Here is a 72,089-nt window from a genome sequence, read left to right as displayed (position 1 = left end):
AGTTGGGTAGATACTGATATTATTATTGACATTAAAAAACGTTTCTATTTTGCATTTCTATTTACAGTATACCTGCCCTTCATTTCCCAAATTCAATAAATCAAAACCAACACATCTCTATATATTTGTATTGATCTACATTGGGTGTACATATAGTGCTCAAAAATGAAATAGCTCTTTAAATGCAAATGGCTTAATAGTATTGATTGTGTGTGCACAAAGCGCCATAATCTGTGTCTGTGGGGCTAACTGAGGAACAGCGACACGAGTCAGCGTCTCCTCTGTGGGCTGCAGAGCAGATGCAACTCAAATGCTGCCACCAAAGACGGCATGGTCCTCGGGCTAAGCTCGAATACCCAAATGCCAACCGCCCCCCCCACAACCGCCCCCCCCCCCCCAACCACCCACCCAAACCCCCTCACCCCCTTCAGCACAACTTCCACATTTTAATCCAATAGTGTGCATAGAGCTCAGGGAAATGATATTTAGGAGACAATGAGTGCCCTGCAGAGAAAAAGAACGGAGGGGGATTAGACTGTGTCTCTGAAGTGGCTTTGACTTCCCTACTGATGGAGAGTAATTAAAGCATCCTACTGTGCTGTCGATGTAGCTAAAGGGGGATGATAATGAAACATCACAGCTCATACAGTTCGGGCCTGCAGCCCCTTATTCTGGCCTCAAGCCCTGATTAGGAGAACATTCAGTATGTAGGTTTGTTCCTAGACTCAATACCTAAAAACACATTCTAACACACAGCTGATTTTTACGTGTGAGATCATCACAGGCTCCTTTGATATGTGTCATATTTTTGATCAGATATCAGTCAAAGTACAGACTGTCTGGCCCCCCTCTAATTACAGCGGATGTAAGGAGGATTAGTAAATACGTTTACTATCTCGGTTATCTAAGGTCACTATTTCCTCACTGGCCAATTACTCACAAATCTGTGTAAGATGTGCGACTCATCCTCATTGCCTGACTCTTCTTATCTTCCTTTAAGATAATCTGGCAAGCCCAACATGCCGCTGCTTGCATCCTCAAACATGTCAGTGGGTTCAACAAAGTGTGTCTTTGATACTGCGTGGAATAAAATGGATGACTGACTCACACACATTGTCCAGACTCTGAGCTGAGGTGTGAGCTTAACCGAACACCTGTGCTCTCCTGTCTCCTCTCTGAAGGTTACTGCGGGTCACATCACCTGTGGGTCCTCCTTTGAAATGTTACTGTAATGTTAAAAATGTAACAGTCATCAGACACTTGACGCCCTGAGGTGAACCATGCATGAATGTGTAATTGGGATTGTTATGTTTTTCTTTTTATCAGGACCTTGAAGATGTGCTCATCATGTCGGAGTACTAAGGTTTTATTTAAATTAGAATCAAGTTTGTTGCCAGGTACATTCACACATACAATGAATTGGCTTTGGTGTATGATGGAGCAAACATAAGCAACATAAGAAAATAAGTTGTTTATGTTTGCACCATCATATACCAAAGCAACTAAATTAATTAATCAAATGAGTTTGGATGAACAGACTTAAACTGATTATTTTGTTCCTGAAATAATAAGAACACTTTAAAAAAAAATGGGATTAAACACAGTACATGTTGTAGATAGGAGTCCTACCTGTTGTCTATAGTATATCATCATTTGATTGATTTAATTGAACTAAAAGCATCATTTAATTTTAGTTGACTTGAACACATATTACAATCCCAAGTTTTGAATCCACTCACAATGTATTCAATACATTTATTCAAATATATTCATCCTCAGTGGAAATGTTTGGCTGCTTCCTGAGAGAAGAAATCCTTACTTTCCATATTCATCAGGATCAAACGCTGATCTGTACTTTCGATTCCTTTTCTTTATTCTCCAATGGATAAACCACAAAACAATACATTGTCACTTGTCGTAATGAATTTTTCATATAGAGCATAGAAGGAAATGTAGAAGAAATATGCATTTGGTTCAAGGTGAAAGCTAATATTAATAAGCACTGTGTTTTCCCTTATTATCACGTCTAAATGTGGACGTTGTTTTCCATTTGTTCCCGGACAATATTTTCTGTATCATTTATTCACATGGGTAAAGAGAAGGAAAGGAGATTGCAGGTGAGAGACTTTGGCATGTTTCCACCTTGTCTAATTCTGTCAAAATCAACAGTTATTTCTCAGGTTTGGTCTGGAGGCAGTTCAGCTCGTATTAAAGCAGGGATTGCAGATACAGAAAGAAGCAGCTGGGTAGAGCTCGCTCTGCCCAGACACATGTGGATAATGGATCATTTTCATTCCAATTCCCATGTGCAAGTTAGGGGTAGAGAGCAAGGGTGGGGGAATCAACAGATGTTAAATTAAGCATGGAGTGAATACATAATAAGCTATTAAGGTAGAAAAACATGTACTAAAAACAAGGGGGATTTTGCACACAGATTCTTAAAGGTCTCAAAGCCTCACCCCCTGCGGTGTTCCTGGCAGGGGGAGAGGATATGGGGAGGATGGGTTTTGAGGAGGACGATTGTGATGCCTTTTGAATTTTGAATTTTAGCATTTAGGTCAAACTTAACCTCGGGTCTTGAAACCATCTGCTCCTGGGATGCAGGCCAAGGCCACAGGGCAGCTTTGAGAAGTAAGGAGGCACCATCTCAGGCTATAGAAAGAGGCCCTATAGAGCTCAGCATATCCCTGTGATGTGCCCTCTCCCTACCCTGTGTTTCAGGTGTTTTCCCTTTTCAGCTGCATCCTCTTAGGAGCCAGCTTTAAAATGGATGATTGCCTGCGACCGTCGCATTAAAAGCATTAATCCCGCTCTTATCAAGCAGGGAATGATGAATTAGGAGCGTCAGCTCTGGGCTCACCTTTGTTGTCATTTGAACAGAATCAAAGCTTTAAATCACAGGGCTGCACCTGGTAATAGGAGGGGGGAAGGCGTTCTAATACTGCGTGTGACAGAGCCGCACTGCTTCCAGCTGATTTAATAAGTCCAGAAGGAGGGGGTGGAGCTGGGCTAAATTAAAATATGAGCAAGGTTTTAAAATATACGATTGCAGAATATAATGGCAGCTCCCCTCATTTCTCTTTCCTTTACCTTGCTGTGTAATACAAGTCGGCTGAGTTTGAGCCGTCATTCAGTCATTGTCATGCCAGTTTTAATAAGGCTTTTAACAATGCAGCATTGTATGCGCCCAGAGTACGCTACTTCCTTTTTCTTTTCCAGGTGCGCCCAATGGGAATTAAAGTCCTCTTTTTAAGATCAGAATGACATGCTGACGTTTTTGACAAGTTCTCGCCTTGTTTAATCAAGGTTGATTTGTTTAAAAGTAGAGCATGTGGCAGTAAAGGAGAAGAGAACATGTATTCATTTCCAATGCCAGTGCGGCTGAGCTGAGCAACACTTTTTACAACTCACATCAATAGCAGGTCTTACTTCTCTTCTAACAATAATGATCTGATATAAAATGTCTCTGTGGTGTGAGTTTAATATTAAATGTTGAGGCTAGGGAGTGCAGCAATTGAGCATGACAAAACATCTGAACTCTAGCTTTTTGCATATTTTAATTAAATTAATGGCTTTTGAGGCAACATTGAAGCAGCTAACTTCTCCTGTTTATGGAGCGCTGCTGTGTATTTATGATAAAAACGTGTGGAATTAAGCAACTGCTTTAATCTGAAGAGACAATGTTACGTTATTAACACAATTATTTTACCGCTTTCATTTCTGTAAATTCCCACATCAAAGCAGCTCATCACATTTGGTTAATTAAACCTAGAATAATTAAACCTCACTTCAAAATGCAGGAACAAGAGAGTAGGTTTCTGCTGTTCATTGAAATATGGATTGGATTTCAGGAGCCTAGTTTTCGGCTACATCAGAGGCAGCTAAAGGTGATTTTCCACCAACTAAATGATATTACTATTCCCCTGTCCCCATCTTCTATACTGTTCCTATTTTCCTTCTTTTCTCTGGCTCTGTCATTTATTTTCTGAACACCCACAAGGTCTGTAAAGCACTCAGCCAGCTCAATCCATACCCTTCAAGTAGCATGGAGACCACTATCCTTTGAGTCCATAAATGCTGCAGAGAAATATGTGAAAAGACAGTTATGTTGCAGTGAATATTAATGGCTCTTTGAGTGCTTGCACCCTGGTAAACAGAAGGATTGAGTTGACATGTAGCCAAAGACATAATTTGAATCTGGGGAGGTCACAGGAAACATTAGCAAATTATCTAGCCAATGCCTTCCAAGATCTCCCTGCAGATAATGGAAAAGCCAATCTATTTGGCTGATCGGTATCTTATCGGAATAGGCTGAGAAAAGCTTGCAGTAATTTCACTTGATATGATGGAAGATTTCCCTTCACTTTGAGATTAGGTTTGCCTCAGGGGTCTGTGCTATAATTGTAAATTCCTAACAAGGTGAAACATTGGTGGAATTCACAACTATATTTTCATGAAAAATCCATAGAGATGGCGGCACTGTGTGACATGGGAGTTAACATGCATGTTCTGTGGTTAACGCTGAAGCCCACTTAACAGGATATTTAATTTAACCCTCCTATTGTCTTTGTTTTCCCCCCCCTTATATGGTGTTCGCAGTCAAATTTGACCAATCCTGTTTTAACTGCTATTACATTAACACAAAAAACATTAATCATCACCAAATTTCATTTAACACCCTTTCCAACTGTAAATATTGTATCAGACTACTGGCATACAGGAATAACTGCAGTAAATATACAAAGAACAGACACTGAACATGTATTGTGTGTGCCAGGTGTGATCCATGTGGGGATTGGGCACATAAGGGGGGGAACACATCTAGAGAGTGTGTGTGTGTGTGTGTGTGTGTGTGTGTGTGTGTGTGTGTGTGTGTGTGTGTGTGTGTGTGTGTGTGTGTGTGTGTGTGTGTGTGTGTGTGTGTGTGTGTGTGTGTGTGTGTGTGTGTGTGTGTGTGTGTGTGTGTGTGTGTGTGTGTGTGTGTGTGTGTGTGTGTGTGTGTGTGTGTGTGTGTGTGTGTGTGTGTGTGTGTTTTATCTGATCCGGATGTTTACTAATTCGTTTTCTTTATGGTGGTCATTTTTGACCGGGAACACCATGGGTGTTACAAAGTTGACTAAATCATCCAAAATTCAATGAAAGTGGTGATCAGTAATTTAATATTTTCAAATGTCTACTGTGAAGGATATCATAAAGCCTTAATGCAATCGAATGTAAAACAAAAAAGTTATGATTGATGAAAGTAGCAAATCGGTCAGATTTGACCCGAAGACAACATTTATTGTGTATACTTCCTAGTTATTATTGTTATTTCTCATAAAATTAGATCTTATATTAAGCTAATGTCGTAAAGTAAATATATATCATATACCTAACATATAGTTTACAAATGTGTATTTTTAACATGTATACATATATATGTTTTAACTTTTTGTTGATAATAAGTTTGGCTTTTATCTAAACAAAGCTGAGCTGAGTTTTTAACATCAGCATGCTGTCATACTCACAATGAAAATGCTAACTTTCTGAATGTTTTAGAATCTATAATGATATATCACAGTCTAAGTTTATTGTGTAAGCATACTAAAAGTTGCTCAAGAAAAAAAGTAGAGCTTAGGCTGGGGGTGTGTCATTAGTTATTTTTGTCACATAGCCAAGTTCTTCGGCCAGTTTGATCTAGTAGTTGCCCAAAAAAAAAAGATCTGCACAACATTACATCCATCCAATATTTGTTGAGACAGTTCATTTAAACTCTAACTATCTATACAAATTCAAAGGATCCCCAAAGTTTTCATCACCCGGAGAACAAGCAATGTCTTTATAAACTGTCATGCTTACTATCCAATCGTTTTTTTGTTTTTATATATTATTTCTATTTGAGTCAAGCTGTGGACCAACTGTCATCACCATAGAGCCGCACCGCTAGCATGGCTAACATTTTAAATCTAAAACAGATGGGAAGATGGATGAGAAGAGAGATGAACCATTCGTTTAATTATATTGTTATCCTTAGTCCAGCCAAAATATCATAGCAATCAATATAAATTATGTTTTACTACCATTGTGGAATCATTCATGTTGATAGATGTTTGTACTTGCTGTTGGAAAAGCCGTTGTCTTTGACCTTAAAGATGTGGAAATGAGCCATCGTTGAACTTGAAGCCATCTGTTGCACATCTGCAGGTCTACTTCCAGAGGAAGAGTGGAGAGGGAGACAGAGGGGAATCTCACCTTAATCTTATGTCTATCCAGTCAGATTCCATCAGACTAGTTTCTGCCCCATATTGCTTTGCCCTCTGAGGTTTTGTTTTAGTTAAGCCCAGCTGAGCTACCTTAAGAAACGGTGGTCCATCTTGACGGGAATGTGCTCTGACAGCTGTGGCTATAAAGTGGAAACAGATCTGAAGCCTTCTCTATGGCCTCTGGATTCCTCAGCTCTCTGGAGCCAAATCAGCTGTCCTTTACACCTATCGATCCAAGGCTATTGATTCCTCCGCTGATTTAATTTGCTTTCTGGTGTCTGATTAGTAATGATTTACAGAGCCCTTTGTTCTCCTCGCAAAACAATCCTTTTGATGAATTATCTATTTTTTTTCGGTGCCCTTTCATGTATGAACCTTAAAAATGCATAGGTTATGACCCCACCCACCAGAGAGGAGTGTGCTCTGCCCTCTGGTGATCAGTGGGAATTGGAGGAGCTTGTTTTCAACTCACCACAGTAAATCTAGCAGCAGAGGTCATCAACTCAAGAGGCACTCTCACGGAAACGGGCTGACAGGTTTCTGCTGCTGGCCCGCTAAACTATTGACAACTGCACTCTCTTAAAACGTTGTTTTGAGACTGATAACAGACCATTTCTGGATATGTAAGCATTTCTTAATAAGAAGCAATTATTACTAATATTAACTCTGGACCACTTGTGGTAGATTTCTACTTGTTGTTTCTGTATGATTAAATATAAAACTACATTTTAATGAAAGCTGATTCAGCAAAGCTTCAGCTCCAGTTTTTTGAAAACAAAACAGATGAAGAGAACCACTTGATTCAACAATAATGAGTTGTTTAAAACAAAACAATAAGCTAAAAGTAGCTGAAAGCTGCAGAGTTGGGTGCTGATCCTCAGTGGGATCAGCAGTTCTGCAACCCCTTTGATTAATCATGTTACCCACTTATAGGGCAGTCACAATGGATACAAAAACACAGATTATATTGTGTGTTATCACAGACGGGAGAGAAGAAGAAAATATACACAAATTCATGCACCACCGTATCATGTACAGTATATACACACATACATACACATGGGTAAACATTTAAAAAAGGAAGAGGGAAAGTTAGCAGGCATTGGAAACACACCTGCATATATGATACATAGCAGTATGTTGGTAACAACTACCGGTAAATATATATTTTTAAGGAACTGTGTTTAGAATCCTAACAAAATAATTCAAATAGCCCAAGTCCCACGATTTCAACTTAATAATGTTTCAGTAACATTCGAAAAACATATCAGTGACATTTGTGAACAAATGCTGGATCTAAGAGCATCAAGAGTGAACAGAAATAGCCTGCATTACAGAAACCAACTCGGCATGCCACGCTCTCCACTCGGTGTAACCTCCACCCACCATGCGGAGCAGAGAGAGCTCCGAGGTCACAGCTGCAGCATGCGGGGGATGTCAGGGCAGGCCTGGTGGAGATCTGGGCCTGAGAGGAGAGGCTTTGTTGAAGGGAAGATTTAGAGATTCTCTCCTGCTGTCAGGATGGAGGGCAGTAAGTGAAACTTGTACCAAAGCATCACAGCTGAAGGCCCCCCCCCCCCCCCCTGCCGTGACCCACAGTCCTGCTGCAGTGTTTACTGCTCAGTAATAACACACAGGAAAGACTTGCATGAGCAGAAAGTATTGACATAAAAAACAGTCTAGGAACATCCTGCAAAGGTAAACAACTAAAGTTAGATGAGAAGGTATTAATCAAATGTCTGAAAGGAATTATGCACCTGGAGTCATAAGGTGTTAGGCTATGAAAACTGAAGCCTAACTATACGGCACCTCAGAGAACAACTTGTGCCTTTTTAAGTTTCTGATATATTCTTCATCGTTGTTACAATATGATACACAAATGAGAAATTAGATAGTGAGTTTAAGAGGTGTTGTTTTTGTGTTTTTTTAGCCTTTGGACGGCGGTTTCCCACTGTTTCCAGTCTTTAGAAATACAGAAATATTGTGGAAAGATAGAAAAGCTAATAACGCTATACATTTGTTAACCAATATACAGAATTTAATAAGAATCGACTTTCACCTTTACTGTTACAGTAACTCAATATAGAAAAACAATCTTGAGTTGAGTATTAATAATTAATCAAAATGAAAGTATTAAAACTGATTTGAAAACCTAGCTGGTTAAATTTGATAACCATTCCATAGTAAAAAAAAAACGTTTGAATTATTCATGTTCATTGTAATGATATCACCAACACAGATTGTAAATCAGGACTGACGTTGCTTTAAGTACCAGTATGTAAGAGTCACATTTCCATACGGGGCGCCCCTGATGTGAAGTAAAGGAAAGTCACGTAACCTCTGGTGTGTAAATGTGAATGTTTGCCTCGAGTCATTTGCCTGCCAACAGACATGAAGACTCGGGGGAAATGAGGTGTGACACGCGGGCCCACACACGCCAGGTTGTGGCAGTCGCTGCTTTGATGATCCTGCGAGCTTATGGGTCTCCAGGTGAAACGCAACTCCTTGTCCCAGACGTTGACTGTAAATATCCAACTGTTGTCTACACCACACAGGTAGGGGTTTGACTTTCTCTTCACGCCCTTTAATGTTATTTCCTCTTATGTGCTATTCACAGTCTTCCCGAGAACTTTGCAGCTCAGTAGATTATTATCCTTTGTTTTGTGTGTTCTGGACTGTCTGCGTAGAACAATGGGAGGAGATTGTCTCTGATTGTTTTGGAGGCAGCTGATAATTGATTATGATATTTGAGCTTCGTCTGCAGCAGCCCAGTAGATTACAAGGTCTGTTTGGCGACCGGCTTCACGATAATCCCACACCTGGCCTGATGGTGAGATAGAAACAAAGGGCACCTCAAGATACCCCAGCTTTAAATCATCTGAGGAATAGTTGGGGAAAACAAACTTCTTAGATATGAAAACAGTCTGTGTTATTGCATACCCAAAAAAATCAAAGACCACCTATGCCTCTTGGTATGTAAGATCATGTACTGTGACATTGCTGAAAACCCCAATTTGTTTTCAATCAGAGAGAACATCTTGTTCTGAGATTCCTCTGTGTTTTTGAAAAACAGGGCTTGATTATTGCTCTGCCCTTGCCTTCAAAGTAAGCTTCAATAACACTGTCTCACTCGCAGGTGTCAAAAGTACAAGGCCTCCGAATTCACACTGTCACTTTCTCTCTTTCTGTCAAATTATTTCTCTCTATCTTCGCACTTTGTTTGCCATCAAAAAACATCAAGCAGGGGGCCCCGCATGTTGTTTTCAGACTTCTGTTTTTGTTTGTATATGTGATTGTGTGAGGGGCGCATTTTATGTGCACAGTGGGTGTGCGCTCAAACACAGGCTGATGATGGCTTGTGACGGTACGATTGATTTCTGTCAAAAATAAAGCAAGCCGAGGCCGCACGGAGACAGCAGGTGGAGTTTTCTGTTAATGGCAGAGTAGCTCAGCCAGACTCCACTGAGGCACCTGGAGTGAGTGGAGTGCTCTTAAGGTCAGAGAAAGGTAGGTGTGTGTGTGTGTGTGTGTGTGTGTGTGTGTGTGTGTGTGTGTGTGTGTGTGTGTGTGTGTGTGTGTGTGTGTGTGTGTGTGTGTGTGTGTGTGTGTGTGTGTGTGTGTGTGTGTGTGTGTGTGTGTGTGTGTGTGTGTGTGTGTGTGTGTGTGTGTGTGTGTGTGTGTGTGTGTGTGTGTGTGTGTAGAGTTACATGAGCTCACCTCGATGTTTCGATTGTTACAGGAATCGTTTCTTTATATCACATTTTTGTAATAAAAGACATTGCATTTACTGATCAGGAAATAACAAAACAAAAACATAAATAGTCAAGGCAGGTCTGTTCCTTTTTAGTTTTTTAAGTCCACAAGGTAAAACAGCAAGCATGGGGCTGTAGAAAAAGAAAGATCAATTTAATAAGACTATATATAAAAGAGTTTGGATGGTGGTTTCTTTTTTTCAACTTTTCTAAAGTTTAAGGAATTGATTATGGACGATTGTGTTTGTTTGCAAAGGTTAGCATGTACTGCTAACTTGCTGACTAGTACAGTGGGGATAGAGGATATTATTACAAGACCTCTTCATTAGGTGATTACATTTATTGGCTAACATCACTTAAAAAAAAGCCCCCTCCACAATACCCTGTAATATTTCCGCATTATGTGGCAGCAGGTCCCGAGTGGGGTGGCCTAATGATGCCGACTGTCTTGACTTGGGGATATTTACACTTAAGCAACCACAGCCAAACAGGTTATCCAAGTTAAATGACCATGCGGGGGGCAATCTTTTAAAACCTGCGTCAAGAGAATAAAAACATGTCACAATTAATGGCTTTGATAGCAGGTTGGTGCAGGATGTCCTATGATACACTAGTGATGTTTGTGCCTGTCAATCAATGGTTTGCAGTGTTTTACCACCACCTTCCAGCATTGTAAGTAAAAAAAAGCCAAACTTTCCAATAGCAAACAAAAAAACAAACATTTTCCGAGAAGTTGTGTTGGCTCATGCTGTGCCGCCACAATGCAGTAAAAATGAAGCCTAAGAAGAACACGTTATGCCCTGTCTGGGTGTGAAGCTGCTTCCTGCATCTACCCACACTTTCCCCCTCTTTTATTTTTCCTTTTCCTCTCCTTTGCTGTGGTGTCTGTGGCCGGGTGTCCTCTCACCTCTCCTCCCCAGAGGGTCCTCTCCCTTACTCGGTTCCCCCTTATCTGCCACATCAAAGGATCTCATTACAAGCTGTGACACCAGCCCCACCCTTAGCCAACCTGTTCCTACCATCACATTTAAATAGCTTCATATTGTATTTGTAATAGGTAATGTCATGCACTGCGGTCTCTGATGTCTCGCAGATCCTTTCCTTTCTACTTCTCTCTCCCTGTTTCAACCCCACATGCCCGACAGACGCCCCTCTATAAAATTCTCTTTTATTTATAGCTTGTTTGCTTTTTATAAGGCAGCTGTGTAGACCAAAGTCGCTCGTCTTGTTTGATGTGCACATCTCTCATCTGTGATTACGAAGTGAATCTAAAAAAAAAAGGACAGGCTGTTAAATGAAACGACTGGAGAGGAGCCTCCTTAGTAAAGATTATTCTGCAGGCATTTTATTTGCCTTCTCTCCAACGACGGCACACACTGTAAAATGTCTGAGATCATTCTTCCCCAGCACTCTTTCCATCAGACGTTTGGCAATCCCACCTGAAAACGTCACTTTCCCAGACCCTACCTGTTAGTTAAGAATTCCCAGATCTACCGCCAAGATGGTAATTAACAAAAGTGGGGTCCCACACTTGTCGCGCTCATTTACCCACTTAATTTATTTACTAAGCAGAGCAGTGCCTTTGGCTCAGCATCGCACATGTTCCCGGTAACGCTGTCCACACTGGCGCGGCTGTTAAAGAACCAAGCAGAGTTTTCCTTGTGTGTCGTAAATAACCTCCATGGCAGAATTTACTGGGGCCACTGAGCACAGCCCCGAGATGAATCTGATTATAATAGCGGATGGGGAGCTGTCGTGAGCTGCATTCATCATGACCAATGTGAAGACAATGGAATCCAGCGAGACTGATGGATCTTTAACTTTGTCTCCTCTGCTCACTAGTTTGACAGATATCACTCATTCCACACCTACAGGCAGCCAATTAAATACAATCCACCCAAATGCTTTCACTCGACTGACCCGCTACCGTATGCATGTCCGCTGTGTGTGTGCAGTATTGGTAGGGGAGCGGGCACATGCAGAGTGTAGGCAGAGAGAAAGCACAACTGCAAGGACAACTTCTCCATCTCTTTCAGACATTTATCTGACACTTGAGAGTAATAGATGAAGGTTGTAGCGTTTTTAGAAGGGGATGCCAGAGTTTTATTTCACAGGATGTTTTGTTTTTCCCGCAGAGGATTTATTTTGGCAGGGCTGTTACTCAAAAGCACTGCTCTTTCCTCCCTCCTCTCTTCCTCTCTATCTATCTCTGTCCTCTCTTCATCTTCATCCTTTATTCCTCTCTGAGGCGCTGTCTCTTCCTTACAGCCTCCCTCCCGTTTGATAAACTTTTGAGATTTTGTATAACAAAGCACACAAGAAACGGAAGCCACAAGGAAAAAAAAGGACAATCACACTGTCAAGGTGCTTTGAAGAGCAGAGCACTGCAGCAGCAGATTAATGTCCTCATAAAGTGAGGGAACTGATTTTGATGGAGGACTTTATAGATTTTGTAGGTGGACCACCTCCTTTGGGTGATATTTCTTTTCTCTTTTGTTCTACATACTTAAGTTAAAAAAGAGAAAGGGCGGAGCAAGCTCAGGGGTTGATGGTGACAGTGGCAATAAGCAGATCAGCTGCACAGTCAGTCATGGATATGAAAATCTCCGCCCTGTGGGTGAATGGAGCACCGTTTCAATGATTATTACCTCTCAGGAACAATAGACGGTGTGTATCTCCTTTAGCTTTGCCCTCCTCACACACTCACAGTTTTGCAGACAGCTGAATATGTCTACTGATATTGCACCATTAAGAGGCAATTGTCCAAGAATGATTGGCCCCTTACAAACAATCACTAATTACCACGGAAATGGAGTCACGGAAAAGAAGAACATCAACAGCTATTGAAGTGGGCAGGTAATGAAATGATAATACCTTGCTGAAGGAACGGTTGTCAAGGAGTCTCTGACCTTGTTTCCTTCCAGAGTTGCTTTCTGTTCCCTCTGCTCGGGGTTGATAAGAGCAAACACGCAGCATCAAAGATCTGTCAGATCAACACCTTTGTCTCACTACACATTTAATATGTACCACAAATATTTCATGTCTTACCCAGACCATGCAATGTGTATCTGTGTTTGATGAGGAGAAACAAATGTGAGGGTCTTCAACTGCGGGTATAACTACTAAAGTGTTCACTCAAAATGGGGCTTTTCATACAATTTGAACAAACAGCATCCCTTCCTGAACATCAACTATAATGTGATTACATATTTGTCTGGAGGGCAAAGTGAGAGTCTGTGGAATACAAAAGCTTCATGCTACAGCTTTCCTTTTGTGTTGATATTTTTTGATGAAATTCAATGTGATGGCCCAAACAGCAGAAAGAGGAGAGGCTTGATGGAGGGGAGACTCAAACCGGGGTAAGGAGACCTCCCTCTGGGCCCGGCAGCACAGTCCAGTTTATTGATTTTCTGTCGTCTCTTTCCACATCTGGAATGCGCCATACCCAATAGATTATGACAAACGTGCCCGCCAGAGACCAGCGATCCTCTAATTGAACTTGATAGAGTACGGTTGAAGATCAAAGGTTGGGAACATTTGGTGACATAGCAGGTTTCACTACTCCTCCCAAAGACACTCCTTCAAAGTCTATAAAACAGGCCGGGGAGTGTCCTCCGTCCGACTGTCTCTCCTCTCTTGTCTTTTCCATGGCAGTGGACAGCTAGACTTTCACCGCACCGCTGAGCACAATGGAGTCAGTGCTTTACAATAACAACCTCCTGCCAAAAGCACAAAAAAACAAGGCAGGAGAAAAGCTCAGTGCTCTATTTTGATGAAAGTAACAAGCACAGCTTGTTGTAAATAGGCTTTCTGAAGCCTGAGGCAGCTTTTCTCCCCAGGGGACGTGCTTTCTGCATCTCTCCCAGGGTTGCTGTCGCCACAAGGTTCTCTCTGTAAGGGAAAAAGAAGGCACAAACAAGAAGTTGCTTCAGCTCCTCTGGCAAAAGGAAATCATCCCTCAGTAGGGCACACAAGCTGGGATTTACCATCCATTCAGATTAGGAAGAAGATGTTTTGGTTACAATACACGATTGTTTATGGATCTTTTTGTTAGCTGCAATGTTAGGATTATAGTCCAGGTGCACACAGACATTATTAGCTGAGTGTGTCGAGGTGTTGAGGAAAGAGGTAGCACAGTGTCTGTCTTAGAGCTCTTCCTCCTGATCCCTGATAACTCGGATGTGTGCTTATTCAAATGGCTTTTGCTCCGGGCACCCTCTTGCAAATCAGGTGCCATCCGCAGTGGCATTGTCACACAAATTAGAAACGGATGTTTTGGGCAGAGCCGAGGTGCAACCTCTGTGGACATAGTTAGGCCGGTTTCTTTGACGTGTTAGTCTCTTTTCACACCTCCACAGGGGGCTCAAGACTCTCTCTCCTCTTTCTCCCTTAAAGAGGGAAAGGGGGACGTAAAATATGATTGTCTCTGACTTGCCACCCACATTTGAGAGAGTAGTTCTTTCTTTTAATACATCTCCTCAAACCTCTCTCTTCAGTTACCTTCCTCCCCAATGCCTATAAGCCCCTCTGATCCTTTCCAATAATAATGGCATTGCCAGCCAATCTCTCTGAAAATGGGTTCAGCGCATACCTAATCCCATTTAATTACTTAGACACACAGGGCTCAGGACACACTCCTCAGGCGGCGGCCCCCCCTCTGTAAGCATGCCCTGTTTGCACCCCATCCACCTCTCCTCATGAATTATGGATCCCTGGCTGCAAGCGAGGGGTGATCATTCCGCCTGCTCTGTCATAAGGCTCAGGGAGAGCCTTAGCTCAATGTAAATATGGTGGCTGTCTGGGGTTGAGGTGCCCTATTGTGCGTGGTATTAAAAGCTCGCCACTCTCCCTCTCAGTCCTTCCACTGCTACAGTGCTCACGGCAGGGGGGCAGGGGTAATCGCACAGACCTTCCAGCACTCTGCTCAACTGCAGCCGGGCTCACGCTGACCAGCATTATGGCTGACAGTCATCTTACCTGAGAGGCAGGGGAGAAATGAAAAGGAGATGGAAGCTGAAAACTGGAGAAATGGGCTGAATCAGCCAGGTTTTACTGTTGATTTGTCAGCACAAATACCGGTTTACACAGTAAGAAAACATCAACACTTTCAGTGTGATCGAATGTCAAAGTCCGCCCGACCCTGTTCCCTGGGTGATGTAACGGTGATATGACTTAAACAGACAGTCCCTGAATGATAAGGGTTTCTAAATACCAGGCAGTGGCTGTTTGCTGTTTTAACAGGGACATCAGTATACTATCTGAACACTGCTGCTGCTGTTGATACCAGTCGCTGCCACAGCGTCAGCAGCTGAGTACAGCAGAGGAGCATGGGATAAATCATGTTGTCCATTCCTCATGTGCTCAGCTGACAGGATCAGACCTCTGCTTTTCCCGCTACTATCAGATGCTTAAACCGCAAACCCTTCTGAGCGTGATATCCCATTCTCTTGTGACAATCCGCAGTTGGAAACATCCCAGCATGATTATTGAGAAGGAATGTCTACTAGAGCCTTCATCAGGGTTTTGTACGTACCAGAGCTAAATAAAGTACAAAATCGACCCCTAAGGATACTTTAATTGGGAATGTCACAGTTCTCCCCTTGCCCTAGGAAAAGAAAAGAAAGATGATGTCTGTGTCAGCTCTGAGATGGTTCGATGCTGTCTGTCAGGGCCTTGAGCACATTTCCCTGAGCTTGATACAGACAGGGCTTGTCTCGCTGCCCTCAGCAGCAGACAGACGTCTCATCTTTATCTCTCCAGATTTCTACCTAATCTGTTTCTCTCCCCTTGGCCTCTCTTCATGAATCTGTCATAAATCATTTTTGGATTCTGGCCCCCGTGTGCACAGACGGTTTCATAAAGGGAGAGGAATGGGCATCAGATATCCAGACTAAATAGCGATCAAATTACACGGGATATGAAATGCTGTAGTTTGGAATCCATTATACTACTCAATAAGAGTCTTCTCTCTGTAATATGTCAGCTCTGGCCCTGAAGGGACAAAAGCACAGATGGTACTGTATATGTGCAATATGCATATGACTGAACAGTCTAATAACTATGGTTGACAGCTGAGTGAACAAAATACAAGCTAAGTGTACACAAGTTGTTCAAAAATACAAGCCTGCCTCAGTATTACTTTTATACATTAAAATTGGCCTGATTGCCACACATTTTGTATATTATACAAAAGAGCAAAGCATTGTGTTTGTTGAAACCGCCCACACCAGGTGCTCTTATCCACAGATGAGGGTTCATCTTATGCCTGACCTGCTCATTGGTTACATTGATTTTGCAGGTAAATAAATGTTTTTATTTCAAGGTTCACATGAAAACAACAATTACATTCAATAACAGAGTAAATTGACGATCGTGCTAAATGGACTGGCCCTATCTGCCTCCATCTGTTAAAACCACTGGCATTTTTTAAAGGGCTCTTCATTTTGACAAGTATTATTGAAAAAAGTCTGTCTCCATGGCAACAGCAGACTCATTACATTTAATCCACTAATTGCTAACTAGCTCCACAATTGGCTGTAATTGCTTTGGGGACACAGTTAACCCCTCGGTTGGTTTGTAGAGCGAGGCTACGTCTGCCGGCGTGGGACAAAGGCCAGAAATAAAAGATGGTGCAATGGGAACTCCACTGACAAAATCCAACAACCCCCCCCCCTCCAAAAGACAAAAAAAATCTGTGCACACTCGGCCCTCATCATCCTTGCATTCCTAAAGTTCCTAGTGCAATATTAATTAATGGGGAAGGTTGCCATGGTGATTGATCACCATATTCTCTGTCAGCAGTATTTAGTCAAATGGGCCCTAATGTTGTTTGTTAATGGAGCAGTAAACAATACTGCTGGAAGTCTTTTTATTACCTCCTCAGCAGCTCTGCTAGCACCTGGGCCATTCAAAAGCAAACTGTACACCCAACATCAAAAGAAAGACGGGAAATCTCGTCGCTCTGATACATTATTTTTCTCTCATGGTAAGTGATATGGGGGAACAGAGACTGATCGCAACCTAACATGACCATTTTGTAATGCGTATAACACCACTGAAGCCATTTAAGCCTACAGAAATCCTACATGTAGCAACAAGCTAGTTACAATATAGAGGACATCACCTTTGCCATTTGAACCAAAACGCTATTTTATTAAATCAGTAATCGTTCAAACTACTTAGGTTTTGGAGTTATTGAGGTTCAAATGAGTCATGATGAGACAAGTAATGATGAAAACATATAGGGTTACCATTGTGAAAACTGCTTTTAGGTTTACTGTGTGTGAATGCGTTCACATATTGGTGTTGGAGTATGTTTTAGTGTGTGTGGGTGTGTGTATGCCTATGAGTCAGGGCACTGAACAAACCCAAACCCCTTTGAAGAGTGAAAGGCTCAAAGGATGGAGAGGCAATCCGAGAACTTCACAGACGCAGAGGGGAAATTGCCTTGAACCTTGAGGTGTATGAAAGTGCAATTTGTGTCCCATCTGTTCTGCTTCCCTTCCATTAGGAGGAAGGGTGCTCTAAGGCCACGAGTAGAAAATGCCCCTGTGAGGGTCTCTGGTACACAGAGGCTCTCGTAGATTTAATTTTCCAGACTAGCCCTTCCCGTTTCCTCTCTGTGTTATTAGAGCCTTGAATGTTATTACCTTGGTCCTCTTTGTAACATGAAAATGAAAGAACAATGCTTTTTGATATTGGGAAATTGAAAATGTATGACAGAAGTAGCTTTTTGATTCATGTGACTGTGTGAGCCAATAAGCGATTCCCACTGCAATATTTCCACGCCATATTGACCGTCTTTCCAAAGGGGGATAAGAACATTGGAGAAGGGAGAATGAAAATGAGAGCGAGACAAACCCTGCAGCTCTTTTGAAACAGGAGTCTCTCCACCTTCAGTCAATCCTGCCTCCGTCATACCACTCTGCAAAGTGGCCCGATCGGCTTCCTTAACTTTTTTGCCCTTTCTTCGGAGGGATTTGCATGACAGAAGCCAGGAGTTTGTTGCCCGGGAAACGGATTGCCTCCATTTGCAGTTGGAGCAGGTGTTACTAGAGGAGTTGGAAACCATAGCATCAGAGATTAGATTAGAAGAACATTGTCAGAGCGAAGGGTGTAAAGTGCATTACTGGCACCAGAAAGAGCCACTTTTATCGATTCACATTTTAAATATAGCGTCGGTGGAGAGAATCTTTGAAGTATTTCTGCTGCATTTAGGTCAACTGTTAACCATTAGCTGGCAGGGATCAGCACTGGCATTTAAATATGAGCAGGATGTGTCAACGCCTTACACTTTTGAACAGCATAACACTATGGGATGTAGCAGATTATTTCTAAAGAATCTATATTTTCTTGCATTAAATAGAAATAGTTCTATATGAAGCAGAATTAAAAGTTAAAAAACGAACCAAAAACAGCTTTTAAATAATGAATGGCCATGTCTAATTGTTGGGTCTATTGTCGTAGGACTTTTATGGCAGGTTAAGGCCAATGCTCTCTTGTGAATTCCTGTTGGGAACAAAGGAGAGCTATAAAACACTTAGAGGGCTATACAAGGCCTTTCAGCAATATATTCTTTTCCATTTCTATTACCCTCCATTATTTAGTTTCACAGCCAATTAAAGCAAAACAAGTAACAATTTTTTGCAAATCGTTCTGTACATAATCAGGACAACTTATTTTGTAGTCATCAAGGTGACGTCCCTTTGGTGGAAAACCAATTTAAAAGAAGCAAGGTCTTAGATCCAGACCCCTCCAACCCTTCCCCGCTGATATCCTAATGGCACCTTTCTGTGAAAAGCTTGTCTTGACAAATTGATTTCAACGTGTGAAACAGAGAACTGTCCCCGGAGACAACAGCCCCTAAAACCCTCTTCACACTCATACGCTGTTAATTTAGAGGAAAGAACATAAAATGAATATGAAATAGAAAATGTGGTTGTGTTGCAGGGGGGGATATTAACAGTGGAGGAGCGAAGGGGGTGCATGCATTTGGCGATTAGCACCACAGTTTGTATAGAGGAGAGTGTGCACGGTCCCTGTTGCAAACTGTGAAACAAATGGCATCTAAATTGAATAATTCAGTCTGGGGGAAAAAGACGTGGGATTTGCACACAAAGACTGACTGACAGATAGAGTGAGAGGAGAGGCAGCCAACCTTTAACTGAGCTGGAGAGAAAAGACAGTAAATGGCAAGTTAGATTAATAGATTGGCAAGGTCTCACAGAAGATGGGATAATAATTCACCAAGCTCAAGAAAGGCAGCTTTTTCTGAGGTCAGAGTTGAGTGAAGAGGAATTATGAAGATGGAAATATGAATATTGAATAATGTAGTCAAGATCCTTCCTTGAAACAAAAAATGGATTAAAAGTGGTAGGAGGAGTCAAAGGTCAGAAGCAGCTTTGGAGAAAAGATTGAAATGAGTCATGTGGGTGTAGAAGAAAAATCTGTGAAGCATAGTAGAGACGGAGCAGTTGAAAAAATAAGAGAATGTCGTGTTGGACGAAGGTCAAGGTGCTTTTATCATTCACATCCAGCATCCACTATCTACCTCGGTGCACCTTTTAACCAGCGGCTGACATGCAGACATGGGAACGGCAGACAGACATGTAAATGAACACCTGGATTTTCTCCGAGCTTCTTTTGGATTCAGTTTCTTACAGAGTAATTATGCTGAACAAATACAAATCACTTCAAGTCAATTATGTCGTGGGGAAATGGGAAATGGACTATTTAATTTTTACAAAGCAACCTCTAACTCTGGCTAATTGCGTGCTGCTCATTCCAGCTAGTTTTTCTTCCCATGTGATGTTTCTATCCTGGTCTGGCTCTCTGCCCCCAGCACCTCACTTTCAGATCTTTCTCTGATCTCATTTGTACTTTGTGCTTTGAGCTAAGATGTCCTGCTGGGTTTGTTAAGCAGCTTCCAAGACAGACTTTTAACCTGCTCTCTCATGTCCAAACCCATTATTTCTACCGGGTCTTCTTTGTCTGCTGATTTTTTGACTGACAGTGTGATATTGAAAGTGTTGCAGTCTGGCTTCATATGCAATTCTCTTTATTCAGATGACGTTTCGGCCCTCAGGCCTTTTTCAAAAGCAACAATTATGACAGAGGAATATAACTGATGGATCTCATGGCTGCTTATCCATCAAAGGGGAGGCTTGTAGTGATGAACCCACAGATAATTATTACTGACTTTGCAGTTCCCTCAACTGTCTGGAGCCTTTTTAGCAGCTCTCAGCTCATTGTTTTGATTTGGACCACGACTGAACTGTTTACTCTCAATGTTCTCATTGCATTGTTTTTGGAGCTGTTTTTGACTAGCTGGTGTGTGAACTCTATATCAATGCTCATGTTTTACCTGCAGGACATGTTCAAGTAAACCAAGTGTCTGTTAACAAGTTAGCCATATCACTTTTCAAACTAATGTTGTGTTTTCATTCCCCCAACAAGTCAGAACTTGTAGCTTTAGCCGTACAGCAAACACTGTGGTCACAAGTAACACATGCTATCTTAAGTTTGTTTCTATTCAATAACATTATCCTCTCGCTGATCAAGCCAGAAGAAGTTAGCAGCAAAAGATAAAGCAGAAAATTCCTGAGTGAAATTGAATAAGCTAACTGTGTTTAAATGCTTACAAACAGCATTTATTTTACAGTAAGACCATTATATTCCTTCTTAAAGTAACACATTTTCTTTTTTTCTATGATTTATATGTATTTTCCTTTACAATAAAGTTTCAGGGCAAAAATAAATCCTACAAAAAAACGTTAAAAACAAGCTGTACAGTACACGAAGGGTAAAGAAAGCAAGCTAGGAAAGCTTCACATTATTATGGTCCTCCTTTTCATTATTATAATAATAATTATAAGTAGCCAGGTATTTAGCGCACATTTTAACCGGGAAAATCTGAAAAAGAAATGTAAATAAATGCTTGTTTCCGTCCAGTACCGTGTAGTTTTGAGTAGTTGGTTCATCGAGATTAGCAATAGGTACTGGCACCATTTGTCAAATCGTTAAACCATTATACCATTCAGTTGACGTCACAAGCTTTACATGCGACATTGTTTTTTTGCTTAATCTGTCCCAAAGTACTTTTTAAAATGATGCTCTAATTGAACACCATCTTTTCGAAAGCCTCATCTAAGAGTAAACACTTTTTGGAAAATGCTTCTTCGGTTTACGTTTTCCTGCAGTGTATTTTTCTACTCTCCAAATGATACATGTTGAGAAAGAGAGGGATTTAAATGCACATCCTGTGGTTAAAACTTCTGAATTTATGGTTTAAATGTCTGCAATCATTTCACAATTCAGTCTCATCGAGGACAACATAGTTAAGTAATTGGGCCGAGAATCCAATGAGAGAGTTTCAGCATGATGATTGCTTCCAGGAGACAGTTGTGCTTGAGTGTTTTGGAGAGGTTGTCTCTAATGTGATTAGCTGTCTGTTTCAAATTAAACACAAGCCAATAATGAAACTAGGGACAAAGTATCCCATTGTCCTAAGCATCCCTACAGATATCCTCACTTCTCTGCCTCTTTCTTTGCCTTGACAGCTTTTGTTCTGCCTTTCATTTCCAGCCCTTGTCCTTTAAGAAATAGACAGTAGAGAAGAGGTGTGTGTGCGGGTGTGAGTGATTTTGTATATGTGTGTATGTGTGTTTTGGGGGTGCAGGGCGGGTGAAAGGAGGGAGCACTCAAATCCCAGTGGCTCTGGGGAGCTGTCAGAACTGATAGTGCTCTATCACTTGTGAGCGGAGGTGCAAAATTGGGCCGAGCTGAGCACTGTGCACAGCAGAGGATGATGGTCCCTCTGTCCACTGGAGCCTGACTGACTGAGATGGAGAGACATGGAAAGTGTTCAACCAGCTGCCTCACAACTTGAAATGAACAAGCCTAAGCAATTTAAAATACAGCACAGGGAATTCGGAATACAGTAACCGGCAACAGGGGTCACAAAATCCTTCTTTCTAATATGTTTTATCCAAAATGCAAATGACTGACTGCAGCTAAGTTAAATTCTGCTGCTGACATACGCTTACTCACTTTTTTGTTGAGAGTTAGATGAGAAATTCAACACCAATCTTATATCTGTAGAGTAAATAAGTAGATACTGAGCTATGAGATGGTTAGCTTAGCTTAACATAAATCCTGAAAACACTGGAATACACAACAGCTCATATATATTAATATAAACAAATTGTAAATGGGGATTAAGTAAGATCTTTTTTTCTGATTACATCGTTTTTTTAAAACAATATATAGAGTGTACCGAAGTATACAATCTACTTGTTCTGCAGTGGGTATAAAATATAGGGAAATACTAACTGGTAATGGTATAATATACAAATTATATATTTAAAAGCTGCTGCCATTTCACATGTAGAACTTAACAAAGAGGAGGCTAATTATTCAGAAAATGACCCTGGAAAAGCTTATAAATTGACTGTGATTGCTTTGTAAAACTACTATTTCCAAGGTCAAGACTTTCTAAAGAAATCACAGCAGTTACTAAACTGCTCTTGAAGCCATTCACATTTGTTTCATTTGTTTTCTTCTGTAAGCAGCTCATCTAGATTTGTTTTGCATTGCATTGTGGGACAATATCATCCTTCAACCCCACACTCGACAATCAAGTCATTTAGTATTTTTAGATTTTACTTAATTGTGACACTTTTTCAGGATAAACACATGACACACTTGAAACCCAGTTAGAATAATGTATCGGGAACTGGGACTCTCTTTAAATAACAGTCACAAGATTAAGAAATCTAATTAGTGCAGAGATCATCACAATCTTTTTTCGCTACACATTGGGGAGATTTCACTGCAGCATGGGTGGAAATCTCTGATTCAAATGAACTTTCCTTCATGTTGTGCTTGGGTTTTAAACACATATTGATTATATGTGTTCTTTTGTTATAGCTCTTTCCTGAGGGCATCTGTTATGAAGGTGCTCTTAACCTAAACAAAGTGTATTCAGCGGCCCCTCACTTGTCACTGACACCAGTGCTAATCTGATTCTGTCTTGTATTGTATACAACAAGTGAAGCTCCCAAACAACAGAACTGCCTCAACCAGCTGCTGTAAGGAGTACAAGTCTACAGCCTAAATATTGTGTGCGTATGTGTGTGTCTGTCTGTGTGGCTTTGTGGTTATCTGTGTGTGTTTGTGTGTAACTTCTGGTTGTTGTAAAATGTTGACGTTTCATATTATCATGGAACACTTTAATTTGGTGTGACATACTGTAGTATTTCTATTCAGCACAATTTCATTACTTGATAAATTACAGAAACATTATTTTTTTTAATATAATGCTGGGAGCTGCGGCTAACATTAAGGTGCTGACAAACAGCGAGTAGGTGTTAAAAAAAGTGCTTTATTTTCTAACAAGGTAGTGGCAGCTGGGTGAAAGAACTTCTTTCATGCTTTCCAAATACTGGAACATGACTTCCTAACAAATACAAATAGTTTGGGTGTCTTCTTAGTTTGTCTCCTTAGTTTTGTTATGAGGAGGAAGAGCTGCCATGAGATTAAAAAGGCCTAAGGGTGACAGAGGTCAAACTATCTGACCTCCCACCACTCGATTTAATGACGACACATAAAAACCTGACATTTCATCTCTGTTAATGTTTTGTCTCAAGTAAAGATGATACTACAAATGCACAAATACATTATTGTCCTTCCTTATCACACTTAATGCAGTTACAGTATTTGATTATGCTGTTATTTTAATTAAATGTAGGCCTGAGGAAGGGTCCCCACCTAAAAACAAACTGATCCCAAACATGAAAGCCACAACGTAACCCAAACTCAGCCTGTCTGCAACAGCTTCCTGTGTGTATGATGAGGCTCCGAGTGGTGTCTCTTAGAGACTTCTCTTGACTGGTCACACACAGGAAACCAGATGCTCTCAAGGGTTGAACCAGAACACTGTTTAAGAAAACAGCTTTCTGAGACATAAACAAGTGACAGTCTTTGTGTCAAGTCAACTGAGGTTCACTTAAACTGCACCTTGAATAGAAAACAAGGTTACAAAGCACTTCACAGGAAATCACTCTCAACCAAGCTGTTCAGGAACACCTTGTCTTTTTTTAAATATAAACTAGTGTCAGACTTCCTGTTTACTTAACTAAATCTGTATAACACATTTAACACAAAACACTGATGCAGAGATTTAAAAAAAGAAGTAACTAATACAATAGGAACCATAACATAAAACATAGACCCTGGATAAAATGGTCGAAATATCACCAACTGAGCGAGGCCATAGGAAAAAATGTGTCTTATTGGTTTTCTTAAATATGAAATACCAACCTTTTTCTGAAGGTTGCTACGGAAGCAGGGGGCCACGATAGCAAATACACACTTCTCCTTCAGTTTCAGTGTGGACGTGAGATTGCAAACAGCCCACTGAGGAGCGAGAGAGATGTTGTAAAGATACCAACGTTCAGGAGTAACACTTCTTCGTCCGGGTCTGTGTGGCTGCTCTGCCCTCTGATCTTTGTCCTGGCTTCCCCTCTTCTCAACAACATTTGGCTGTCAGTAGAAAGTCTCTGGGGAAACATCTATTTGCCAATTTGCTGAAACTTAAAATATTGCAAAAGACTTGTTTCTTGTCAAGCCCTTGCAACAGCAGGATTTTATAAATGCTTACTCATACAGTATCATTGTAGCCAACAGCCTTTGACATCACAATGAATAAACTAAAGTTGTTGTGCGTACATTTATGAGTCATCCAGGTTATATTCATTTAAGATGATGATACTTTCAAGAGGACAGGGAAGTCTTGAATTCAACTGGTGTCTTGGTTGATGGCTTTGGCTTCAGGCCTTTTTGCTCAGCGTTCTGCTTTCATGTTGATCTCTTCTCGCTTCTGTCTGAGACATTTAACGCAACACTTTAGAGACTCAACCCCGCGTAGTGTCGTTGCCATCCTCGCAACATCATCCCCTCTCATCAATCCTTTCTTCCACTCCTTCTTTCCAGTTGATACTTCATGCCCTTGCTCCCTCTCCAGTCTACTCTTCCTCCCATGCCACCTCTGGCTGCTCCCGATCTTATCCGCCACCTCTGTGTCCTCCAACCACTTGACACCTTTTCAGATTCATCCCCACCAGTTGGCAGACAGCGTGCATTTCACCCAGAGGGCACAATGCAGCGATCCCTGGGAATCAATGGCAGATAAATCAATGCTATCTCTTTTTTCCATGCCTCTGCTGCCATCGATTTTTTTTCCTGTTACTTTGCTGTTTGTGGAGACTTGAACTTTGCTCAATTAAACCGAGTTCACTTTCAGGAACAAATTGTAACAGTGTAAGGCTTTCAGTTCAGAGACAGACACTAATGTTGGCTCTGGATGGGGGCATACTAGAGCTTTATTTATGAGATGCCCCATTCAAACAGAAGCAGCAGTGGTTTTCACTGAAGCTGAACCTGGATTTATTGGTTTTGTAAACCCTCTTTCAGATGAAGCATGCCAAAGGCTTTGCTTAATAGTGAAGTCTTTCATTTTCATGCAGAGCTGATACCTGAACGGAGACAAAGCAAATATCCTTTGATCATATTTACGAAAGAAGGAGGCCCAATTAGCATGTGAATAACCCTTGCTTTGGTGTTTTAGTAAATGGTTCCTAGGTTTCTTGGCAGGGAAATATCTAATGTGATTTCATATCCAATCTCCAGGCTCTAGATCCTGTCATTGGAAATGATTTCTGGGGAATGCACAGACTCAGACATATTATTCAGAAAACTGCATTTAATAAAGCCGACAGAAAATTATCCCCCGTGATATTTCGCTAGTCTCCCCCATAAATAATTCATTGTTTTTATGTGCCCTCATGCTGCCTTGGGGATTGGAACAGCTGAGTGTTTTCACAACGTATTTGTGTCCAATCTTCTGCGTATTGGGCGTACTCTAATCAAACCACAGTAAACATGCCTTGAATGTTTGTTGAGTCATCTGCTTATCAGCTAATCAAATGGCTTATTTGCCTGCCTGCCTGCCTCACTGGAGCAAAACACAGCTCTGGTTGAGTATTTTTCAATTAATTGTTCATCTGTATGATTGACTATGCAGCTGCACGGCCTAGGTTATATGATTGAGCTTTAATGTGTGCTATATAGGTCCACTGCAGCACTGAGGGGGAGATGTGATTTCAGTGAATACATTTAAGGGATTGATTAAGTCAGGCATCATCATTTCGCCTCCCCCGATAGTCAGTTTTATGTTTGTCCTGTAGGTGTAGGACCACACAAAAGACCCCATATGTACCTATTTTTCTGTCAAAGAACTAGCATGAAAGTGCAAGTCATAGAGAGAATTTCAAAGGCAGAAGCAGGACAGCGACATGGAGCTGCCAGGGATTGGTGAGCAATCAGATAGGGCAGAATTGATGACCTGGCTCAGGATGGATTTCTTGGAGCGGGCTGCCAGACCGAGGTAATACTTTCAGGCTCTTATCAGCACTGGCATAAGCTGAGTGCTGCATCACCCACTTCCCAGCGTCAGCTTATTATGAGAGTCCATGATGTGTGATTGCTTGTACTACCTTTGTGTGTCCCGGGGTCTGTGTGATGCACCGGACACAGTTAGTAAGAAGAAGAAGAGGACAGCTTAGGGCCTCTGTCAAAGAAAAACCTCCATTTCATCTCGGTTTGAATGACATTTTGCAAAAGTAGGTGTTTTGCAAGGTTCCCTGTGACTCATAGCTGGAAGTGTCAGTAAAGAAATTATGCTAAGTAGACAGTCACGTACCCTTATGTCATTTTTTAAAAGATTGTCTGGCTGAAATATATTTAGGTGTGTTGTTGAAAGACATTATCAATGTGCAGGAGTTTGAAGAGATGTGCATGATTTCCCATATGGATCACTTTAGATACATGAGCTCACAGGACAATAAACTCTGATCACACATCAGGCAATCTTTTGATAGCATAAACTGATTTTTGCCAGGCTTATTATTTATATGGATTATTTCTCCTTTAGGAGTTTCAAACCAATTAAGTTAAAACGCATTTTGCAGTCACCAATTCATGAACAGCAGATTAATTCTGCATGCTTATCACTTTTAATTGTATTCCTGTTGCATGATAATACTTTAGTTCTCCCTGTAGACTAGCTACAGAGCAGCTTTCCTGCGGCTGGATGTAATTCAGTCTCCTGCTCAAGGGCACGTCTGCAGAGCCTAGCGGTTTGAGTCTCTCCGTGAAGGGATGCTGCCTTAAACATTTAACTAGGCTGCTGATAAGGATGAAAGCGTGATTAAAGATCTCAATCTGCATCCTGCCACGGCAATTTATATCAGACCGTTTTTTTTTTCTTTTTCCGCGAATAAACAACGTGGTTTCAGACGCTTGGACGCCGAGCATCTCTATGGTAACAGTCCTCAATTACTGATGATTGGCCAACCCGTGGGAATGTTTCTATTCCCTGAGTGCAGTGATTGGTCGGTGGGCGGTCTGTGCAGCCTCACTGTCTGCAGCGTTCCGGGTTATTGTCAGTCTCGGCAGCTCGGCACAAGGGCAGGACCGCATCCCGAGCCGCCTGCTCTGCTAGCTCTAGAATCAGACGTAACCATTTCTTATTTGGTTCATACACCAAAGAGAGTATCTCGGACCATTGCTATCGAGGTTACTCCACAGTCTGAGCTGGAAATCTGAGTCTGAAACGGGAGGCAAGATATCTCGTTTCTTCCGCCACCACGGAGAAAGTGACGGACGGAGCAGAGCCTGAGCACCGGGATTTTATATCGCTTCAGTTTAGGATATTTCAGCCAGCTCCAGTGGCCCAGCCTTGATTTCTTTCAGTGCACCTGCTATTCCATAGAGAATATTACTAGCAGTCGCTTGAATATGTTGAACTAAGGTTGTATATCGAACAGGCGGACCACTTTAAACCCATGCGTAACAGCGGTGGATTTGGGAATACTGCGTAGCCGTTCAACCAGCCAGTCTTCAGATCATCTAATCTGTTATCTGGAGGTATCTACAAGCGCAAAGAAGAGCAACCAGGACCTTTTACTTTGTTCCGGAGGCTAAACGTTGAAAACCCGAAGCGCTCTCGGTGCGCAATCCTTCCGAGGACGCTCCTGAAATTGCCGACCTGCGCTTTTGCCCTCGACATAAATTGGCAGCCGAGTCTTGAAAAAGGGCAAAGCTTATTAACTTTGCATGCTGGAGGCTAGAGTGTGGAATCTAATTCACGGGGTTACCGGTGTATTTGCATAACATCGGAAGAGGAGGATAAACTTAATCAACATTTGACATCGACAAAGCGGCTGCTGGATTTTGGAGAACAGAATGAATCCTTTTTAATTTGGACAACAGAAGTATGAGGCAGATTGCTCAGTGAATGCTACAATCTGCATGGAGTTCTAGTCTGCACTACGGAGCAATTTATGGTAAATATATTTCACGGCCATTTATTTTTCTCCTTTAAGTCTTGCAGATTCAGAATGGTTTGGGTCAGTTTTTGTATCCATTAACGTAGTGCAGGCAGAGACGCGCTGAATCCTTTTGGGATGGTAACGAGAAGAACAACAGAAAATAATGAATGTTTGTAAATGTTCCCTTTTCCCAGGATAATGCCCACATAACGATGTCTCAGATTTAAAGCCTTTGTTTCCATGCATGACCTACAGTAAAGGAAGTGTTGTAAAATCGACTTGTTAGAGAGCCGCTCCCGAATGGCTTTAGGAACTGCTTTGATGTGTAATATTGGTCTTTTCAAGTATGGGTAGCAATTAAGTGTATTGTCGAGGGTATCGCACCGCAGGCACCACAGGCAGGAGTGTGTGCCACTGGAAGAGTTGCTGCTCAGAGCAAAAGGTGCGAATTTATCATCTGCACGCCCCCGTGCGTCACTGCGTGTGGGGAGGGTGGCTATAGTGACTGCTGCAATTAGTGATTTTTCACCCTGGAGTGTTAATGATATACCATCCCTTTTTATAGCGGGCCTGTATATTGTGACAGGCTTTAATCAAGGAACTTACACAATTCCTGCAGATGTGTGCTAAATGCTGTAAAACTTTTCGCTTGGTGCTCGGCGACATGGATGATTCTCTGTGCTGCATTGAGGTCTGGAAGGCAATTTGTCATTGTCCTGTGAATTCTTTAGCAAATATGTCTTCTGCAGCAGCCTGGGTCTTGAATGCAAATGGAAAAGTCTGGTTATCTTGAATTTGAGTCCATGTTTATTTGAATATGCTGGTTGATAAAGTTTAGGGCTGTTTCCACTCTTGTGAACTTTGAGCCTCATGGGTTGCTGAGGCTGCTCTGCAATATTTAGCTTCATCGCTCACACTGCACATAAATGAGCCTTCACATTATGCTGACTGTGCAGGGAAAGAGCTGCACACAGTATGTTTTATCATTAGACTACAAGCATCCTCAAAATGCATCTTCCTCCCTGGCTCCAGTCACTCTCTCTCCAGCCGCCCCGCAGACAGGCAGCTCTCTGAATGTAATATGGGCCCCTACAGCAGGGCAGGCGCCCCCACAGTCAGGGCACCTGCCATCCTGGCTGTATTGAATAAAACATCCAGTGATGTATGAGGCAGGGGCTGCACCCGAGGGGGCAGAACTGCCTCATTTACTTCCTACACTCTGCGCCTATGACCTGCTGAGCAAATTGTGCTCATATTAGCTCTGCGGCTGCTCCTCACCTAAACAAATAGTCTTCCCAGCATAATGCTTCCCTTAACTCAACATGAAGGTTGGACAAGGCAGAGGAGAACAGAATGGTGAAAAAGCTATAATATCTGGGTCACTGAATCACCTTTAGGAGTTTTTAGCTCTTGGTTTGCCTTTTTATTTTCTAGCTTGCTCTTGAGTCCTGTGTTGTCTAGTAACATTGGACTTTCAAGTATCCTGCTGCAAGACTTTACTCACATTTCATCTTCCTCTTGCTTTTACCATGTTTCCTATTGCTCTATGCTATCATCTGTCCAACAAAGGCACAAGTCCACAAATGTACACTTGCAAAAGTATTTTGTGTTGCATCAATCCTGATCACATCAGCACTTTCTGCTTTACTTGTGAGAGAAAGCATTACTAAAGTAAGATCTAATATAGTCATTTATACCAGCAGCAGCTGTGAGGAGGAGAACATATTCTAGCCTCATATTGATGAAAGTAAAAGCCAACACCAAGAGAAGCTATGCATCTTTAGCTCCAATTCCATATCAGCTTGATTGATTGATAGCGTTTGGGTTCCTTACTGTATTCTTCGCTTATTAAAGTGCCAGCCTGAAGTGAATAAGTGAGCCTCACTCATGAATATCGCTAAAGTCGCTGAAGTTTAATTTCCTGCGCTGTGTATTAATCTTTTTTAATCCCTGCATGGTTTGATTGTCTCAGCACCTACCCAGAGGCAGCAAAACTCATTTTGGCACTCAAGATGACTAAAATAGGTGTGTGTGTGTGTGTGTGTGTGTGTGTGTGTGTGTGTGTGTGTGTGTGTGTGTGTGTGTGTGTGTGTGTGTGTGTGTGTGTGTGTGTGTGTGTGTGTGTGTGTGTGTGTGTGTGTGTGTGTGTGTGTGTGTGTGTGTGTGTGTGTGTGTGTGTGTGTGTGTGTGTGTGTGTGTTCCCACCCCTGAAGTGTCTGCATGTCCGTTCTTGTGTGGACTCTAGTAATAAAAGCACTTGTTTTTACCCACAAAAATAAAATAACCACTTTTTATAACCGATTTACGATCCGCTAACTCCATTTCTAGAGAAAATGTACTGGAGATGTAATTAATAATGAACAACATTTCCTTCCGATGTCAAAGAAAATAAAAGACAGGCGTTCTTAGAGTATTTGATATCATGGAAAAGCACAAAGCTTCTTACTTCCTAATATCATCGGACACTTTGAGGAACACAAGCGTTTTCTCTCAAAGCCGTGTCACCAGCAGCTCATTAGACGCCTGATCAAAGTGTTTCATTTCAGGCAAAGTCTACAAAAGTCCTTGTTTTAACACTTTTCATGTGCAGGCAAACAAAAGAGACGTGCCCTTCCTTGTACCTTACAATATTACATGATTTAATATAAACTCTGATGTCCCGGCAGCGAGATTTGTCTTGCACATCAGTACTCAGGATGTGGAGGGGGATAAAACCAAAGGTATTACGCAGAAGTAATTGTGAAGAAACAAACACACCCTTCAGCCAGTCAGTGTGAATGAATCGAGGTGAAAGCTGAGTTCAGTTTCCAGCAAAGATGATAGTGTTGATTGGATTTGACATGTGGAGGCAGGATTTGCTGGAAAAACATTTGGTTTGTAGGTAGTTCTTTATGCTCAAAGTAGTTAGCTGCTACAGCAAATCAAACTGCACACCACTGCTGTGTGATTGACCCTTAGTATAATTAGCATCATGTAACAGAAAATAATACAACACATCTTCAGTAAATTGACTTGCGTGTCATTCTACTACTTTAAACACAGCGCAGGCATCTTGTTTTCATAAACAACTATGCATTTCAAATCAAGCATGTTTGATGTGGAGTAGCTACTGAAATAAAGCCTACAGGCCTGTGATTGCACACATGCCCCAGTGTTTCTGATGAGAGCTTCATGTTAGTGAGACGCTGTGTGGTTTTCTGCTCGTTACGCCACCGAGGATTTCCTGTTGTTCAGGCTGTAGGGAAAGACTCACCTGACCACAGCCCTGCTCAAGTGATCTGATCCGCTGTGATGGTAGACGTTGGCAACTCTTCATCAGGTTTATCTGCAGCCACTTAGCGCATGACGGACAGCGGCGATCCCCCGCCCTCCTCCCCTCTCACCCTGTCAGACTGAGTGAAAGTCACGTCTCACAGGGCCCCCGAGGTTAATGTATAGCCTTTAATTCGGAAAGGTTAGGGCGGTCAGTCCATTTTTTTTACGTCTGACAATGCCCTTGTGCGTGTGAAATGTAGGGACTGTGGAGTTTATGTGGTTAATGAGTACAGTAATATAGAAAGGTTGAGTGCCGTGCATTTTATAGTTTACTCCATAACCCAGCCAGAGACGTGTGGGGAGGCATGCTCCTTCCAAAGTGTTCTTGGTGCAAGAAAGAGAATAAAGCAAATCTGACAAGCTCTCCAACAGCGAATTTGCTCTCCTTAAAAACAATGCCGCTCTTGCCTTCCTCATGGTCACATTGATTTGTTCTGGGTGACAGTGCAGGCTGCTGTGAAATCACCCCAGCGCCATTGATCTCAAGTGGAGGAGGAGGAGAGGGAATGAGAGTCTGGCGACAGTGAGCAACATGGGAAAATCCTCAATGTGCCCTCTTCAACCTTAAACAGTAATAAAATGAAGGCCTTGGTTACTATCTGATCAGCCCCCGCTGTACTTCTTCAGCCTCTGTATTGCAGCCTAGTCGGCGCTTTGATTTGTTTTGGAGGCCTGTGCATGCTGTTTGATTTGCTATTGTGCCTCGCCATGTTTCACATTATCAGCTGAACTCTTTATTGCCACTGTTTTCCATGCCAGAAGCAAGGCTGTTTTTTATCTCATGCAGGCCTCTGATTAATATCCCCCTCTATGCTGGTGCACTTTAATCTTGAATGGAAGATATCTGATTCTCCTCGGCTATTGAGGAAGATCAAACTTTAATGGAACAAGGAACTGCACATCATCCTAATCTCCACCTCCCTGCATTTTGCTTGACTGCTCTCCCTCGGGCAGGAAGCAGGAAATACATCAGACAGATAAGGTATGTTCTGGTCATGCTGTGGTAATATATTCCCTGTTGACAATGGTCACTTTACATCTCAGATGGTAAAAGTAACAGTGGGTAAAAGCAAGGAGAATTGATTGATATTAACTTACAAATCCTGTATAGACTCAAACACGGAAACTTTTCAACAAGCTTTAATAGAGGTTTCTTCACAGTTCATTGCGCAGAAACAGAAAATGTGCTCGCCTCTCTGTATTCATCGACATGCTACAGATGAGGCCTTTTGTGACCCATGTCATCCGTCTATAACAGCCTGCAGGAGAGATACAGTCAGCTGTATGGATGTATGAAGGTTCAATGCGTCTGATTACACGACAGTCAATCCAGGAATTAGCTATTGACTGCTATTTCCACCGCTCACCTCCTCCATATCACTGAATAACGGTGCATTATGCTGACCAGCATCTGGACTGTGACTGACTAGATGCTTATTGTTGCAAATGGATAACACGTATGGAGTGTCACACCTCCCACAGACGGTTTGTGTTTCTGACAAAAAGAGGCTATTACCCAATTCTAAGGCGGTTGCTGTAAGGTAATGAAATTTCCACTGACTGGAGAAAACAATGTTGTCTGGTCCTGGATTGTAATTGCAGAAGCCACCTCACCATTTTCCTGAGTTCAGCGTGAATGCAACACGATTTAATAAAACTCTGGAGATTTTTATCATTTATTGCCAGGCCTGGCAGCCGCATCAGGGGGAGCAAGCTGAGGCGTGCACAGATAAAACTCATTCAATTTACTTGTTGAATTTTAACCAAGCCGCAGACCATTTACAAGAGAGCTGGCATATAAGCCATAGGGAAACGTTTATGTGTTGGTATAGGGCTGCAGCAGGTCAGCTATATTGTTAATATAAAGCAGCCATTTCCTTAATCTAAATGGAGGAGTAGCCTGGAATTTCCGTCATTTTCTCCTGTGTTATTATTTGTGTCAAGAAAGGGTTGAAAATCCGTGGGATATTAGGCCCTGAGGCCAAAGAGCTTCTGTGTGCCTGCCTCCACTCACATACAAAAACATAGGAATATTGACATGAGGACATGTATGGACACACACACACACACACACACACACACACACACACACACACACACACACACACACACACACACACACACACACACACACACACACACACACACACACACACACACACACACACACACACACACACACACAGTCCCAGCCCTGTTTTATTACCTCCTGCCTGCTGCTGGAATTGCTTTCCTCCCTCGAGTGAGCCAGGCAAAGCCGGCTTTATTGTGTTAACCTATTTGTGTGTCAAGAGCGATTGCAGCGTTCTTTATCTCTGTTTGTATTCGGACGGGGAGACGGCAGAGAGAGAGGGAGAGCGAGAAAGCGAGGAAGAGGGAGCGGGAGTGGCGGGGGAGAAAGGAGAAAGGGGTGGGGGGTTTGCACAGGAGCCAGGCGAGCCACCGGAGTTAGACGGATGGCCGGTCACCTCGCTCCACTCTGGAGGATAATGACTGGTTGCTTAGCAATAACCCACCCCCACCCACTTCCAGACTTGCATCCAGAGTAATCACTTTTTTCCTCCAAAAGATTTCATATATAATTACTAGCCCACTGCCGGCCTTTGAAATCTGCCTAATGGGTCTTTTAATTTATTTAGCAGAGTGGGTCGAAGGTTCGAGCTGAAATTTGAAATGGTATGTGTGAGTGAGGGGCTTATAATCTCCTGGTTACTGTAGATTTGTGTTTGTGGTTGTCAGCATGTGTTTGTATCACTTTGCGTTGAGCTGTTGGTGGAGTTTGACCGGGATTACAACAAGGCCAAATATATATTTCTGCTCGATAGCTGCTGCTACAACCTTTGACCTGTGTAATGCTGCAGTGGCAACGCTGCATTCAAACGGATGCATCTGCACACACAATCACATATTTCTGTTTTTAATGGCCGACCAGAAGCTAGAAGTGCTTCTTCTTGTGAGCTCTTAGTTTTATTAACATTTTTATTGAGTTGAACAAATTGCTGACCTTATAGCATAATTAATAGCCCGGCCTGCTTAGGAAAAGAGAGTTTTGGCAGAAGTGACTGGCGTTAATCCAAGCTGTTTATCTCAAGATTTGCAGTATGTTTATTCAGCAGGTGACAACATTTAATACTGCTGAGTGTTTTCCAACGTCTAAATTATTTCCAACTGCTTTTCTCATTTATTACTCCCCAGTCAGGATGTTAATCTACAGGCTGTCTTTAACCTGCACTGCTCTGCAGCAGATCTCCATTATTTTAGGTAACTGTGTTTTTAAGTGGCAGGATAAAGGTATAATATCTGAACATGACCCCAATTTAAACTGTCTTTCATCACCAGCAGCAGCCACTGATGTTGGCACAAAGTCCAGAGTCGTTTTAATGCTCAGCCAATTACCCTCTCTGCTGTTGAAAATAGATTTTTTTCTTCTCCTCTTTTATGAAGAAGTAAAAAATGAATATGAAATTCCCTGTGAAGTTCATATTAAACTTTGACTTGTTTATGATGGTAAAAAAAAGTCACGGCTGCTCAAACAGACCGCGTGGATCAAATCAAATGTTTTTGACTTATGCCAGTTGGTGTTGCATTAGACTGTTCATATTTGGATAAACAAATTACTCGAAAAAAAAACGAGTTTTGTTAATGGAGCTTCTTCAAATAATGTCAGCCGTGTCTGATATTTTCCCATCTGTGCTCTCTCTCCATATCGCGTTTGGTGCCATCTTTCCTTATCCAGGCTCATGCACCATTGCTAAGAGTGACAGCTTTGCACGTCCTGGGAACTTCATACAGATACACTAAACATACAGCGCTATCCCCCACCCCCATCGCCGTGGCATGCTTCTGTGGCTGCGTCTATAGGAACAGCTGTCCAGCTGTCACCGCAGCCAGCCAGTCAGACGCTCTCCGAGGCAACATCTGTAGAGACTGAACGCACACGGGCAGCCTGCCATTCTCTGCTCGTCCCAAAAGACCATGAAAGTGTGTCAGGCCTTTTGGCTGCACATTACCACTGACCAGATCAACCGTATCACTGGGTTTTGATTGAACGTAATCTGCTCCTGTGCCACTTAAATAGACTCTGCGGGGCTTTATTTTGTCACTAACTTTTAGTGATCTGTCACTGAAATGAGTCAGATGATAACAACAGTTCTTTAAATGTGACCGTAGAGCCGAAAACTCAAACCACATTATCGCACCCATTAATAGTCATCTGCTACTGCATGGGTATGTGTGTGTTTGTGTGCACGCGTGTGAGTGTGTAAACAAAATCCCATCGAGCAAGGTGCAATGGCCTGGAACTGACGAGAGCCCACTGGGAGAGTCTTTCCTTGATGTAGCCCCCGCTCCCCCTCCCCACCATCTCTTCCTCCTGGCAGCGGAGCGGCGGCGGGGGGGGGGGGGGGGGGGGGGGCACAGAGCCGTGAGAGTGGGGAGAGAAGCAGAGCCGCGGTCCCTCTGTCAGCCACAAACTAGGATCAGGGAGATCGCATGGGACTCTCCTGGGATGAGCAAAGGGAAGAAGGGAGAAAGCAGCTGTTCAGTGTTTTTCTCTCACTTCTTCACCAGCTTTCTGTTTTTTCTTTACTCTCTCTTTTTCTTTTTCTCTGAGGCTATCATTAGCTTCTGTCATGCTTCTTTCTTCGGTGGGTTTGAAGAAAACGCTTAGAGTGTTCCTGTATGGTTGAGATGGAAATGTGCTCTTTGTCATTATCATTCATGTGCCTCTCCTTGTTGTTTTTAGGAACTTTTAAAGCACTTGATTTCTTCATCAGTGCACTTGATAACTGAGGGCCTCTCAGGCATACCGCCTCTCCCCACAGACAGCTGCAGACTCAAACAGGCTTTGGGCGAATCTGATGGATCCTGTTTACTGGAGCTGAGAGAATGCCTGGGTATCTCAAATTAAGTGTCACTTAAAGCTTGTCTTTTAGTCAGCTTTCCATTTTGTTCCCTCATCTCCAGTGACAGCACTGTGCTGCCAATTGTAACAGGGATTGAGAGGAAGACATTTGGTGATTATACATTCTGTCATGATTGAGGGGTGAAGCCAGAAACTCGAGGCAAAACCAAATTCCGTATGGCTGCAGTGAAATCTCTCCACCCATAGTGAGTTACACTCAAACAGCCCCAGTCCCAATGACAGGGAAATCGCCTGCTCATGACTTATCGTTTTATCATTCAAATTTACCCCATTGATGCTGGCTGCTGTGATTGACAGCTGGGCTTGAAAGCCACAGCTACCTCAATTGAGCTGCGGCAGCCAGTTGGTAACCGTGACAATGGTCTCTCCTCTTTGCCTTGTTTTCACACTTTTTCTGCTGTCACAGAAACCTCACTGATTGTTTCTCTGCCAAGACAGCATCCTATTCATCTTTTAAATAAGGGCCTCAGCCCAGCTGTATTGTTTGCAGAAAGCCAAGAGGACCTTGTGAGACCACACTGAAAGGGAAAAGGGGGCAACTGGGGCTGAAGCCACCGCATTGTGGCAGGAAAGCCAAGCCTCCTTAAAATCAACAATATTAGAAATCTAATAGCTGCTGTGGAGATAGATGGTGCCGAGGTCTGAATGCAGCCGGCGCTCTCTGGCCCCGCCTGATAACTCTGAGCTCTCTTGTCTTCCTGCGCTCTCAGCTTTGCTCTCCAGGTGCATTCTGTGCTTTCATCTGCATCGTGGCACTCTGAATAAAAGCCTCTGTGTGTTTAGGGCCATTTTCTCCTTCTTTGCACTTATTGATCCCTTTCAGCGCGGTTAGAATAGGCTTTATCTTTTTTTCAATTCTGGGCTCAAAAGCATAACAGCGGCATATTCTGAAATGGCACACCATTGATGTATTGTTGTCTGACCTAGGGAAGGAAGAATTACGGCCCTATCCTTTGTCCCTCTGTACTTGGCAATTTCTTTGAAGTAAACAAACATGAATTTAATAACGGTGTCCTCGCCAAATGTATGTTTCTTACGACCCAGAAAAACCCTCTTGAAAAATATTTCTGCACTCTGATTTCAAGGCTTTGTGTTTAATTAGGTGTGATTTGTGAACATTTCCCATGTGGTACGAAGTCTTATTTGAGTCCCTGTAATTTCTTGTCAAGCGGTTGTTAATGGGAGTATTGCTGCAATGCTCCCGACACCCTCTGCCTCGTAATGAGAGCCTTCCTGTGCAAAATAGCCCCATAAACCAAACCTTTCAAGGATGAGGAACATGTGGTGGCAGTATTTGTCAGCTTAGTAGTTAGGATGTTAACGGAATATAAAGATACTGAAGTTATAGGACCTTTCTATTCCTTCCTTGTGTCTTTGTCTGGTTTCTGGGCATGGAAACCCAGTGAGGCAGGGCAACCTGGATGACTAATTGACTGCCAGGACAGAGCCATATGATAGCAAGACTGCTGGTCAATGGAAATGGATATACTTTCCCCTACAGGGAGCTATGACCGCTTTGTGATCATCTGTGTGATCACGTACCCGTGCATGCAACCGCATGAGCATTTGAGCATGTTGCTATTCATAGCTGTTTGGCTCTTTGTCCCACAGTTGCTCCTCTACTTTAAAAACACAGCAATTGTATTCCTTTAATCACAACTTCAGAAGGTTATAGCATCTATTTGTATAGACTTTATTCTGGCATTTGCTTCTGCTGCTTGAAACTATTGAACATTTGAACAAAGGGAAACAAACAGGTGAAGCATTCATTTGTTTTGATTATATGCTTTAACAAATGGAAATAATTGAGGCCTGATTATGTAATACACAACAACAGTAATAGGTGTATCCACTTGTCCTAAAAAATGTAAGGGTGCTGCAACAGTTTTTTTCAATAGCAAAGGTTTTTCTCTCTGTGGATAAAGCCTCTCTGCAGTGCCTTTTAACAACACTGAAGTTCTCTCTTCACAAAGACAAGTGTCTGTCACAGTTGCTCCTTGAAATGTGCGTTAAACTGTGAGAACTATGTTTCCTGTGAACATGCAAATGTTTGCGCGCAGGGATGTCTTTTTGTTCTTGTTTGCAGGTTAAACACAAATACTTCTGTCCCAGTTTCACACACAAGCCCCCCCCCACCTGAGTCTGATCCTCGGCAGCCGGCCACGAGCCTCCACCCGTCATCCAAAAAAAAGATCCTCTCAGTTCCTCCAGTTTCAAAGAGCCCACATAACTCGACTGTGTCGAAGCACGCCCCCCCTCCCTGACCCCTCCTTCTGGAGACGACACTCTTGACCTGCTGCCCCATTGTTTCCAGCGGGGATGGATGGGGAGCCGCCTCTGCCGGCGCGATCCTTCACTCAATAGCCGCTCCATCTGTTGACTGCGTGACTCTGGGTTACAAGCGGGGATTTTGCTCCGTCTGTGCAGGGTTTGAAAGGAGCTATCTCAGGGGGCTTCCTGAATAGGGGCTTTAAAACCGCAGTAGCAGGGTGTTGTGATACCCCTCACACCCTGTCCCCCCACCCGCCATCAGCTCCACACAGCCGGCTGGGTGTGTGCAGGATGAGAGGCCTTCATTGTGCCTGTTCACAGGCCCCTAGGCAACAGGGTCACCTTGTCCCCTAACAAATGCCGCCCTCAGTGGGATTGTTGGCACTGCATGTCTGTGTTTCTTCGTGTGTGTGTGTGTGTGTGTGTGTGTGTTTGTGTGTGTGCAGGGGGGAGTGGGTTTTTGAGTATAAGAATGCATCATCAGGAAGAGGGCAGAGGCCTTAGCTGCAAGGACATTTATCTAACATCTCTGCCATTCACATCAAGGCCTATTCAGTGGAAGCCGTCTGCGTCAGGCTTTCAAAGGGCATCACAGATAGAGAAACACTCTGGGCTGCTTTAGGTCAAACTGCTCTCACTGAGCATTTAGATCAACAAAGTTGCTAATGTGATTTCCTATGTCTCTTGTCAATTCAGCTTAGAAAGAAAAAAACTTGTTGGAAACATTATCAGTTTTTTGTCTCTCCTGAATTTCAGTTTCCATATCCTGAAATAGTGAGAAAGTGCTGCCTAGGCTTTTAAAGATGTTATTTTTGGGTCCACGCTTTAGTGTTTGTGAAGAAAAACTAAATCTGTTTTGACTGCTGGTTCACCTTCAGTAATTAGTGTTGAAATTGCATTCTGCCAAACGTTTGTGCTGAGGTCCTCTGTCTATATGCGTAGGAGTTGTTATTTGCCATTTTCTCTTAAGTGAAAATGAGCAGGATACTGCCTTCTGGGATCCTTTTCTTTCTCCTGATTAAAATGTTCATCAACTAAAATAACAACCTGTGTTTGGGATGATGTTGCCTTTCAAAATATTGTTTTAACGCAATGCAGATTCAGATAGTTGTATTTTTATTTATTTTCTGCCCTTTTATGAAACAGTTTCTCTGTTTCATGCTTTTGACAGTTCAAATAAGTCAACTGCAGTTTAATTGAGCTCACTTTCTTTTGGTTGTATAGAAAGGGGGGTCTTACAAGCACCCTTGTCTGCTCTGTTTCCTGTTCTTTCCCTTTATCACAGAGCCACAGTCAGCCACAGCTCCACCACTGGGGCCCAAAGCTCTTAGCTGTGACAGGATGTCCCCAACACACCATTACCTCAGCTAAGATGATTAAAGTAGCAGGATCTGCTCTCCTCATGTCTTTGGCACATGTGTTTCACCTCCACCTTTCTTCTCAGCTAAGTGAGCAGCAGAACCGGGCAGAAAGCAGGCCTGAAGCCCCCTCACCAGACGAGACAGAGTTAAAGAAGGAGGGGGCTATTGAATTAAATGAGTGGAGGTAGAAAACTGCAGTGACAGCAGAATGAATAAATTGAAGAATTCTCTCATTGTAAATTGTCTATCGCTCGTGACAAACGATCTGATAGGCGAGCGGCCCGGGTCTCCGACGCATCCGTCCCAATAGAGCTGTGAATAACTGGTCTATCTCCACACTGCTTAGCACTGGCCCCGCACTTAATAATTCATACAGTGTGAAATATTTTCCCCGGTACAGATATGCCAAAGAGCTGCCGCCAGCAGGCGGGGGCGGCGAGGAGGGTGTCCCTGCGGTGCTAATTTAGGGGATGGTGACGTGCATAGATTTCTAAGGGGGCTATAGTTTAGAAGAGACGGCTCAGACACATTTGCTCTCCTGTACGCTCTGTCTGTTGTTAGAGCTGAGCTGGAGATGTAGAGTGAGAGTGCAGATGATATTTAACTCATGGCTGATCTGCCTGGAACCGGGAACAGTGAAGGGAAATACATTTCCATTTAGGCTGACTGAACACAGTTATCAGTGACTGTGGGGACAAAGGCAGGCTGTAAACTTGCTAAGTCGTTTTTGCTGTTTGCCCTGGCAAGGGTTGTGGTCACATCAGTGGCAGCAGGTGTCTACGGACACCTGGTCTACAGTATGTCTCCTGTTTCCATCAGGTGACTCCTCCTGCCTCAGGCTCTCATGGTCCCTGACCTTATTGTCCCCTTTATTCACAGCCCAGAGCTCATACCCTTATTCTCCACGGCAATGAATCCAAAGCAATAATGCCCTAACTTGAGTGTGCGCAGAAGCTTGTGTGTTATGTGCTTGTGTGTTATGTGCTTGTGTGTGATGGTGTCATTCCACGTGTGTCCTCTTATGTGTGGGTTTGTCTGGATTGTTCCACAGCGCAGTCCAGTACAAACTGGGTTTTATGGTTCGCATTCAGGCCCTGATACCAATTATGCAAACTATTAAAAATGTAAGGAGGACAGTCTTTTATAATTTAATCCTAAAGTAATAGATTCTATTAAAAATGTATGAGAGGAGCTTTATAGATGGAGCTAGAGTTAGTGTCTATCAAAGTCTCCAGTCAAGGATGCAAGGGGAATGGGCGGCAGGAGTGGTGGTATTGCCTCATTATTAAAAAAGGATATGATTACCATAGAGCAGGAGTCCCTCAGAGCTGAGGTAGAGCTCGCCGGCCAGGAGTCAGGTTGGACCCTCAGAGGGAACTCTCCCCTCTCCTGGTGAAATGAATCTACATTTCCTGTTTCAACTTTTGCAAATGGGATTCAAAGTGACACGTGATTTGTTGTGGTTTAAAGCATTCTGACGTCGAATTACTCTTTGTCTTCTGGCTACTCCTCCCTGGTGTTTCACTCCAGATTGTTTGGTCTTGTCCTTGCTGAGAGCATGTAGAAAGTGTTCAAGCATGAAAACAGGAAACCTGCAGTGTTGTAACTTAATGGCTCATGCAGCGAGCAAGCAAGCCGCAGATCTTTTACTGGCCTCCGTGTTCCTTGGTCTATCGCACAGAGCTTCCTGGACAGGTGAAAACGAACCAGTGTGACGTCTTTCCACAGGACTGGTTTTAACAAAGCACATATATTTGCACTGTTTTCATTAATTGTATTCTCCGCTTTTTCCCCACACTGCATCGTAGGTTTAATGGAGAACAAATAGCAGGTGAATTTCACTTTGTTATTGTGATTTGCTTCAATAATTACAGGTAGGAACTGCAGTGATTCAAATAGCCAAACAGCTACTGAACTAAAGGCTCTGTGCTCATTAATGTGCTGTGAGATGTGTTTTGAAAAAGCCAATATAAATTGGAACCCTCATGAAGCTAAGTTCTGCCTCTGAGGTAAATTCCTCGCCTTTTTGATGTAATGGTTGCCTGTTTATGGAATAAATCCAACCGGCTTAATCGATCATCTCCGTGGAAAGGTCAAGAGGAGAAGCTATGGTGTTTGAAGTGCTTATCCCATGGAGGAGTGCCAGAAATGTGACACCTCCTTATGAGTAGGCGGCGGCAGGCAGATTAGTGACGGACAGGGTGGCCCAGGGGGATGATTTAGGGAGATTCAGCTCTAAATACTCTGTGTATATCAGAGGGAAAGAGAAAAATTATAAGCTGCTTTCCCACAATCTCTATTTTCAACTGAAAAGCATATTAGTAGATTAAAAAGAACATTTCCAAAAAGAGTAGAGAGAAAAATAAAATGAAGGGGGGAGGGGTTCACAGCTGGAGGGGAAAGGTGGTTGGTTTTAACCTCCTGCCCATGCTTCCTGTGTAATGTTGCTTGAAGTTACCAGTCGGTTTCATCCCTCTGCAGTCTAATCTAATCTGGAGTGGGTGGCTTTGGGCAGCATCTGCGCTCTGAGTTGAAATAGGGCTTTCTCTCCGCCTAATCCTCTATCCAGGGATCACTCAGTAGGGTGAAGACAATTACCAGCCTGCTCTCTCATGCTAATGGAATCTCTAACTAGATCTTACAGAAAGAGGAAAAAATAGACGGCGGAAAGAAAAGAAGCAGGGACAATGGTGCGGAAAGATGACCCAACTAAAATGGGTTTTTAGATTACCATTTAATTATTGATAGAGGCCCACTTGTTAGGCCTAAGGTCAGGATTTAGAGAGCATTTTCTGCAAAGGAGATGGATTATCAAGTTATTTTGGTGTGTGGGTGTTGGGGGGTGTCGGGCCAGGAAGTTGCTGAGACAGGACTGATGTCACTGACATATCAGCAGCTGTGTGCCAGGTATAGTCTGCCTTTCACCTTTTCATCACCTGCCTCCAGCAAGGTGTCTGGAGTGGTTTTAAATTGCATTAATATTCAGGAATTTATAGATTGCCTCCCTTGGCGTTTCAGCATGGAGGGGATGAGAGTAGTACAGTCTCCATCTGCACTAATTACTGGGTCTTGGCAGTGTTACCTGTCTCTTGTGAAGGACAAACCAAGGCACAGAAACACACAGAGCAGAAGGATCTCATCTGCTGGGGAGTCTTCAGGAGGAGGCACGTCTCCAGGGCGTTTTTAGTCTCATATGTTTGATGTGTTGGGAGTCTTGACTACCATAAACAATATCTGCGAGCAACATCAATAGACTAAAGGACTTTGTCAAACTTCCTTTTTTCTTGCTGAGAGAGAAAAGCTAAAGAGGTCTGCACCTTTAGTGACAGTTAGACTTGCTCACGTACGTTTGCTCAAACTGGTGTGGTTAAATATATCAGCATGTATCTTCTGTTAATCCCGGGGGGGAACTCAAATTGACTGTGTCAGAAGATTTGAAGTCACGGCAGCTCAATCTTAACAGGTGGAGACCGGCCATGTTCTCTTTTAAAGTGTAGTTCTGAGAGGTGAAACAGGAAAGCAAGTCTTGGGTCTAACACATAAATCATGGAAGCAACTAAATGTATCAAAAATCCTTGAGAGGGGACACGATAATCAGTCTTCACATAAACTGTTATCTATGCGATGACCTCGCTTCTCATTTCTCTCCGTGGCTGGTCAAACTCGCTGATAACAGGATCCCTTATCGGGGTGCTTTTTTTTTTCATGGAAAGCATCTACCATTTTAAATCATTACAACGTGGCTACTTTTTCACTTTCCCAATCATTGAGCAGTGACACCAAGACCTTGCCTTGGAAATCGATGCTTTAACTCTTTGCACTTCAGGCTGCCAGGTTTCTGCATCAAATCTGCATTCTGCGACTCCTCAGCCTGCTGTGGGTTTCTCAGGTTGTGTCTGTCAGGAAGACTTCTTGGATTGCTGCTGCACGACAACATCTTGCTGATGCTTGTGCCATCTGTGCCTCTAGCCAGCAGGTGATTACCAACCGCAGACTCCACTGCCACTCTGTCCAATAGATTCCTCTGCTGGCATGGTCAGCTTTGAGAGGAAGCAGGATGACAACAGCTGGATAGCACACATTACAGAGTAAAGGGAAAGGCTTGCTGAGTCTCTGTGACAGAATCTGCAATGAGGGGAAAATGTGTGGAGGAGAATGCCTGCTTCTTTTTTGCAGCGAGCTTACAGTAGCTGTGAGAACTTGTGTCATCCTCTCTTTTATAGTCGGTAATATCCAGCAGAGCAAAAATTGCTTTGTTACACTTGAGATATATCAAATGAGATCAGTGTCAACATTTCAACAGTAAACTATTTGATTGCCTTGTGGGCTTCACAACAAACTAATGTTATGCATGACTGACTATTGGATCCATGACACCCTCCAGTGAAAGAAGGCGAAGTCGTCTTTGGACCATGGGGATTGGGGTCACCTTAGGCCCTGCAGAGAGCGATGTTCGGAGTCAGGCTTCGGCAAGTCAGAGAAGAAATCACATTGTTTGAATTTAATTATATTCCATTGATTTATTGAACACCCATTAATAAGCATACATTTTGAGGCAGGGCCATTTTGCATCAAGGTTTTCTCTCACTCTCTTACACTGTCTCTCTCTCTCTCTTTTCTCTCGCCTGCTCACTTCATTTCATCATAAATTGACAAAAGCCTTTCTTTGAAGTTCAGGAGCCAAGCTGAGAAATGACAGCACAACAAACAATGAACACTGTTAGAATATTCAAGTGAGCCACCATAGGATGGGTAAAGGGGGGGAAAAGAGCCCTTGTTTTATTGTTGGTTTGTTAAGCCATGAATGGACCTGTCTGAGACAATAAAGGATTGTGTCACATAGGGATAAGACATTTAGCAATATCAACAATGCTTTACAAATGTTGTGTAATAAGGTTTACTTGGAAAATATGATTCCTGAGAGTGAAAACCAAGAAAGCTCAGCTCATTTTTCACATTTGGTGGAAGTTAATTTGGAGGGGTTTGTGATTTATGTTCAAAAGTTCTACTTGTGAGGTTGCCTCTGCAACAGAAATATGTTTTTAGGCTTGACATTTGTTTTTTTAAAGCAGCCAGATTGGTGTTCATTTAATTTTAAATTGTCCTTGTAACAGAGTATTTCTCAACAGCAGTCCTCTGGTGTATCTGCGATCCACAGTTCAGTAAAGACTCCACAGCTACCCTACACATCTGTTCAATATGTCACAACATTCGCAAGGCTTCTGTGTGAAAGTGGTATTAGATGACAACTGATGCTGCTGCCTCGCAAAACAATGCAACACAGGCTGAGGCAATAAGCGGAGAAGAGGATCTGTTTCCCCTGTGGTTTGTCTGACAATCTTAAGCCACACTCTCATTGCTCAAAGTCCCTCGCTGGCATCAGCAGAAGCACCGAGGCTCCGTCATGTTGTAAGAGCACTGAGAATGTACTGTGCTAGAAACCAACAGATTTTTACTGAGGGGACTCTCCCAGTGCGACATTAAAGGCATGTGTTGAGTTTCAAACTCAAAGTGAATTGTGCACAGGAATAAGGCAACATGATAGGTGCAGGAATAAGGCCCCTATCATGCCTTATTCCTGCACCTATCATGTTGCCTGTAGTGGTGTTTAACATCTCTTTGCCCTTTGTTATGCCATAACAGTGTCCAGTAAATTGACAGGAATCTCATTTGCTAGTATAGAATGCTTATACAAGGACAGAGTTTTAAAATTGGCACACAATATTGTGAGTGACCTGAGGCACCCTCTTGCCTCTTACTTTGAACTGTTGCCATCCGGGCGGAGATATCGTCCCCCTCTGTTCAAAAAGAACAGATCTCGGCTGTCTTTCGTCCCACAAGCCATCAAACTCCTAAATAAATGATGGCTAGGACGCACTGTTTACCCAGCTGGTCTGGCCCTGTCCCCCCTATTTCGCAAATGAAGGCCTATAGGCCCCTTGTCATGTCTGCCGATATCTGGTTTTCTTATGTCTGTTTGTTTTAATCTGTGTCTATGTTGTTGTCAGTGACGAATTGTCTTATCTTTTTAAATGCCTTTGTGATGTGCTGCAACCCATTTTCCCCTTGTGGACAAATAAACTAATACTATACTATTGTTAAAATGTTACCTTTGTTATGGATATCTCTCACATCCCAGACTATACCTGGTAAAAATCTCCATCTAGTGTTATTATGGCATGGCCTTCCAACAGTAAAACATATTGTTTACATTGCCCATACAGTATATGCTCAGGGCACTTGTTTGTAAATTTCACATGTGATCAAATCATGTGATTCAATTGATTCTCTGCTGAAGACTACACAAAGCAGTATTACTTCAGAGAATGTCTAGTTGTTTCTTAAGATTCAGTGTTTTCCTCACAGGCTTTGTTATCCACTGTAGAAGAGGAACACATTCTCGATACTATGTTTAAAAAAAAAAGAAGGAAATGAGTAGTTTTTCTAACTAAACAAGGTAACAGAGTATGTTATTCATGTGGCGGAAAATAGTTGGGTCTTTGTAGAAATCAAAATTCCATTAATCTTCACATTTTTTACTTCAGTTCTCTGCATTTTCAACATTTTGAAATTCATGAATGCATGCCATGCCGCCTTCTGAGCCTGTTATTTACCATAAATGAATCCTCGCCCAGCACGAAGATGCAGCATTCGGATGTAAAGTCAATTAGTCCTCATTGCTATAACAGTGTTGACATTAGTTTAGGCAGGCATGTTTTGATTAGAGACAACTCGCTGCTATTGGACTGCCAGACATTCCTCACCCTTCTTCCCATGGGTGAGCTATTGAAGCTGACTGAAATATATAAAGCTAACAGCTCAGTGTTTTTTTGCCAAGGCGCCCGTCATCTGCAGAGAAACCTCTTATAAATACGACAACACGGCATACAAGGCTGTATAAGCCCCAATAACAGTGACATGCTGCATCGTATATATAAGAATCGGCTGCCAGTATATTATTCCAACGCTGTATATCATGGCAATAATGCCTAAACTGTAGGCTTTTACACACAATGGCCTTTTGTTGTGCAGGTTATTTATTGTGCTGGTGTGAGGTTGTGCAGAGCTGGTGGGTGAGTGCATCCAGGGGCTTGTATTGTTAGGGAATCAGTGGCTCTTGTTTGTGGAGCTGGGAGGGTCTGTTAACAATGCCTTTTTTATGTCCCAGAGTGCGTGCCTGTCGGCAAACGTCCCCTCAGAATTTTTGTGTGTGTGTGGATCAGGGACGGCGAACATAACCCTCTCATTGTTTGCCACGTCCAAGTAGACCAGTTTTATATCAGGCATATGTGAGCATTAGTGTGTGTGTGTGTTTTGAATATACAGTATGAGTGCAAATTATGTAGTGCCGATGTGTGGAAAGTGCCGAGCTGAAGGGGTTTACTGCCAGTCCTTCCTAATGGAGCCTTTCACTATCCCTCCATTCATGTGACGATATGGTGACGGAGAAGGGGGAGCCGGGGATTAAGGGGGTAGAGGCAGTGCCTTGTTAAAGAAAAAGAAAGGGTTTGAGTGTGTCGATTGGATTAACTTGTTTGGGCTTATTAAGAGTGGAGACACAGCCGCTTGTTAAAAGCACTGCATGGGGCGTCCTACAGTGAGACGGCAGGGTCACCATTCAATTAGGTCGAAGCCCCGCCTCCTCCGCTCATTGTGTAGGCTGTCTGCCAGGACCTCGGCTGCTCCTCCACTGGGAGGGGGGCTTCACTGGAGACCCTTTAACTGAGACAGTCAAGCCTCCATAGGAGCTTGGCAATTGGTTTTATATAAAAATAACTACGGGATAATATTAGCTAGGACGAGATGTTTTTGCTACAGTATGCTGATCAAAGACTTGAGTTTCTATGTCAATGACAAATTATTAACTTTTCCAGCTTTGTACCATGGTTTGTAACGCATTTAACACCAGTTGTTATCTTTTATCCGATTCTGCAAAACCATAGATTGCAGCTATTTTTTTTCTTTCTTATGCCTATGATTTGAATGTTTTGCATATGTGGAGGGCAACTGTATGGTAAAAAGATGTAGAGATTATCGTCATTGTAAATAAACCTTGGTTGAGAATGGTTAGGGTTAGGGAAGTTAATGCAAAACATTTGTTGCAACAAAATGAGAAGTCCAACCTCCTACATATACATTAGGGCACGCCTCAGGACACAGATCCTGTGGTGTGAATATGTCTAATATGAGCAAAACTCCTGGGTTCACTTTCCTACAAAACCTTATTTAATTTAACAAAAGAAGCCAAAGTTCACACATTTGTTATGCTTTTTAAACACAAACAGCCTTTTCAGAGCTTTGCATTCACGAACAATCTGATCAAAGAATAAGCAAACAAAACTATGAATTTGACCAAACATTTAACCCATAGCTAAAATGATTGCATATATTCTGATGTTTCAATGCCCAGTGACAGTATCTGCTGCTTTATTCTTTCTTTTACCTGAAACATGTAGTTTAAAACACACACACACACACACACACACACACACACACACACACACACACACACACACACACACACACACACACACACACACACACACACTCCGTTTATTCACCCATGACCACCCTGCAACACCCCGCACTTGGCAGGATGCTTATCTGGGCAGACAGCTTTGGGTGCGGGGAGCCATCTCTTCTGATCTCCTCTGCAGTTTAAGAACCTTTTAACTTAGAAATAGCCCTCTGCCAAGCCCACCGCCTCTTGATTCCGGCTTATTCCCTCATCTCATGGGACTGATCTTCCGCCCCCATTGCAAACCCTGCAGCAGCGTTAGCAGAACGGGAAAGAGCCAATAGACATCCTGGCTTTTGAGATATCCCCGCACTGGTGTAATAGGAGACCTGTGAGTGGATTTGATGAGTGAGTGAGGTGCAGGTGGTTTTTTCAAGTCTGTGTATGGCAGTGTGAGTGTGTGTTCTCACACCAGCACCTTACAGGGATTGACCCGGGCATAACAAGCTTTTTTGCGGGCAGCTGGTTGATGGGTCACAGGGTTTTTGGTTGAGATAATTTCCTGCCTCTGATAGACATCTACTAAGTAGTAGAATAACCTAATAGGAGGAGATGAGGGGAAAGGGGGACATGACAAACAAGCCAAAGACTTGCTCCTTTTGCCTCGCTCTTAAAGTCAATAATGGGAGAAAATTGGTTCTTGAAATTGAATTGAAAAAAAGTGGGTCTCTTTCAGCGAACTCTAATGCCTCCGAATACATTTGGTGAACAGCAAATGGAGAAAAATGGAGGGTAGTTACACGATTGTCTTTCATTTCACCGAGGGGAAAACTGTGGAGGTATCCCCCCGTTAAGACTAGCTTTTAGTCTCAATCTACACCACGTGTCCTTTCACTCCCTCTCAACCACTATCTTTTCACAAATGGGCTTTGAGGATGGGGTCGTTGTGAAATTAGTATCCTCACAGAGAGGACACAGAGAAAGGATTATGTGAATAGCCAGTAATGAGCTCAAAGTGCCTGTGTGTTTGGGCCAGGCCTGCCTGTGTGTGAGAGGAAATGGCACTGCAAGTGACCTTTTTTGCTCAAGCACCTGGCGAGAAATAGAGTGGCCTCTCTCTTCCATCTGCAGTGTGTGTGTGTGTGTGTGTGTGTGTGTGTGTGTGTGTGTGTGTGTGTGTGTGTGTGTGTGTGTGTGTGTGTGTGTGTGTGTGTGTGTGTGTGTGTGTGTGTGTGTGTGTGTGTGTGTGTGTGTGTGTGTGTGTGTGTGTGTGTGTGTGTGTGTGTGTGTGTGTGTGTGTGTGTGTGTGTGTGTGTGTGTGTGGAAGAGTGAACTATTTAATTAACAAGAAATTCTGAGTCTAAAGATTTAATGTACCGTACCTACATTTATCATGGAGAAGCAGCATTTTCACCATGTCAGATGTTTGTGCTAAAAAGTGTTGTATTTAGTTGCTTGTAAAACGTTTTAAAAATACATATTTTTGAATGAGATTGTAAAGTGTGTTATTCAAGCATCAGGGCCTGAGGTCAAATTAAATGTTTTGTTAAAAAATATTTGTATGAGTGAAAAACGTACTTCTTTGAACGGGTGCTGCTTTTTTCTGTAACACCTGCTTCTAATCTTTTAACTATTCAAAACAGGAAAGTCATTCAACCTTAATTATAGGCAGTAACTTGTGTTGTGGTAGTTTATCGTGCTTCCTTCCTCCATTTCTCAATCCATACTCTAGCACTTTACTTTACACAGCATCTGTGCAGGGAGGGCTGTTACATTTAGAAAATTCAGATATAAATTATATTTGAAATTGTATTATCTGCATATCCACATTCTGACTAGTGAAAAGCAATCATTTATAACAAAAAAAAACACATCTGGAATAGATATGAATTGTTAGATTTTGTGCACTAACATTATATTAAACATCCACATACACATATTCTATAAATGTCAATACTTTTTTTAATTATGGTTTTCCGACTAGATCCGTTATTTCAGGAGTAATGTTTGTGTAAAGGTTGGTTTGATTGAACGCTTCTATTAAGGGTTTAATATATTTGATGTTTTCACTGGTGATCCAAAATGTGCTTTATTCCTAAATTAGAAAGAACAGGAGCTGGGGCTTTATGGACTGCCATTAATTTATCTCGTAATCATTATAATTGCTTTCTTTAAATGATAATCTATAAAACTAAGTAATGGACTGATGGCAGGTGGCTAAATGTTCATTTAGTGATTCACCGAGAAAATAAATAACAGGGGACAAGCCCGTGACAGGCGTATGAGAAATCATTTTTCAATAATCTGCCACGCATCACGGCTGGAGACGCTAGCACTGACAGCATGGATGAAATATTCGCCTCCTTTGTTTTAATATGTGAGGAGACCGGCCGAGATGGAAACGATAGTGTTTCATATCGATGCATTTTGGACAAGAGACTCAAACACAAGCAGAGCTAAGATTAAAGCCACAGAGTTTTAATCAAAGACAGCCATGCTTTTAGGCGAGACTGGGCTTCTGCTGCGTTGTATTCAGTACAGAAAGAGCACGCTGTCTTCCTGGAAACCTAACAATATGCGCTAAGTGAACTATAGAGGGAATCTCTATACTTATCATATAAAAACACTCTCTGGACCCAAATGGTTTGCTTCAGCTCTTCTCATCTGGCACATAATCCAAGTAGAAGACTTAGTAATCAGTCATCATTGTGCAATGTGACACTGGTATGTTGCTGATGAATGATACCTACCATGCTACTCGATTGTTGAGGGTTCTCTGTGAGGGAGCTGTGGGTTTTCTTACATATAAGTATAAATATATACATCTTTGTTTCCACTGGGGCTGTGATGGGCTTTTTGAGAGGAAACTAGCAGCAACTGCCTCAGTGTTCCTGAGTGAAGGTGGCTGTGGGGAAAAGGGGGAGTGCAGAGCTGGAGATTTATGGCCTAGAGGGAGATTGATTAGTGCCGTCACAAGCCCTGATGTACGGTTGGCAGTCTCCCCCTCCCAACCCATCGCATTTCCCACAAACACACACACATACAGCCATACGGTTCAACACACAGCTACACATACATCCCGACACCGCTCAGTCCCCCAGGCCTTTCCTGACAGTCCCCCAGAGCTGTTGCATGTTAAGTTGTAGCAGACAGACTGCTGTTTTCTCAGCATTACCATTTTCTTTGCCGTCCATAGATAACGCCATCAATCACCACATACACACTGCCCTGGAAGGAATGTGTCTGAGTGTTGCTACTTTCTGTGTGTGCCCGTGTGTTTGTTTTGAGGATGGTTTCTAAGACGGGAGATGCGGTTGAATGGCTGTGTGCTTGTGCTGTTTGAAGCTGCAGAGTGACTGGCCTGGACTGTGCTCTGAACCCGTGTCAACCGTGCTGCCCCAGTGCAGGTGTGTGTTTATCATTCAGCACACACAGCTGAGAGGCAGGCAGCTGTAGGCATGCTCTCGCAATTAAATCCCGGGTGAGAAACCTAGTCCATCTAGCCCTCAGCCAGATCCTGCCGCTTTTACCAGACACGGCATGGAGCTTTGACCTGGAATCATCCTGCTTAACTCACTCTCTTTATCTTTCTCTTTTCCTGCTGCAGGTTGGCCGCAGAACTCCCCACGGCTGTAGAACTGTGCCCACCTCGCCATGCTGGCCTGTCTGCAGAGGAGGCAAAACCCTCCACCCCAGCACCCGGTGTGTGCCAGCAAAACCCTGGAGCCCCCGCAAGCCCTTGGACGGAAATGTAAGTTTAAAAAGTGACAGTGAGCAACACAGGTCAGAAGTTCAGCTCACCCAAAGCTAAGGAATGAGAGAGGCTTGTGTTTGTCGTTTGTATTTAATCGGTCATGGTGAATGATGGAAAACGGGTTGTTAACCCCGACTGTGAATAAGTGAAGGAAAATAGACTTTCCGGTTCCTGTTGTTTGTCACTTGGTTCCCTTCTCTGAGGAATTCTAAACAGTTTCATTCGCTCTGCACTTAGACCTTGGATTGCCATGTTGTTTGGCTACTCGTTGTGAGGGGGGCTGTTTAGCTGTGCTGATTGTGCAGTCGTGGCAACAGGGCTGAACAGACAGTGTTTAACGTGCCTCGCTGGCCCCGGGTGACCCTGATGGTCTGTAAACATTTACAGTGTCTGGCCCTGGCTGTGCCGGCCGCCTGTAAAGCATGACAGCTGCTCTGTTTGCTCCCCGAGCACCAGTACCTCTGTCCACTCACAAAATGGTGTAAAGGGACAGAGATGAGCCAGGGCTGAAAACTGTTATAGAGCTGGCAAAACTAGTTTCAACCAGTTTTGGATTAGAGGGCTGCAGCAGTCAGGCATCTGGAAGGTGAATTTCCCCCTGATTTTGTTAAAGCTTTTGGATAAGCTTTTTACAGTGAGTCTTTTTTCTGATGAGGGGAAGAAAGACCCTTCCTCCTTATTGAATGCTTCTAGAGTCTTTAGTTGCTTTTGTTTACACGGCAGGCCTACGAGCTACCTCAAGCCGATTAAAAGGACTGGCGGATGGAGAGCACTAACCTACCAGTTTTCACCTCAGCTTAGAGAGGCTTAGCGGGAATAGCAGGTTCTGTGCTTCTTCGTCAGTGGAAATGATATCAGGCCTGTAAAAAAGAAAACGCGTTATTTCTCAGCTTCTCACTGGCCAATTAGCTACTTCTCAGCTCAACATCACACTCCAATCGCCTCCTACAGAGGAGACGGAAGTCACAAAATAAAGGTGACTGTGAGCCACCCCTGTCCTCAGATCTGGAGCTGTTGTTTTGCAGGTCTGTATGGATGGAGCTCTATAGGTGTGTGTGAAACAGAGAGGGAACAAGAGACATAAACAGAGCTCTGAGTGCATTTGGAAGGGGAGCTCTTCAGCTGAGTGGGGTTCAACTGGGCCCACTAATGAGGTTTAGAGAGGTGAAGAAGTGAAAGGAAGGACAAAGAGAAACTGCACAAAATAGAATTAGAGAAGATGGAAATGAAGGGGGGCAAATAGAGGGAGTCCTCAACAGTCGTCTTAATCGATTCCCTTCTTCCAATTTTGCAGGATTAGCCCACTTCCTCTTTATTGAGGAGCAGCCAGTGGGAGTCAGGACTTAAATCAATAGAGAAAAGAACAGTCTCCAGTTTTCCCTTTCCCTCTTACTGACCCTCTCTCTGTTACTCTCCCTTTCCCTCTCTCTCCTTCTCCACCTGTTAAAAACCTTTGATTGAAAGACTACCACAGTGACTGAGGTTCATAATGAGGATGTTTGAACATAATAGCCTCCTTTCTGTCCTTGGTGGAGGAGGGGGGAGCAAGTGTTGAATTTCCACCACTGTGCTGCTCCTGGCCTCAATACGGCAATTGTTCATCCAGGCCCAGCAGGGGTGCAGAAAGGCAGACAGTGGGTCTGGCTGCACAAGTGGGCACACTCAGGTCACCGTGCTGAGCAGGTCGCCATGATTGATTGTTCATGTCCAGTTTGTGCCAACGTGGAATGGGGGTTGTGGGTAAGGTGACCTGAGCTCTCAACAGGCGGCTGAATACCAGAATACACCCTCAAAGAGAGAGAGAGAGAGAGAGAGAGAGCGAGAGCACAGGAGGGGGATTACCTGGCAGCAAGGCAGAGGTGAGCTTTGTCATCTGCATCTGCTGTCCTTTACTCAAAAAGAGTGTGTGTGTGTGTGTGTGACGACTGGGGGGGCAGAGCAGTTGGAATGACAGGGCGAGGATGGTTTTAGCAAAAGTCCCTGCATTCAGATGCCGAGTGGCTGCACAGATCATTGATGCGACTCCCATTAAAAATCCCTCATACCCTCAATAAAAAAGGACTTAACTGGCTCTACCATCAGCTGGAAGCGTTCAGATCTGCTCGCCAGACAATCAATTTCCCCCAAGCGCACAGAGCTTAGCGGGAGAAACGGGAGGCGAAGAGCGGGATGTTTCCATTATCACAGCCCGCTCTGTGTCTGGACTCGGGGGGGGGCTGGGTGAGGTACTGTAGAGCGGGGAGTGCAGGGTAGAGAAAGGAGCGAGTGCCAGAGGGAGATGGGGAAAGACAGACAAGTGGAAGAGAGAGATAGGAGCCGAAAGGGAGACGGAGAAGCTGGCTTTTCAAAAATAACGTTGACCGCCCGCCCTTAAAAATATCATATTGGATTAGCCTCACAGATATTTTTTTCTTTGGACGTAGAGTTAAAAGGAGTGCAGCACATTACTTGAATTATAAATCATAGGCACTTGCTTTCACTAGGTCCAAATTCCACGCATATGTGACTGGCTGCACTCTCCAGCGCCAGCCCCTGTCATTTTTAATTAAATCCCCCCTTATGGGTGACATTTGTAGCTTGCCCCCTCCTCCGTCCTCCGCTCTCTACCACTGCCCTAGATGGAGACATGAAAGGCAGAGACGGCAGCGGGCCTCTCATCGTGTTGTGCCCCAGAGAGAGGGCACCCATCCAGACAGATGAGAAGGAAAGGCCCTGCGAGGGTAGAGGGGTGAATAGATGCCACTGACCCCGGCCCCCCACAGCCAGCGGCACCCTCCCTCGCTCCCCATCGCTCTCCTTGATTGTCGTCCTCCACTGTGGGTCTGAAGGTCCAGGGAGCAGGGGTGAGTGGAGCAGGAGGTGCATTGGTCCAGTGATGAGTAACACTGAGATGGCTGGACAGGAGGCCCAGCAGCCCCCCCCAACACCCTGCCTCCTCCCTCGCCCAGACAGCAATTACTCTGCCACATGTCAGCTCAAGAATAACAGGTCCAGAATCCCTCAATCGACTGGCTCATGGGGATATTTCTTCCTGGCTATTTTCCAAAATGATGTCTTTCAGATTTCAGCAGGTTTTCATTTGTTTAATCAGAACTGAGTGGTTTCATTTCAGCCATGCATGACATTTTACGAGAATGTCGTTGTCACACTGGCTGTCCGTGTTTGTCCCTTTTTATTCAGACCCTCTGTTGTAACCGCACAGCTTGCCGCCCGTCCCATACACACACACACACACACACGCACACGCACACGCACACACACACACACACACACACACACACACACACACACACACACACACACCAATTGTTGTCCCCAGTTGAATGTCTCCTTACATACATGACCTGCTCACATGTACAAACACACAAGCACACCTGCAGCCATACCCCCCCCCCCCCCCCCCCCCCGTGACACCACCCAGGAGGCCCGAGGTGCCAATCAGCCAGGTGTAGATGAGAAGTTCCCAGAAGGCTTGATATCCCAGGTTCATGTGGTGCGGGGCAGGTTTAGCCCTCTTCAGTCTTGATCGACAGAGACAACCTGGGCATGTCACACGCAGCCTCAGGACATGACATGCGGGTTCACCTGGGGATTGTAGTTTTCCTAATAGCCCTGTGCCTCGCAGGCGGAGCTGCCGGAGCCATTAGTTTGCTTTGCTTTTAGCAGCTTTTCTTCATAAGCCACCACACCACTGAGAGAGAATATGCTCAGGTAATGACCTCTTCCACCTCTCCTGCACTGTTTTCTGAGGCGGCGCGAGACGTAACAAGGGAATTAGCTGGCCATATCAAATTGCAGCAGGAACGGCTGTTAGGTGGCAAGGAAAAAAACACGTGGGGAGGGTTTTCAGTTGAATATTTAAATGTGGTCACGAGCAGCAGCAGGAATAACAACCCTTCCCCTGATTGCCTCAGTACCCTGGAGGTGGAGGGCATAAAGTAGGACTGAGGGAAAGGGAATGGAGATGGAGCGAGGGAAGGAGGGAGAGACTCTGCATGCACTTGACCTTTTCCCACTGATTGAACTACCTCGTTCCTAACTCCCATTTGGAATTCCACAGAGTGCCCACAGAGACTGTCATTATTCCACAGTCTGCAGCAGGGAAGCAGAGGTCATGAGGTATTTTTCATAGTGAAAGGTGATTGACAGCTATCCATGGCCTGCCTTCTCCTGGGTGCCTGCTTATGCAATCTCATTTTGGGCATGGTCACATGACAATAGCCTTCATCACATTTTTATACTGCAGATACAGGATTTTTAATCGAGGTTTGCTTTATTTCAGAGGGGCAGCCCTTTGATATTTAATGTAATAGTCTTACCTCCTGCATACTACTAGCTCTTCTGTCATGTTGGCATCTCAATGCTGGCACACAGAGGATCATTTCCGGCTGGTGGAGTCCCACAGAGCCCTGCCTTCCCTCTGCCCTCTGCCTTCTGCTGTGAACACGGGGGGCGAAGCAATCTTATTGCCTTTGGAGGTGCGCTCGAGGAAGAAGCGCCCTGCTTTAGTTTTGGTCACAGCGGGACTTGGGTTGAAAAACTGGTTCCCAGTTCCAAAGTCTCCAAGCTGGCATTTGAGCGTCCCAGGTGCACGGTATCGACACCCTCTGTCTTCGCCTGCCAGAGCATGGGGGTGGGGGAGGTGGTGTGAGCGAGTACAGAGAGTGTCCGCAGCCCCTTGCTGTCCCACAGGAAATGACACACAGCCTGGGCTATCTCAGCGCTGAGCCCACCACAGACTGACCATGTGAGGCGTTCAGGAGGGGCTGCACACTCCTGGCACGTTCCTAGAGTTTTAGACGTCTCTACGATACCAAAACTCTAAATAAAAACGTAGATTTCGGCCAAGAGTTGGACATAAATAGTGTGACAGTAGGAAGAAAGGTTTAATTCCCCTTTTAACTTGATTGCCAGCAATTACTCTATTTGTGTCCAGTCACTCCATCCAAATTGTGAAGAAAGTACAGCACATTTAACTCGATGAATTACATATCTGTTTTATAACTGCAACATTTCAATTGTTTAACGTTCTTTTGTTTTTTTATAAGTAGAGAAATAAATATATTTTACATTCAGCCACTTTGTGGTAACACTAGGTTACACCCTTGCCCGTTTATTGTTAAATAAGAAACAGCTACGATAGCTATATCTGTTCATTTTCTATTTAGTCAATTGTCCCATACATTCTAACCTCTAGACCTTGATTGAAATTCATAGCAGGTGAATATTGATCAGTATGTTGTTGCTGGGGGTCTCCTTTAAATAGTTCCCTTACTCTAGGAACATTAACTAATAAGTCTTGTGTGGACAACATAAAAATGCCCACAGCAGTTGAGTTTGATGTTTTCTTCCAAACCACTTATGAACTTCACCAAACTGTAATACCAACCCTAGCTGTGGTTTTTCAGTCCACTCTAATACTGTAGAGTGTTTTGCTGAGAAAGTATGGGAGTGTAAACTGACCACAACACAATGTTGAAATCAGCGCTCCTGTGGGACATTTTACTACAGTTTATGTGGTTTGCTCGTCAAGCCCCTTCCCATGAAGGCCATCTTCAGATGCATTGGTCCCATCGTCACTTTAAGTCTTGAGAAATACTGAATCACATTGGCTTGGCTTTAGGTTCAGAGGTAGGGCATGTTATTATGCTGACCTCTGGCTGCCAGCTCTTTCAGAAAACCACTTTTCACTAACCTAACCCTGGAGGCCCGGGTCTGGCAGTTCCATCATGGAGCTGCAAGTTTCTAATTTGTAAAGTTGTTTTTTACTTTCTGATGTTGCTGCTATAGGCACTGAAAATGGAAGCAAACGTATTACTAAGTTTGTCTGTTTTTATGTTCGTCCACAGTCCAATAGACGGATAAAACAAACGTGTATTCATTAGAAACAGATTTACGCTTGAAGCAATAATTATAATCAAACATCCTGCTTTTGTTAAATCCCTGCCTCAACAACTCCATAGACATGGAATCTTAAAAAATCAATGTTCGTCTTACTTAAAATCTACTGTATCTCCTCTCCTTTATCATCCTTCGTTCTCTTATCTCCTCTCCTCTCTTATCCACTCTTCTCCTGTCTCCTTCTCTCTCCCCCTCTCTTATCTCCTCTTCTCTTCTCGTTGGCATGTGTACTGCAGCCGAGTGCCTTGTTGTCTGTGCAGTGTTAAATATTAATTGGGAATCAGTGGAGGACTTGTCTCCTAAATGATAGAACAGAAGGGCCCAGGCTTGCCTCAGGCAGCCTGCGGGCGCCTTTCTTCTTCCATTTACCTGCAGGCCTGCGCTCCAGCACTTCCTCCGGTCTGACAGGCCTGCCCAGGCGCCTCCAGCCTCCCCACTCTCTCTCTCTCACTCCCACTCTCCTTTTTTCTTCCTTCTCTACTCTCTTCACTGGTTCCTTTTCTTATCTCTGTGTGCGCTTACAATATCTACCTCTGGGGTCCCTTACTCCAAACCGGTGTGTGCTTGTGTTGTTACTGTGTCCATTTGAGTTTGTGCATGACTGTGAATGCAGCTTGCTCTCGGCTGTACATGTAGCCCTTTGAGAAAATAATGTCACAGCGCGGCATATTCTCTTAAAACAGGACAGGGAGGGCTCGACATGAATCTTTCTGGTTTTAGCTTGTTGCATTTCTTTCTTGGCTCAGCGTACCGTGTGCTCTCCTCATCACTAGTTTAATCTCTGCTTCTTCTTCTTCCCGATGTTTCCACATAAGTTGCGTCACTGTTGGTCTTTCTTTCTTCTGTGAACTGGCCTTTGTTCCTCTCAATCAGCCTTGTCATCTGGATTAGTGTTCCGAGACAAAACAACCGGCAGCAGCTGCTTCTTGATGCACCGGCTAGCTCTAACTTGTGGGTGACCCTTGTCGACTTAGTTAATTAGGCTGCGGAGATTTGTTTTGAAAATCAAACCAGCCTAACTTGTTGTTGTGTTTCAACTCTGTTTGTGTTTGCACTGGAGCACAGCTTTCACAAGGTTCAGTGAGGGAACATTATGGAGTGGCAGGGCTGAATGTGAAATGAAAAAAGCCTCTAAATGTAGGAGAGGGCAGCAGAGAGGCAGGGATATAACTGGAGGACAGTCGGGGGGTGGGGATGACTTTGATGCCACAGGAATGAGTTCACAGGCCCATGAGCACAGGCCTAATCGCACATGACAATATCGGCTGGTGTGCCAGTCGCAACGCATAACCACCCCGCTGCTTGTGCTGACTTGGGGTATTTGCTGATATAGCTCTGCTTTCTAGACCATGCTGTATGCACAATGAGGGTGGCCCAGGCAGGCCTGAGGGGAGGCTCATCGGGGGCCGGGGTCCCCCTATCTATACAGAACTGTGCTCTCCACTAAGCCCTTCGGCCAAACTTCATTATTAAACAGAGAGCAGTTTTGTGATGAATATAGTTATTCTTTTCCATTTATAATCTATAATGTTTTCCATCCAGGCCCATAAATTATTGCAAATGTAGAGAAACCAATGCTTGAAATGAGGTCGTGGCTGTGTTGACGGCGTGAAATATTCAGGGTGGATATTTTTTCTATTGAAATGCCTTTTTTCAGGCTGTCATGGGAACAAACATGGAGCCCGTTCTTTTTTGTTTGTCCGTTTTGTTTATGGAGTGCAGTGTGTAATATGAGGTAAACATGTTGCCCCAGATTCTGTGTTTGTTTGGGGCACGGCTGTCCCACAAAAGGCCTGACACGGCTGCTGGCCCGCATTCTTCTGTGGCTCAAAGAGGACATAAACTACCCACTGGTGTTGTTTTCCTGGACAGTCAGCTAGTTCATCAGTAATGAACACTTCCAGTCATCCACTTTGAATAAGAGGGGATCTTGTTTATTTCTCTTTCACTCATGCTTTGATTTGCATTAAACATGACATGAGAGGCAAAGACTGTAGGATGTCTGCCTAAATATCGTAGCATTAGTATCTTCTTAAATGCTATCTTCACAAAGGTTAGTGCTGATAAGGTTTTTAATTCCAGGGAGAGGCAGTAGGTCTCCTCTGGTGATGCTGGTGGTGTTAATGGGGCAGGAATGCAGGACGAGTGCTTTCCCACGCTGTTAGTTTTCTTCTGCCGGGCGCGTTTGAGACAAGGCTCTGTGCCGGCTAGGCTCCGCTAATGCAGCCAGAGTGCAGACAAATGGAAAGTGACACTTGTGTGTGTAGAATGGTATTTGTGGTGACGCTTTGACTACAGATAATAAAGTGTTCGCCCTGAGGTGATTTCGCCCGGCAAGCACCCCAGATGAAACTCACTTACTCAGAGAGGGAGACTGAAGAGACTGAGTGGGGGATGAAGAGACAGAGAAGGGGGGCTGAAGCAAGAGAAGAGACATAGAAAATAATGAGAGGAGGTAGAGATGTTAAGGAAAAGGGAAAGCAGCAAGAAAAGGGGATGTAATTCATCCTGGTTTTAATTGTGTATCCACCTGCTTTTTAAAACTAAAATGAAAGAACATGTATGGAGCTTCTTTAGATTAATAGACTCTGACAATTAATGGTTATTGATGTTGTATAGCTGCTAAAGAAGAAAGATGTCCGGTTCAAATGGAGGGTAACATGTTTGGGTCAGCTGTTATTAGCAGGATCTATGAGTGTGTGTGTGTGTGTGTGTGTGTGTGTGTGTGTGTGTGTGTGTGTGTGTGTGTGTGTGTGTGTGTGTGTGTGTGTGTGTGTGTGTGTGTGTGTGTGTGTGTGTGTGTGTGTGTGTGTGTGTGTGTGTGTGTGTGTGTGTGTGTGTGTGTGTGTGTGTGTGTGTGTGTGTGTGTGTGCCAGGCCATGTGTACAGAACAGTCCTTCAGGATCAATCAATTCTCAGTAATTTCCCCTACAGCTCATAAAAGCCAGGTCTGTCTGGAAGGAGCATGAGGTTGCCACATCAAACCAGCTAATTAATTTTCATGGCTGTTTCAGGAACATCTGGCTTTAGAGATAAATTCTAACGAGAAAATGTAAACATGACAGTGTCCTGGTGGTATAATATGTCACGTTTCTAGGGAGGAAATCTTAAAAATGGAACCCTAATTAGCTGTTTTGATTTGACACATTGTCCACAATGTATTACATACTGTATATGTTAATCTGTAAAATTATTATAATATTGATAGACATTGTGCAGGAGGTGAACATGGATCTTGTTTTGCCTCTGTCCTTCCTAGTGTTGTCTGTACCTGTAGAGCTTATCTCTGTCTCGCTGCACTATATTAGCCGCACACGCCTCACTGCAGGCTAACTAAATGACCTCATGCTGCAGTCTGTGAGGAGGAAGCCCAAATTAGGCACTCAATTGAGTATTTCTTCCATCTGCTTGTGCAGGAAATAGATAGATTACATCTGAAATGAGATTGGTTTTAATGAAATAAAAGATTAGATTTGGGAGTTTTATCCAACTTTTTTTTTTTAAATCTCTTTTAATGATTAAATCCATTTCTGACATTTTGCCATGTCTGCATGCCTCTGAAGGATCACTGTGCAGATTGCTTTAACATTCTCATTATCCTTTTTGCTATTTGTGAAACATGTTGGCAGGTTAAAAGCCCAATATGTGATTACAGCATGGCACCCCCTGATGAAAATGTTGTCCAGCTACGGATTGTATTAACATAGTGATTCATTCGAGTTATTTAGAGTCTGATTTGATTAAATCGTAACAATATGTGACTGTGAAATATACAGCTTGTTTACTTCACAAAATACAGGTTTTTGATTTAGAAAGTTACATTAAAAATGACATTAGATCGGTCAAACCCTTCTGAAAGTTAATGTAAAGAATGTATGGATGAGTTGACTGCATTTTCGTTTCCACTGTCTTACAATATGCATGTATTTGATGATTATGATGACACAAGCAGCCGTGAATTCAGACAGCTCTATCCTTTGAGAAATCATTGCAGTTTGATTTTTATCTTTGCAATTATAGATAGCAGAGGCCTGACAAATAATTGCCTTGATTTTTTTTCTCGCTGTGTTGTTGCACAAAAAAATCAACCTTGAAATGAACAGAGGGAGATGAGTGTTCCTAAAAATGGCTTTTCTGATATCAAGCAAGCAGCGGGGTTCCCTTTCCCCTCCTGTACACTTGAATTGATTATTACTCTGGCTGAGGGCATATTCAACATGTCTGCCCCCCTGCGAGGCTGCTGTACCCTGTTGATCACTGGCTCATACATGTGCTTCCTCTGCTCCCTCGCTCCTCAGGAAGCTCCTGTGGGGCGCTGGGGCTTTGATTGACTGGCGGCTGAGTCCACAGGACGCCTCTATTATTATCATCTCTACCTCGGCAGAGGGGTTGGGGGCTATGTCCAGGGGGTCTGCCCCACAGCCCCTGCTTTGTGTGCCCGATAGTCAATTAGAGGCAGCGCACTGCCGGAGACGAGTGGGATGCAGGGTTAATTGCAGAGGACCAAACAGCTGGCTCTATCAGGGCCCATTGTGTTTGCAGCAGTTGTCACGGCAATTGAGGCCTGGCTGTAATCGCTGACTAATCAGCCCTGTGCCAGATGACACCTCCATTAGCACAAGGCAGGTATTGTTCAGGACGCGAAGCTGCCTCTGGCTTCCCCCCGCCTTCCCGTTCCTTTTACAGCAGGCGAGCAGAGCTGGGGACAGGACGTCATACACCCTGATCCTATCACCTAAGAGCTTAACAATAGCCACAGGTCAAGGGTCCCTCCGTGCAACAATGCTGTTGAATCTGCTCTTTCTACAGCAGGCTGCTACACATTTGACGGGTCAGACATTTTCTGAGCGGGGGGATCGGAGACTGTTTTACCCGTGAATTATTAATATGAGTAACTTCATTACAATGAAGTTTAGAGCAAAGTAGTGGAATATGGTACGTGTGTGGATAATAGAGGCAATCTGTTGGCCCGTGGTCAAAAACACACGGCATAACATTTAACAATTGTCCATTTCAAACCTGTGGGTAGCCTTTGTTGAATACAATTCTCTCCCCAAAAAATGACTTTGTCTATCTGCGGGACAGGACATACACCTTTGCTATGTGATTCTCCATTAAGAGAGCGGATAGGTTTAGGCACCAACACTAAATGATAATATTTGGTAAAAAACATCATAATTTGTGTTAAAATATTAAAAGTATGTAACGAGACAACATTTATCAAGGGAATGTGTTGTAGTGAAGTGGGTGCGTCATGTAGCCGGTGAGACTGCAGTAAGCCTTTGGAAAAAATAAAAATAGCATGAATAGCTGTATGCCGGTTGAAAGGATGTACGATGAGTAGAGCAGCTAATGTTTCCTCTTAGCTCAAACACATTTCACTTTGCTCTCCTCAGGGGGAATAGTTCCCAGTGAGCGTGGCTGCTGTTGGACTGAAGCTGACCCCTGTTCTCCTCTCCTCCTGTTGTTTGTTTGGCCAAAGTTAAACGTGCTATGCACCCGTAGTTCCCCTGTAATTGCAGTTCAACCAAACAGTCCTCTCCCTTCATTTAAACAAGCAATTTATTCCCACCATTCACCAATATACATGGTCAGGGCAGGGGATCAAAACATGTGGTGAGTAGGCATACAGGCTTGCAGTGAGTGAGGGAACAGCGAGGGGTGTTTGATGTGTCGGAGCATTTCATCCACTAATAAGAAGACACTTCTCCAACCTGCTCATCATTTTAGAACACTTGGAGCAAGGGCATTTCAGGCAGTTCTTCAGACTTTCCCCTCTGCTTATTCATTTAAACCTCTAATTAAAATGCAAAGCATTCTCATGGTCCTCTGGATTTGGTGCTGCACTCTTGCACCGCCTCTGACTCCCTATCTCCTCTCCCTTTTTCTCCACTCCCCTGCTAACCCCCACCCTCCTCTTTCCACCTCACCTAACTCCCTGCTCTCATATTCTCTCTGTCTGCCTTTGCTTCTTGTGATCAACACAATTTGACCTCTCACTTGGAAGAAGTGCACAGAATTTAATGGATTTTTTACAGTCTAATCTAACCAGTTCCCTCTTTATAGCTGTTTTGTACCCAGTGGACCTCATCTTTACCAGCCCTCCACCACCTCCTCCACCCTCACACCAAGAAAATTAGTTCATCAGAATTCAAACTGTACTGCCGGCTAATTAAAGGAGTGTTAATTGAGTGTTCAGAATTGGGTACTCCTTTCACCAGACGCACACACACACTCAAATGCGTGCATACACACAAGCACACATGCAATCACAGTAACGGCACTGGGTACACCAAGGACGTTGCGCTTGGGGAGTTTCATGCCAATCAAAAATGGAGAGAAAGGAGAGTGCCCATCCTCCAAGTGAAATGGGATTTCTAGATCAAATCATGGCCTACTGCGGCTCAGCCCGGCTCTGTGTGCCATGTTATCCTATCGCAGCCTTGCTATCTCTGTCTGGCCGCTGGAGAGTGTAACACTGCACAGATAGCCTCTCTCAATACGTGCATCGTGCTAATGAGGGGTGGCATTTAGAGATGTGCTGCTCTGACACATGGGCATTGTGTGCCAGGCACTGGGTGATTAAGGACGAAGGTCAGCCCATTAATTGCCTTCCTGCCATCTCCGCTCCCTGGCGCGTGATCTCTCAGAACTAATGCATGTGTTTGCCTGAGCTTTTATCTCATCTCCAATGCAGTTCAATCATATGCTTGGTTTGTTTACATTCCTTTCATGTGAAACTGTTTTCCCCTGCTTATTGTTAAAGCAGTGGTAGGCCAGGTTCTCTGTTCCTTTGCAAAAATATGTTTCATGTGCTTGTGAGTGCACATAGACTCCTGCTCACAGGAAGGGAACAAACATATTCTTGCATCCCCAGGGAAATAATTAATCCTTACAAGGCTGTCGCATGTCGAAATGAAGCGAGTGTGAAGCATTTAGCCCAGGAGGCATTGCAGGCTGTCGCCCGCACAGGCACCTGTTGTTGTCCCTGCCCTACATTTCATGAGAGAGAGCTGAGCAGAGGATAACAACATGCTCCACTGATGGCAAATGAGACACACAACTGCAGATGCAGGTTTGTGTGTATTTTAGCCTTTTTTCTGTTTTCCTGCAATGCGTTAGCATGCACGGCGAGGCTGGAGAGTGTGCACAGGTGCAGGAAACCCCCTACCTTATGAGGAGGTGAGGGCTCACACAAAGGAGGCAGTGCTGGCTGCCTCAGAGGCTGTTTATCAGCCAGCACCATCTGTATGCTCCTGCTCATAGCTATGATCTACTGCAGCCTAAACCAATAAGTCACAGAGTGCCAGCCTAAAAAGAGACTCTCTCCTTTAACCTCCATGTCCTCACTTATAGACTCACTGCTCTGGAGGAGAGAGATGTGGAGACCCTGCACATCAAACACACACAGTGTTCCACTGAATGTATGGGATTGAAATTACGCCCCGGTTTGTGGGCATACTTACTGTAATCAACTTTGCTATAAAATGTATACCATGGAACTTTTTATTGAGGGGGCTGGAATCAGAAGCATCCAGATGCTCATTTGCCTCCTCCTCCTCTTCTTCCTTTATGCCTGTGGGTTCTAATAACCGGAAGCCTTTGTGGAGCTGAGATGGGTTTTGTAGGCCTGAAAGGCCTCTAATCCCTGTGGCCTATGAAGTGTGAAACCCTTTGATGCCAGGTTGGTGTGCCAAAGGCTCTGCCTATTGACAAACAAGGGCCAAGCTGGGAAAAGACGGAGGGAGAGGGCTTTCTCGTCTCTCGGAAGAAATGCAGGCTCAGGCATGGAGAATATGGACTCAGTCAGTGAGAAGGAATAGAATTAGCCACCCTTAAATGAATTTCCTGGCTGTTTTTATAGTTTTTTCCTCACGTGGCAGTAATTAGGTGGAATGATGGGCATATTGCAGCTGGGGGCTTGTAGGGGCAGCAGGGCACAGGGCCTTGATATGCCTGAAAGCCAAGTATCTTTCCTCATTTAGACCATGTGATGATCAAAGATGTTTTTTTGCCCTCATGTAAAGAAGATCAGAAATTATGCTGCCATTCCATTTGCATGTGGACCAGCAGTGTGCTTTGAAATGAGCATGTTTTTATCTTCTGAGCAAATGAAATAAGTCTTCTGTCAGTTTTCAAATGCAAGTCAGAACATCAAAGCAGATGGCAGTGGGGGAGCAGAGCTCTCCCTCAGAAAGGTTGGTTAGATCTTTGATAGGCTGGACTGGCACACTCAGCCTTGCCCATTAGGGTGGCACCAGGATATCATTCTGATTTAAGTTATTCAATCAACTCTATTTCTACAAATGTAAAATATAATTTGAAGTGCAGTGTCTCTGATTTAGAGATCATGTTGTCGGTAGTCAGAAATAGGTCTTGTACTTAATTTGGCTTGGGATATTCACTGTCTCTCCCCTCTGCTGTTAAATTCCCAATTTATTCCTTTTATGATATGGATCTTGTAGATTTAATCATTTTCACAGTTGGAGACCCAAAGGGTTGTTGAAATGAACTCCCCATGCTATCTGTAATGGGACCACAGAAATGAGAATTGTGACTACTTGGCTGTGGAGTCTCTTTATAATGAATTTGCAATTGGAGAGGAAATGGAGTGAGTCGTAGTCACAGGCTGCACCCTGCAGACTCCTTCGGTCGCTAGGACATTTGCTGACAGCACAGTTATGGCAGTTCATTTTTTTACGTTTTGTTAGCTTTTGCATGAAAGTGTCATTTTTGAAGGGGTTGCAAGTCATTTGTGGCAGCTGATATATTGCTTGTAAATTGAGTTATTTTCCCAGCCCCCCACCCTTTTTGTTACACTGAGCTAAGTAGCCATGAAATTGCCTGAATAATGTCGTTTAAATCCAATCTCACCGCGGCCTCTCACCTCCATGCCCAGCTCCCAAACAATGACACATGGTGGGGTTTTTAGAAATTGCCATTTTCCTGTTTGCCACCTCAATTCACAATGGGCAAGCCTTGGCTCATTGAGCGAGGGCCATTGCTACTCTCACTGCTGCGTTCACTTCTGAATTTAATTTTGGGTTCGGAGTGATTTTTATATGGCAAACCGTACACAGCATTTACATGTATAGTGCATTCGTAGCAATGTCTTTTTTTGTCCTTCAACCGTCACCTGAAAATATAACATAAATACATGTGATTATACTCTTTATTATATAAACGCAAAACAACATTTATTTTTGCTACTCTGTCACATAATTGAGATATTTCATGGTCACACAAACCATTAGCATGTATTTTGTTTGATTTTAACAAAAAGATTATGTGTCTTTTTAGTGTGTTTTCAATTTCAAACCAATTGTTTTATCTTTGAAAAAATTTAAAGATAGCAGCACTGTAGCAGTCTTGACGAGGCTTTGGTCGGATGTAGATCACCTTAACCCGGTCAGATTCCCAGTAGATGTGTTATAGTTCTTTTTGTGAGGGCTCTCCACATTCTCCTGGATTGAATACATGTGGAAATGATGTGGCCAAGGGTAAGACCCAGTAAGTGAAACCACTTATGAATGTCAACTGTGCAATTCCAATTAAACAAGCTTTTATCCCATCCCTTCGTCCCTGCTTGCCTGATATCCAGGGCTAACCCAATTCAATGCTAAAGAGGGTCCGAATTAATTTCACAATGCACTGATTTAACAGCGCCTAAGGTACCAGGCTTTGACGGAATTAGTTTTTAAAAAGATCCATTTGTCTAGGGATGAACTTCCACTGGAGGGTTTGACAATGAGATGAAAGGAAAACTCAATTGGAGGAGGGAGGTGATGGAACATAAATGAATGTCAGTCCTGATTTACTATGTACAAACTCTGTTCGGGTTGTTAGGCACTGGGTCCTCTGTTTGCATCTGGTTTTATTCACCTGCTCTTGTAGAACACTCACATTACTCAGTGTGCTTTAGATGTAGTCACTGTACTGCTGCCGGGTTATACTGTTGCAGCAGAGAAGTGGTTATTGCAATTGATTGATTGATCTGACTTTGAGGCTGCCATTGCTCTTGGCTCCTTCAATATTCCTGGTAATTAAACTCAGGTGTGCGGATCTGCAACACATGCACCAGTCTATTTTTTCCACTCATACCCTTTTCTCTCTTTATCTTGAAGGTGAGCTGGCGGTACCCACACATTCCCCACGCTACCCCACTGCGGCAGAACTTGATGCCTTCGCTCAGAAGACGGCCAACAGCCCTCTGTCTATCAAGATCTTCCCCACCAACATCAGGGTTCCTCAGCACAAACACCTTAATCGGACTGTGAATGGATATGACACCACAGGGACACGCTATGGTCCCTTTATCTGCGCCGGGGGGCTGCTCGCCGTCCTCAAGGCCTCTTCATCGTCATCGTCATCAACAGGCACCTTCTTTCCTGCAAAAGGTGTTCTGAAGAACTCCGAAGGCAGACGGACTAAGCTCTCTCCAGCCCACATAGCAGTTGCCCCATACCCGCCCCCTAGTAGTAGCACTTTAGCCAGTGGCCACGGCCAAATGGTATACCACACGGGGCCCTCGAAGCCTCCTGAAGGCCCCGTGCTGTCGGTTCCCCCAAATGTCACTGTAGCTGGCTCAGTGATTCCTGTAACAGGGGGCCGAGGCCTGCCCCTGCCCGCACAGTCCAACCTCCCCTCCATCCAGAGCATCATCTACCAGATTAACCAGCATTGCCAGGCCCAGGCTCTGCAGCAGGTGTGCCAGGGGGCCGCCACCGTACCGTCTAACTCTAGCCCCTCCAAGCACGGCACAACTGTCATGGGGGTCTCTTCAAGCTCCTCAGGTGGAAGCTACGTGGTGGGAATGGGTCCCCAGTCTAACATGCTGTACACAGGGCCCGGGCTGCCTGCTCAGAATGCAGAGGCGATGAAGACGGGCATGTACGCAGATGGTATGGACTACATCCTCTGGCAGAAGCATCAGCAACAGCAACAGCAACAGCAACAGCAACAACAACAACAACAACAACAACATCAACATCATCAGCATCAACAGGCTGTGCTCCGTATGTACAGCGGAGGGAGCGGTGGAGGGGGCGCCATCAGCAAGTCCCCCGAAACTTGTGTTCCAGGGGGAGGGATTATGGGGCCACAAATGTCCTCCTCTTCCTCCAGACCTTACCACCTGACAGCCAGCGGCGGAGGCGGGATGGACAAAGTTAGCTCCTCCCCTTTGAACTGCGTGGGTATGCATGGAAATTTCTCAGTGGGTCAATACTTTGCTCCGCCGTGGAACAGTGTGCTGGTGACACCTGACAGTGACTGCTATAACCCCCAGGAGCTTTTGGCTAACTCTGCAGGAGGGCCGGTCACAGGGCATAGAGAGATGGGCTACCCCCACCACCATCACCACTACCATCATCCTCACCACCCTGCGATAGACAGCGGGGGAGGTATGTGCTGCAGCCTGCCCAGCAAGAGTATGTGCAACACATCGGTGCTGAGCAGCAGCTTGCAGTCTCTGGAGTACCTGATCAACGACATCCACCCACCCTGCATCAAGGAGCAGATGCTTGGCAAAGGCTATGAGACTGTGTCAGTGCCACGTCTGTTAGACCACCAGCATGCACACATCCGCCTCCCTGTTTACAGATAGAGGGGCACGACGAAGAGGAGGAAGAGAATCAAGAATTGTGAATTTGTGAAGAAAATCAAAGTTAAAGAACCAATATGTTTTGTTTTCTGGGTACAGATTATTAAGAGTGGCACTGCTTTAACTCGTGTGGGAGCTTAGAGAAGAGCAGTTGTTGTGCTGTGTGACCATTTGGTTTGGTGGTTTACAGGCAGGCTGTGAGAGTCTCAAATATGAAAGTTGGTGGTGATTTGGGAGAGAAAAAGGGATTTCAAGATTCTCCAGATGTTCCATTGTGTGGTTTGCCAATAGGAATTTTGGGTTGATTTATTATATTATTTTTTCTTCTGTTTTTTTATGTTGTTTTACTTGCCTGAACTTTTTGATGAGAATCATAGCTTGACATAAAGTGCTCACGGCACTTGTATCCCCCTTCCAAATACTAAGGATGAAGCTACTGTGTAGGTTGTCACTGAAAGGGTCTTAAGGACCAACGTTTAGGGCTGCTTTCAAAATCCAAAACTCTGTAACGGTACACACAGATACACACATACAGAAACACAATGTACTGATAAGTGAGGGGTCTCAAATTATACTCGGGTGTGTATGTAAAAGGATCATAAGGTTGAATTAAAAGGATAGTACAATATTAGTTATTATTGCTGTTATAATTGATTCATAAAATGCACTGCTTGAATCTTATTGACTTTGAAGTTTGAAATTCGGTAGTTTGGTTATGATATATTTAAGAAACTTGAAAACTTGAACCTATTTTTTGTTGTTTTATATATTTGTAGGTATATTATATGCATTGGCTGCTATGGGGAAAGTGTCTCAAATGCTTTTTTTCTTCTTTTTTTTCCACTTTTGATTTTATGATAAATCCTCCACAAGCTGATGTGCAGTCTCTTATGTCCTGGTGTAAGGCAAAGTCGCTGCTTTGGTTCTTTAAGGACCTGGTCGAACCTGGAGAGCTCTTTTTCCTAACCAACACTGGAATCTACAAAAAATCTTGAAATGTTTATTTAAAAAAGAAAATGTCGCAAAAAACATGAAAAAGAAATGTTACCATGAAGAATGTGATTGGGAGGTTATTGACATAACCTTATGTGTATGTTTATGCGTGTATGTTGCTGAGTGCATGCGCGTGTGTGCATTTTAGTTTGTGTTCTTCAAAATCCTCAGACTTTGTTTATTTTTTTTGTGTTATTATAAGATTTCTACCACCAAGACTGAAAAACTGATTCCCATAAACATCATATCTGAGTAATGTACAGGAAATATTTAGCAGATCTCGCTGTCTTTTATCGGAGGCTTTAGGTATTCTCTGGAGTTAGAGTAGAGATCAAGTTCTCACATGACTCCTAATAGGAGTAGCAAATACAAAATGGAAACAATCATGCTCTCTGGCATCACGGGAAATGAGAAGAGGCTCACTGCTTCCCCTTGTCCTTTTTAGACCCTGGTTGCGATACATTTAGCCAGGGCCAGTCTTAACTTGATGATTCAGAGCAGTGAAATATTTATTATGACTGTGAGATTCCCTTGAATGTACTGCACTTAAATTACTGCGATGTTTTATTGCCTTGTGGGACTCAAGCGAAAGAGAAAAATTGGATCAGTGCAGCAGTCCTCTGGTCTTAAATTAGCATTTCTTTTGTCCATCAAATTTCAATGGTAAATTGAATTTAGTAACTGGAGAGAGGGAGCCGGAGCTTTGTTGTGAGGAAAATACTGGCATCAGTCTAGATTTATGAAGTGCAATTATTATGACTGTATTAACATTTTTCTCTGAGCTTACACCAAAAAATGTAAACTACAGTTGTCAATACATTCCCAATGTACCACATCCCTAATCCCTATCCTTTTTTCTGTTTTGAGGTGTAAAATAAATTTCTTTAAGAATATATTCAGAAGCCACATCCTGGCATTGAAGTCTGTCATTTTTTAATGTATGTCCTCTAGACGTCAGTGTGAAATTGGGCCCTTGTGTCAGCAGCAGCTCTCTGAGATCCAGAGCAGACGTGGTGTGTGATGTAGATCCTTTAATGTGCTGTAGCGATTAAACCTCTGTCATTAAAAACTGTATTTAATTATTCATATTTTAAATGTTTACACTTTGATCATCCAAAGAAAAGGAC

At 43.5% G+C, this 72,089-nt stretch overlaps 1 protein-coding gene across 1 annotated transcript; it reads left to right on the top strand.

Moving 5' to 3' along the window:
* Positions 1 to 27,511: 27,511 nt before the first annotated feature.
* Positions 27,512 to 71,857, top strand: fam222aa (family with sequence similarity 222 member Aa). Its single transcript, XM_079686385.1, has 3 exons — positions 27,512 to 28,398; positions 52,320 to 52,463; positions 68,492 to 71,857. Exons 2-3 carry the CDS (start codon positions 52,367 to 52,369, stop codon positions 69,970 to 69,972), a joined length of 1,578 nt encoding a protein of 525 aa, XP_079542511.1. The 5' UTR covers positions 27,512 to 28,398; positions 52,320 to 52,366; the 3' UTR covers positions 69,973 to 71,857.
* Positions 71,858 to 72,089: the final 232 nt, after the last annotated feature.

The sequence above is a fragment of the Notothenia rossii genome (assembly GCF_949606895.1).
Source record: "Notothenia rossii genome assembly, chromosome: 6".
NCBI lineage: Eukaryota > Metazoa > Chordata > Actinopteri > Perciformes > Nototheniidae > Notothenia > Notothenia rossii.
Note: the sequence above shows the minus strand (reverse complement) of the source record. Positions and strands in the feature narration are given on the sequence as shown.

Excerpts from the sequence above, each read along its gene's own strand:
- fam222aa (XM_079686385.1), top strand. The coding sequence starts at position 52,367 with ATGCTGGCCTGTCTGCAGAGGAGGCAAAACCCTCCACCCCAGCACCCG. Across the intron at positions 52,464-68,491 it reads GCAAGCCCTTGGACGGAAAT|GTGAGCTGGCGGTACCCACA; the intron begins GTAAGTTTAAAA and ends TTTATCTTGAAG.